At 41.6% G+C, this 64,212-nt stretch overlaps 3 protein-coding genes across 4 annotated transcripts; 2 read left to right on the plus strand and 1 right to left on the minus strand.

The window, feature by feature from the left end:
* The first annotated feature begins 11,900 nt into the window (after positions 1–11,900).
* Positions 11,901–16,843, plus strand: LYG2 (lysozyme g2). Its single transcript, XM_067703934.1, is given in 7 exon segments — positions 11,901–11,922; positions 12,995–13,135; positions 14,144–14,200; positions 14,203–14,343; positions 15,228–15,362; positions 16,727–16,784; positions 16,786–16,843. Coding segments are annotated over 7 exon segments (612 nt in total).
* Positions 16,844–32,349: 15,506 nt separating this feature from the next.
* On the minus strand, positions 32,350–48,824 carry MRPL30 (mitochondrial ribosomal protein L30). The gene is made up of 6 exons (XM_067704205.1): positions 48,538–48,824; positions 44,106–44,183; positions 42,590–42,670; positions 32,933–33,079; positions 32,651–32,724; positions 32,350–32,572 (listed from the first exon to the last, which is right to left on the minus strand). Exons 1-6 carry the CDS (start codon positions 48,610–48,612, stop codon positions 32,440–32,442), a joined length of 588 nt encoding a protein of 195 aa, XP_067560306.1. The 5' UTR covers positions 48,613–48,824; the 3' UTR covers positions 32,350–32,439.
* A 194-nt stretch (positions 48,825–49,018) lies between these two features.
* MITD1 (microtubule interacting and trafficking domain containing 1) lies at positions 49,019–59,627 on the plus strand. Of its 2 annotated transcripts, XM_067704204.1 has the most exons (8): positions 49,099–49,237; positions 51,757–51,808; positions 55,290–55,391; positions 57,014–57,150; positions 57,234–57,320; positions 58,372–58,487; positions 59,238–59,298; positions 59,400–59,627. In XM_067704204.1, exons 3-8 carry the CDS (start codon positions 55,343–55,345, stop codon positions 59,493–59,495), a joined length of 546 nt encoding a protein of 181 aa, XP_067560305.1. In that variant the 5' UTR covers positions 49,099–49,237; positions 51,757–51,808; positions 55,290–55,342; the 3' UTR covers positions 59,496–59,627. The 2 variants fall into 2 exon arrangements, with proteins under 2 accessions (XP_067560304.1, XP_067560305.1); XM_067704203.1 differs by lacking the exon at positions 51,757–51,808 and having other exon boundaries at positions 49,019–49,237.
* Positions 59,628–64,212: the final 4,585 nt, after the last annotated feature.

Genomic DNA, 64,212 nt, shown 5'->3' on the forward strand with positions numbered 1-64,212 from the left:
TTAAATGCAATTTCTGGGTCCTCAGTCCTGGCCTATTAAATCGGAATTTCCAGGGATGCGAGCCAAGCAATTGCATTAGAGAAATGTATCGATTGATGGATTAGGTAATATTCATGAACTTCACAATTCAAGATACGAGAGGGTATATTATGAAAATTTTCTTCCCATTCCTGTCCTCTAGCCACTCAACTCCTCTATCCAGAAGCAACTAATTTTACCAGTTCTTGTCTATTTTCTCAGAGATATGTTATACATATGGATAAATATTCATACAATATTCTCATGCTTTAACAATTCCCCCAGGCAGAGGCACACTATACACACCTTAATGTAAATTATTTCTATTTAAATATAATTTACGTAAAATGCTTACATACACTTTAAAGAATAATAAAATGCACGCCCATCCACTTATCTCTCAGGTAAAGAACTAGAACCTCACTGCTGCTAGGGGAATCCCCAAGGAGCTTCTCCTCCATTACCGCCAGGAGGATCGTGGACTGAATTTTTGTATTAACCACTCTTCTGCTTTGCTTTTTACTTTTACAAACCATGTGTGTATCCCTAGATGATACATCATTGAGTTGGGCCTGCCTTTGAACTTTATATCAATGAAGTCATTTTGTATCCATCATTCAGTAAGTTGTTCCTTTTACTCAATATTGCTTTTGAGAAACAAACAGCTTGATGCCTATAGCTGTAATGTATTTATTTTCACTGCTGTCTGGGATTCCATTTTGTATGTATGTGACAGAGTTTACTTATTAATTCCACTGATGATGGACATTTGGATTGTCCAGACTTTGCTACTATGAGCAATGCTGTTACGGCCATTGTTGTACAGGCCTCCTGTTCCACGTGTCAAGTTTCTGGAGCTATGCTGTCCAGTACAGTAGCCACTAGCCATATGTGGTTGCTAGGCACCTAAAATACAGCAAGTCCAAGTGCTGCAAGTCTAAGACTACTCACTGAAGACTTGGTATGAAAAAAATTCTAAATACTTCATTAATAATGTTTTTATATCTATTACATGTTGAAATGATTAAAAAAATTTGGATATATTGGGCTGAATTAAAATGTTATTAAAATTAATTTCAGCTGATTCTTTTTACTTTTTAAATGAGCTACTAGACAATTTAAAATTACATATATGGCTTGCATTTATTTCTACAGGAGAGTGCTGATCAATAGGGTATTTATCTTGTTGTAAAATTGCTGGATTTAATACTGGGTGATGCCAAAGTGTTTTGTAAAGTAATTCTAACCATTGCACTTTCACTGGTGATGTATGAATTCTCCTCTTGCCACATACTCCAGCATTGTCAGGATTTAAATGTTTTGCCGATCTGGTGTGTGTGAAATGTTATTACATTGTGGTTTGCGTACGCATTCCCCTGATCACTAAAGGTGTGGAACATTTTGTCATGTTCATTTATGGTTTTTCTTCTCAGCTCTTTTTCATTTTTTACTTCAGTGCATCTCTTTTTCTTTTTGATTGATAGAAATTATTTTGGGTGCTAATCCTTAATCATTTCTGTGTCATGCAATTATCTTTTTTTGTTTCTAACATTTTTTTCACTCTTTTTGATGTAAACTTTTGATTTTTTTTTTTTTTCTGGCTGCGCCACGCGGCTTACAAAATCTCAGTTCCCGAACAGGGACTGAACCCAGGCCACGGTAGCAAAAGCGCCGACGACTAACCCTAGACCACCAGGGAACTCCCTAAACTTTTGATTTTGAAGCAATCTCAAATTTACAGAAAAGTGGCAATCTCAAATGTACAGATACTGCAAATAACTCATTTTTCCCTAAACCATTTGAAAGTTGCCAACATGATGTTTCATTATTTTTGAATATTGTAGTGTGAGGTTTTTACAAACAAGGACATTCTCCTACACAGCCACAATACAACCATCAACATGGTTATCAAGGAAACGCTGTCTGGCAGCATTTTGTCCAGTTTTTCCTTGTAATCTGAGGGTGAGATAGGCTGTAGTGGGCTTATGCCATCTGAGTAAGAACGAAAAGCCCTGAGAGCTTTTTAAAATTACATTTCGTTGTTGCTGCAGTTTACAAATGCAATTAACATACATTTTTTCATTAACATCGATGCATAAAATAGATAAATCATAAACCTTAGTCTGTGAAACACGTCATTAGTCCATTTGTGGCCTTCCTCTATTATTTGTTTATTTTTAAAATACAATGAACACTTGTGAACCCACACCAAACTCAAATATCACCAATAACTGACAGCTACCTGTGTGTTCTCCTATTCCATCCTCTGCTTTCCTCCCAACAATTACCCTGTACGCCTCAGGGTGTACTCCTTACCTTAGAGATGTATGCTTTTTGCCTCTTTTAAAAATCATCAACTTGTCCTCTCCGGACCTTCTTTTACCTTCTTCATATCTTCATGTATCTTCTCTATTTCTACTGCTTTCAGTAGCCCTTCCATATCTTTTGTGATTCATAAGGCTGTAGAAGAAAAGTTTATTTTTCTGTTCTTAGTGCTTTTGGATGATTTCCAAGAGGAAAAGGGAACTGATGACTTCATGGAGTCATGTTCAAACTAGAAGCTGCATTTTTGAAAATCTCCTTAAGTGATTCTGATGTCAATTGAAAATGAGAGCCAATTTTGTGAAGATGATCCAGAGAAAGGTCATGTATATTGAGTCAGAAGCAGGGTGGAAGGGGAGCGGGTGGATAGCTCCACTGTGAGGTCAGTACAAGAGCAGAGCTCAAGGGAGCCTAGAGCTGACCTGACCTGGCATAGAGCACAGCTTGAAATACCCAAAAACGTCTTCTCCACAGATTCAAAACTATCCTGTGTTAGGCTACTCCTTTGCCTTAGGGCATCAAAGCCTATGCTAATAGTCATCATTTAGAACTGTGCTGTCCAACATGGTAGCCACTGGCCCCATGTGGCTATCGAGCAGTGTGGCTAGCTTGACGTGAGCTGTGTTGTGATTCTAAAATACATAGACTTAGTATTAAAAGAAGGTGGTAAAATATCTCAACTTTTATACTGGTTATATATTGAAATAATATTTTAGATGTATTGGGCTAAATAAAATATACTACAAAAATTAATCTCACCTTTTTCTTTTTACTTTTTCAATGTGGCTAATAGAAAATTTTAAATCAAAGTTGTAGCTCATGTTACATTTCTGTTAGACAGCACTGGTCTAGAAAGCCTCTGAACACAGAACTCCAAACAGGTACAATTTCCAATGGGACTGGGAGTGAGTATATCAGAGACGGTGGACAGGTAGTGAGCAGTGCCAAAATTAAAGTGGGCCTAGGTGACCCTGAAGGGGTGGTTTGTTCAGCCAGGTGGTAAGTGAGGGCATTAAAGCCTGGCTGTTGGAGATGACAAAACATGTACATCACTGAATCCTGGAATTTCATGATTAAACAACGCTTTCAGGTTCATCTGGTCCCGTAAATGATGGGAAGGAAATCCCTGGACTCAGCATCTGAATGTTTGGGTTCTAGTCTCACCTCCACCATTTACTAGCTGGGAGGTCTTGGACAAATCATTTAATCTCTTTTCTTGTATGTATGATGGGGGAGATAAAATCTGCTTGACCTTTCTTGGAGGGTTATTTCAGGTTTTTTAACTTATTCAAAAGCCCACTTAAAATTCGGAAGCACTGTACAAATATAAGATATTAAAAAGACATTGCCTACATCACAATCCTGGCTCAGTCCAGCTCAGCAAGAGTTGTTGATAATTTTCAAAGTGGACAGTTACTTTCTAGATAATTTGGCATTGAACATATCAGCGCCTTTGTGCTTATATCTCTACAGAGAAGCAATTCCTTTCTTCAGTTTTCATATGACTAACAAAAGACTTGGACCCAGACTGCAATGTAATAACGATTCCTATTTTTAAAAATGAGAAAAAAGGGGCTTCCCTGGTGGCGCAGTGGTTGGGAGTCCGCCTGCCGATGCGTGGGGCGCGGGTTCGTGTCCCGGTCCAGGAGGATCCCACGTGCCGTGGGGCGGCTGGGCCCGTGAGCCATGGCCGCTGAGCCTGCGCGTCCGGCAGCGCGAGAGGCCACAGCGGTGGGGAGGACCGCATACCGCAAAAAACCCCCCCAAAAAACGAGAAAAAAACAACCAACCTCAATTGGGAAAATGAGACTTTTCTCACCCAATTTAGAAGTCTGATAATAGGAAATTTTGGTGGAGATGCATCATCCCCTGCTCTAGAGGGTAAATGTGGTGTAGCTGCTTTGAAGAGCAGCTTTGTAAGATCTGGTGCAGCTGAAGATGCAATTCGGCTTATTTTCCATGACTGTACATACATACGCTTAAAACAAAATTGGTAATATTCCTCAGTGCCCTTTAATAACCTGCTTACATAAAGAGCATAACAATATGTCATGAGCATTTCTTGTTGTTAAACAAGAAAACTTATTATTAAAAAGCCTCCAGCTGAGGCCTAACATGTGCTTCCTCTCTCTGCACCTCAAGGGGCCTCTGGCCTGATTAAAAGTAACTGGAACCCTTTGCACACGCCATCCCAGGGTCGCACATACCTGAAGGCCCCCACTGCCAGTGAAGAGGCTGTGTGCCTGATTTATTCCTCTCACCAACCGCTCCCCACCCCCAAATAATCCTGCCTTTGATTTCACTGTTACTGAGGAGCACTTCCAGTTCCCCTAGAAATGAAAACTGCAGAAGGCAGGGAACAGGGAGTGATCAGGAACAGGGAAGGGCCAGGGCAAAGCAGGTTGAGGCTTGCACGTTGCTGGCTGGAGTCCGGGGTCAGGAGAGAAGACCAGGTGGAACAGAGGAAAGCCCCCCTGCTTTCTCCCTGTCGATGCCGAGGTTGCTGAGCCAAAGCCCAGCATTTCAGTGCCTCTGAACGTTTATGGGCTCCAACCTCAGCTACTCTGTATCTGGACCCCAGTAATCTTTCTGGCTCTCTTGTCAGTTCTAATCCTCCAGAGTGACTTTTCCACATTTTCTCCATTTCCTTAAGCCTCTAATTCCACATAATTTTTACTCTCAGCACACGATTTGGCCTCCTGCTTCAGAGGGATTAGGAATCATTAGAGAACTCTCAATTTTCTCTCATCGACTCTATAAATTGAATTGCATTGCTATCCAACTTTTTCCTCTCTTCCTCCTGCTACAATGGAAGAGGTGTTCCCATTCCTGCCTCAGGCCAGTCTCTATGATTTTGAACTCAAGCCTTTTACCTTACCTGATCACATAACGCTTCCATTCCCGAAAACCTCAATACCTTCTACAGGATTTAATATTCCAAGTCACTCCCAGCATAAACCCTAACAAAATGGCCTGACCCAAGTCTTTCTCCAGATGCCACCCCAGCTTTTCTCTCCATCACAGGCAGAGAGAGCAACTATGACACAGTTCTTAAAAATTCAGACTTCTCTTTTCTCCTTTTCAAACCACAAGGAAACTTCAAACAAATCTATTTCTAGATGTAATTGAATGTGGGTACCTGACTCGACCTAGGGATGGGAGTTCTCTGATTTGTTTGTTAATCTGAGTATTACTCCGTAATATGGCTATACCACAATTGTTAATCCATTCCCCTACTGACGAATTTTTGGAGTGTTCTCAGTATTGGTCTATAATGAATCACACTACTATGAACATTCTTGTACAAGTCTTTGGGAGACATTTGTTTTCACTTCTCTTGGATAAATGCCCCAAAATGGAATGGCTGGGTCATAGGGTAGATGTATGTTTAATTTCATAAGAAAGTGCTAAATAACTCTCCAAAGCCGTTATACCATTTTACAGTCCAACCAGAAGTGTACAAGAGTTCTATCTGCTTTATATTCTCACCAACTTTTGACATAGGCAGTCTTTGATTTTAGTCTTTTAAGATAGTATGAAATGCTATCTCATTGTGGTTTTAATTTGTATTTCCTTGATGTCTAATGATGTTGAGCACCTTTTCATGAGCTTTTTTTTTTTTTTTTTTTTTTTGTGGTACACGGGCCTCTCACCGCTGTGGCCTCTCCCGTTGTGGAGCACAGGCTCCGGACACGCAGGCCCAGCGGCCATGGCTCACGGACCTAGCCACTCCGCGGCATGTGGGATCCTCCCGGACCAGGGCACGAACCCGCGTCCCCAGCATCAGCAGGCAGACTCTCAACCACTGCGCCACCAGGGAAGCCCTCATGAGCTTTTTGACCATTTGTATATCTTCTTTTCTGAAATGCTGGTCACATATTTGACCCTGGAAGACCCTGAAAGTGGTGTCTTCAGCAGGATATGGCATTTTACCTACTGTATAGTAGATTAAACCCCAAACAAGAAAAGCATACGGCAGTTCAAGCCAGGCATTAAAATATCTTGAGGTTACGGGCTTCCCTGGTGGCGCAGTGGTTGAGAGTCCACCTGCCGATGCAGGGGACATGGGTTCGTGCCCCGGTCCAGGAAGATCCCACATGCAGCGGAGCGGCTGGGCCCGTGAGCCATGGCCGCTGAGCCTGCGCGTCCAGAGCCTGTGCTCTGCAACGGGAGGGGCCACAGCGGTGAGAGGCCTGCATACTGCAAGAGATATATATATATCTTGAGGTTAAATTAAACTTTTTAGTGAAATGTTGTGGAAGGGCTCCCTTCCACTAGCCATTGTTACCAAAGTGCCTTGCCTTGCAATCTCGGGCAGCCCCTTCATTCTATAGGCCGCGCAGTAGATGCCTGTGGCTATTTCTGGTATTGTTCTTCTCCTGTCCCACCAGGCAGGCTACAGAGTTGCAGCAATAGCCCTTGATTGTCCTGCCATATTTCCTTCCTGGAGGAAATGAGGTTTTACTTGTTACTTCCTATCCTGTAAGTCAACTCTTCATTATTTTTCCTGAAGCCCCGCAGATAAATAAATGAACAAATCAACAACCAGCTAACCCATCAGGATCTGAGGGCATCCCCATTATAATAACTGGCATCTGTAGGAAGCACAGCAGTTTATAACATGCTTTCACATATATAATTTATTTTTATCCTCAAAACAAAGTCATAGGGCATCACTATCATGGCCTCATTTTACAGATGAGCCCAACTAAGGCTCAGAGAAGTTAAAGGAGTTACCCATGATAATCATCCTTGGCTGTTCTTGAGAAATGGAGAGCTGTGGCCAGCCTTCACACATGGCAACATGGTGGAAGCAACCCTGTGTCTATAACCACAGACTAGTTCTGGGAGGGAGGTGAGAAGCCACCGCAATGAGAAGCCCGTGCACCACAACAAAGAGTAGCCCCTGCTCACAGCAACTAGAGAAAGCCTGCGTGCAGCAACAAAGACCCAACACACCCATAAATAAATAAATAAATAAATAGTACCTGAAAAGGATATGACTTTAAGTCTCTGTCATCAATGACTACAACTCTGTTATCAGATCAGTCTAAGGGGCGGGAGGACACTGGGGTTAGGAAATAGAGAGGCAGCAGAAAGAAAACTGGAAAATTTACTGGACTTGCCAGAGGCCTTTGACTCTTGTCTCAGACCTGGACATCACTGTGCCACAATAATGAGTCCCCCAACTGTGGCCCCACCGGGCCCCAGACTATGAGTGACAGCGACCAGAACCTGGATCAGAGAGTCTTCTGACAATTACGATTTAAAAAAAAAAGAAGCTTGAGTTTTCAATTTACTATATTTGCCAGCCATTTACATTATGTGGCGAAATTTTGAGGCCACTCTTGACACATGCAAAGTTTAAAAATTTCATTGGCAGCACTCGTAACTGCCATGAGTCACCCAGCCTGACAGGGAAATCTGGAATTATGGCTGAGACTAACAAGCAAGCAAATGACACCTCTTTCTTTATTGTCCTTGTCAATACGAAAATGGTTGATGAATCGGGTCTTAAATTTAAGACCTGGGTTTACATATGATAAAGGTCTTCTACTCTTCACCAACTGCAAGATAGAGAGGAAAATCAGAGAAAATTCACTTTGAAAGCCACCTTAAACACAGGATGACTTGCATGGCACTTGTGGGTTTGGGGTTTTTTAAAATTTTATTTATTTTGGGGTCTCCATTCCTGCGTGAGGGCTTTCTCTAGTTGCGGCGAGTGGGGGCTACTCTTTGTTACGGCGCGCAGCCTTCTTATTGCGGAGCACGGGCTCTAGGCGTGCGGGCTTCAGTAGTTGCGGCACATGGGCTCAGCAGCTGTGGCTCGTGGACTCTAGAGTGCAGGCTCAGTAGCTGTGGTGCACGGGCCTAGTTGCTCTGCGGCATGTGGGATCTTCCTAGACCAGGGATCGAACCAGGCCCTTGCATTGGCAGGCAGATTCATAACCACTGTGTCACCAGGGAAGCCCCACACTTGTGGTTTGGATGAGAACAGAAACGCAGTGCAAGTTTCCACACCTCTCCACTCAACCTCCCATATTTATTCCCTCTTCTGGATCAGGCTGCACTTGACTCACCAACTCCAGTAGATGGTTGGAGCCGGAGGAGACCTCAGCGATCATCTGCTCTCATCCAACTTTTTGACTCTATAAGTGGGAAAATGATGTCTACACTGGTGGTTACCCTCAGCTGGTTAGTGGCAGATCTGAGATTGTGAGCCAGGTCTCTAGACTTCCAGGCCAGGGATCTTCCTGCCATACCCCGCTTTTGGAAGACTGATCGAAGCAAGCTGTTTGTCTGGAACCGGCGTACATCTTGGCTTAAGGTCTGTTGCTGAGCCCATTTAGATGTGAGGAGTGACTAGAGTCCTCACCTCTAGTGCCAGGAACCCCAAATGTATCATGACTCACCAGAGGCTACCAGACAATTGCTATATTGTAAATTCTGAGAGGCAGATAACTGATTGGAAGGGGCAGGAGGTCAGGGGTCTGGTCACAGAGTTCCATTTGTACAGCAAGGACATTGCTTGCATATAGATTGTATTTTTATTTTGGGAAGCCTGGAGACTGATGGAGGTTATAGCAGGTGACAAGGTCCCCTCAATCCCCTCCTGACAATATCAGTACAACTCACGTGCATAGTCATTTTTGGCATCCCTAGGAAGAGATGGAGAATCACTAAGTAAATTACTTTCAAATGTCAAAAATTACTAAGATCCTCACATGATAGTACTTGTATTTAACCATCCATTGTGTCAGTAGATTGTAGTCATTAAGAATTAGGTTTTAGGGAATGTAAATTGGTGCAGCCACTATGGAAAACAGTAGAGGTTCCTCAAAAACTAAAAATAAAATTGCCATATGAGCCAGCAATCCCACTCCTGGGCATATAGCCAGAGAAAACTAAAAGATACATGCACCCCGGGGCTTCCCTGGTGGCGCAGTGGTTGAGAGTCCACCTGCTGATGCAGGGGACACGGGTTCGTGCCCTGGTCCGGGAGGATCCCACATGCCGCGGAGTGGCTGGGCCCGTGAGCCATGGCCGCTGAGCCTGCGCGTCCGGAGCCCGTGCTCCGCAACGGGAGAGGCCACAACAGTGAGAGGCCCGCTTACTGCAAAAAAAAAAAAAAAAAAGATACATGCACCCCAACGTTCACCTGCAGCACTATTTGCAACAGCCAAGACATGGAAACAACCTCAATGTCCACTGACAGATGAATGGATAAAAAAAGCTGTGGTACATATATACAATGGAATACTACGCAGCCATAAAAAAGAATGAAATAAAGCCATTTGCAGCAACATGGATGGACCTAGAGATGATCATACTAAGTGAAGTAAGTCAGAAAGTGAAAGATTCACTTATATGTGGAGTCTAAAATGTGACACAGGGAATTCCCTGGTGGTCCAGGGGTTAGGACTCTGTGCTTTCACTGCCGAAGGTGGGGGTCCAATCCCTGCTTGGGGAACTAAGATGCTGCAAGCTGCCAAAATAAGTAAGTAAATAAATAAAAAAAATATGACACAAATGAACTTACCTATGAAACAGAAACAGACTCACAGACATAGAGAACAGACTGTTGGTTGCCAAGGGGGGAAGGTGCTGGGGGAGGGACGGTTGGGGTGAGCAGATGTAAGCTTTTATATATATGATGGATAAACAACAAGGTCCTACTGTAGAGCACAGGGAACTATATTCAATATCCTGTGATAAACCATAATGGAAAAGAATATATATATATGTATAACTGAATCACTTTGCTGTACAGCAGAAATTAACACATTGTAAATCAACTATACTTCAATAAAATAAAATTTTTAAAAAAGAGCTAGGCTTTAGAGTGCAACCAATCTGGGTTCAGACCTAGGCTGTACTCCTTACTACTATTCTACCAGGCCTACTGTGCAAGCTCAATGCATGTTAGCTACCGTTGTTATCAATAGAGAAGATATAAAGTGACAAAAAGCCACTGTGGATTCAGTTGATTCATATTCATCTGTATTTAAAAATTACAACAGCATCTACCTGAATGACTGGTAAATATCTATGACTGGAGTTATTTATTCAGGCCACAGACAATGTTTTGTGTGCAAATTAATTGATTTGAACCTGTTACAGTAATCACTCTGCTGGGTCATGGGTCCATGGTGCTAGTACCTCTGATGTTGTAGAAGAGCATGGATTTTGGATTCTTACAGTCCAGGGTCAAATCCCAGCTTTGCCATGTCCTACCTGTGCCATCTTTGACAAGTTGCTTAACTTCTCTGAGTCTCAGTGTCCTCATCTCTAAAATAAATGATAATACCTCCCTCACAAGGTTGTTGGGAAGATCAAGTGATACAATGTCCACAGCAACCTAATGGACGATGGGTGTCAAATAAATGTTCATTTGTAGTCTCACAACTTGGGCAAAGCTTCATAATCCACATCACTTTGAAAACCATTACTTAAATTGCAGAGGACAGGGACTTCCCTGGTGGCGCAGGGGTAAAGAATCCGCCTGCCAATTCAGGGGACACGGATTTGAGCCCTGGTCCAGGAAGATCCCACATGCTGCGGAGCAACTAAGCCCGTGTGACACAACTACTGAGCCTGCGCTCTAGGGCTCGTAAGCCACAACTACTGAGCCCGCGTGCCACAACTACTGAAGCCCGCGCGCCTAAAGCCCATGCTCCGCAACAAGAGAAGCCACCGCAATGATAAACCCGTGCACCGCAAAGAAGAGTAGCCCCCGCTCGCCGCAACGAGAGAAAGCCCGCACGCAGCAGCGAAGACCCAACACAGCCATAAATAAATTAATAAATATATTAAATAAATAAATAAATTGCAGAGAGCCTGGACATTAAGACCTTCATACCTGGAAGGACTTGTAGCCCCACTATCTGAAAACAGGGAGAAGAATAAAGTAAGCTCCACATTCAACAGTCCTATGTTTTATTATTTCTTTTATTCTCTAGGAGCATCTAAGGACAGCTTCAGCCTCTACCTAGTATCTTTCACCTAACTTAATTCTTGGTCTACTTCTCCTTCTCCCTTTCTTGAACTTTCTCCTTACCCTTAGCCTGGAAGCCCCACATAAGCCCCTGCACTGGGAGGGCCATGAGCACTGTGTCAGCGTGCTGTTGCCACTGTCACTGGTGGAAGCCCAGGTGTTCCTGAGGGCTACCCTGGAGCAGCTGGACCCATGCCAAACCCCTTCTTACAGAGGGCACTGACCGTGGCGTTGATGGTGGTGGTGGAACAGGTCCTGATAGTCGAAGCAGGATCATCAGTGGCTCAGGACATACCCACCCTTCTTCCCTGGAATGCAAGGCTGGAGGCCACTTAAAAGGGCAGGCTGTTCTGCACACAGGAAGGCAGTCCGGGCAGAAGTGAGTGCAGTGGGGGAGAGCAGAGATCAGCTTCTGGAGGGCATGTTCTCCTAGAAGGTGTGGTTTACCCATTGCCAGGGAGCTGGGAAAGTCACTTGACTCCGGGCCTCTGTCTTCCCTGTCTCCTGCTCAGTCTCCCTCACATCTCTGTTCACTTGGTGGATGAGTGGAAGGACGTGTACAGTCATGGAAATGTCTCACACTGCTGGTAGGACCCGTGTCAGATTCCCTCCTCCCCTCTGGGAAATGCGCTTTGCCTATTTCGAAAATATCTCTTCCACTTCCTGTTTCTGGAGCTGCACAATGTGCTCCGTCTTTTCCTTTAGAAAGAAGTTTGAAGACAGTCCATCCTTGAAGAAATTTTCCTCCTTGGCCAAATCCTTTTTTACCATTTCCTCAGGAAGTCTGGGAAACTGGCACCCATGTTCCCAGTCCCTGGCTTCGCACTGACCTCCCAAGAGCAGGCAGACACTCCTGGATCTGCTTGTCAGAGGCAGAAGTGGAGCAAGGAGCCAAGGTCACCCATTGAGATCACGTGACATGTTGCTATGGGAATCATGTGAGAGTGGAATGAAGAACAAAGAACAGAAGGCGCAGCATTGCAGGCAAACAACCAATCCAGGAACGGCAGCTGCTAGTATTTCCTGTTTATTTATCTTTTTTAGACTAAGTATCTGTTTCTTGTTCTCAAATTTAGAAGCTGTTTGCCTAGCACAATTTTAGATACCCAGAAACAGTCCACCAAATATATGCCTCCAGTACACCTTGGGGGTTCATTAGATTAATTAATAGTGGTTAATATATGCTTTGAAATCCTTTTATTAAAAGGGCCACCTAAATCCCAAGTACCATTATAATCAGGCCTAATGAGGTCAGTGGTTTAAAGAGGGTTTTAAAGCATATATAAAGCTCCTCCCAGATCAGGGGTACAGCATGAAGGTGAGAAGAGGCAGGTGAGTCTGCATGCTGGCATTTAAAAGCTCCTCCACAGCGGGAGAGCCACACTGAAGGCAGCAGATTGAAGCCAGGTACTCGGAGATCTGCTAATGGATTCTCAAACTTAAACCTATGTTTTAGGAATAAGGCCACCACTTTGTAAAATCCTGACAGGTTGCTGCTGAGTTCGGAATACCTTCTGGCGAGCCATTCTGGGGGTCTTGGGGAGGGGCTTGGGGAGGATTAAGCCTATGGCTTTGCCGTTGGTTGAGTGATGTTCATGAGAGCAACTCTGAGCAGTATTTTCTCACAGGCTTCACGTGAATGATCACTGTGCCCCGCAGGCACTTCTGGGGGCTCACGCTCCTTCACCCTTTCAATGAACCCTCGCCTGCGTTCCCGCCTGTACCATGGCTGCTATGGTACCATCATGACCATGGAGACCTCTGCTGCTACCTGTGATATCACCAGGGTGATTGCCGGCAGTGAGTGTGAAGCCAGGCAAGCATTTGGCTAGCCCCCTTTCATCATTTTCAGATTCTTTCTTAGGAAGGAGCTCAATTCTGAGAAGTTCATTATTATAGTAGTAATATCAACATTAAAACTGAGGGAAAAACAGAATCCTGACTCCCCTATCAAGCTGCTGCTTTTCACTTTCCCTTCATCCTTTCCAAACCTGGTCGAGAGGTGTTTATTTCTACATATTGAAATGATTGCTTAATTAAAATATCAAATTCTGGCTTTGTTTGTTCGTTTGTTGTTGTGTCGACTTCAGGTTACAGCGTGAGCATTTTAAGCAACGCTCTCTGTACGTCCTCTCTTGTGTAATTCTGTTCCGAAGTCTTCTTCATGTTGTCTCAGTATTAGCATATCAGAGCTGGAAGCAACTACAAGGTCAATCTAATCCTACCTTCCCAATTGACAGATCAGACAACTGAGGCTCAGCAAGGAAGAGAGACTTCCCGAGGGCCCAGGGCTAGGTAGTGTCAGACCAAACTCAAACATAGGTTGGCTGATTTCTAGTCCAAGACTTTTCCCAATGCACCAGGTGTGGCAGAAAAGAGAACAAGAAAGAAAGCAGAAGTGGTATCCATCTGGGGCTGAGGACCTTTCTGGGTTTATGCAATCAGAGACCAAAAAATGTCCTAAGGGGCTTCCCTGGTGGTGCAGTGGTTGAGAGTCCGCCTGCCGATGCAGGGGACACGGGTTCGTGCCCCGGTCCAGGAGGATCCCACATGCCGCGGAGCGGCTAGGCCTGTGAGCTGCTGAGCCGCTGAGCCGCTGAGCCGCTGAGCTTGCGCGTCCGGAGCCTCTGCTCCGCAACGGGAGAGGCCACAACAGGGAGAGGCCCGCGTACCGCAAAAAAAAAAAAAAGTCCTAAAACGGATGTCCCAAGCCTGTGGGCCACAGTCAGACCTGTGGCTAACTTATTAAACTTTGAAAAAGGGGTCTCTTCTGGAGTGGAGGAAACAGTTTATTTTCTATTGGTGTAGGCATCTGTGGTTTTGAAATGTTTGCTGAGATGGATTTGAAGGTCTTCAAGTCTTACAAATTCTGATCAAAGAAGTCAGGCTGAGGCACTGCATGGACCCTGCTCTCACTGCAGCCATCATTTCCAGAGAAAGCCATGGCGGAACCATCCGGCAAGACGGCTGAGACCACAAAGGACTTAAATTTGGCTTGACGCAGGTACTCAGCTAGAAACTTTCAATCGGCCCCACTTCATCCTTCCTCACAGAAGCTAACCCAAACTGGAAATGTATCTGCATTTATCCTAGGCTTCAAAACACGGGTACCTGCGTAATTTCCACTGGGATTTCTGTAACATGTCAAGGTGTACCAGTTATTGGATATCTTTTTTTAAGTATCTTATGAGTTTTGTAATTATAATTTGTAATTAATATTATGCAATGTACTTAAATTGAGAAAATCTTATAAAGGGTACTATTATAGGTATCCCTTTGAGGTTCATGAAATAGTAAATTTCATCTGTGTAGATCAAAACATTATAATGAAACCCTACTTGAACCAACTTGTCCTTTAGGCAAATTGGAGGAAGGGGACCCAAATTATCGGATATTTGCTTCCAGGTTTTCCCCTATTCTATTCTATTCTATTCTATTCCATGCCACACGGCTTGAGGGATCTTAGTTCCCCCACTAGGGATTGAACCCAGGCCCCGGCAGTGAAAGCACTGAGTCCCAACCACTGGACCGCCAGGGAACTCCCCCAGGCTTTATTTTAAATTGTCTGAGAAACCGAGACTTCTAGCCTTCCAATTATTTTTGACTGCAAATATCTAGACTTTGGGTGCTCATTATTTGTTTTGAAACAACTTTTTAATTTTTTTTGAGTGCTTAACTAAAACTATGCTACATCCACTTCTCCCAAATCTTACTGTATTTCTCTGATTCTCTTTTCTGTGAAAGGACTTGTAGAATTGATTCTGTGGGAATAAAGAAAAGGGATAAGGCCAGTGTCTATGACCTTGAACATAAGGAGGAGAAATCAGGACAGCAGAAGAATGTGTTACTCCATCCAGATGTTGACATTCTTATCTGAATTTTCTAGCTTGATAAAAAAAAATCCATCGACCTGTTGGTACCTGGGACAGCAAAGAACACCTTTTGCAGGCTGTTGGGATTCTCACAGACAGAATTAAGGCAAACCAGAAAAAATTCCCCACGTGGAGTGTGGCTCAATACCTCAAAGGTAGGCCAGTGCTTTGTTTAGAAGAGCAGTGAGTGAGAGCCCAGAAGGCCGGGTGTACCTTGGGCCTCCCTGGGCCTGTGCCCATAGGGTCAGCAGTGGGCCTGGGAGGACCCCTAGTGTTCTCTGAAGCACTGAGTTCCTTGGAGTGTTCTTCATGCCCAATTTCCATTCCCCTTCTGCCAGATGTTGGGGGTTCTTGTTACATCTCATTGGTTATTGAGCCATTGAGTGATACCTTGAGCGTTAGTGTGATTGTTTAAAAGAATGTTTGCCTTCCTCTGATGGGTTTTTTCCCCTGGTGCAAGAAGCTTTTACCCACTTTCTGAATTTTCTGAACAAATTTTCACTCTCTGAGCATCCTCATGACACCAGGGCTTTAGGTACCATGATGTGTCCAGGTGGAAATCCCTGCTAGGCTGATCACAGACCCCCTCAGGTTCAGCATCTCCCAGACTGAACTAACTCACTAGCCTCTCACTATAAACTTGCTCTTTCTTCTGTATTTTCTGCCTCTGTGAAAGGCACTATAACATACCCAGTCATCCCAGCCAGAAAAAAAACATATTTTTTTCTTAGGTTCTCTGGTTCCTTCTCCCTTCACATCCAGCCATACCAATTCTTATTAAGTCTGCCTCCTATAGGCCCATGGTGTGTATATACCTCTCTCCTTTTATGGCCTTAATTTCAAATAAACAGTTTTACATTTTATGGCCTTAATTTCAATAAACAGTTTCTATTTTCTATTTCAAGGTCCTTGAAGGCAGGGATCAGGACCAGGGGTCTTTATCTCTAGACATCCGAGCAGAGCACAATTATGGTAAACACATGAGTAACTACTGAAGATTAACCTTCTAGGGGATAATACACATATGCTCAAACATGCATATCGCACACACACACCTACAAAGGAATGAGTATGTCTCGAGCATCATTGTGCAGTGTGCGCTCAGTGTGGCACACATCCTGGTCATAGTAGGTGCTTAAAACATTTTATTGAATGAATGAATGAGTGAATAAATGAGTGAGTCCTTGAATGACTGAGAGAATGTTACAAGCAGTTTTAGACTGAAGATTTACTGGGGATCTAGTTTTGCCAGGCCTACACTAAATAAGAAGCAAATCTGACTTTTGCAGCAAGAAAAACAAAAGTCTTCAGAAAAAGAGAGAGAGAAGGAAAGCAATCTGGAAGTTTTTCAGTGATTCTTGAGGAAATGGATCCTTTCAGGAGGAGAGGAAGGGGGGAAAGAGGATCTGGGACTGTCTGCTTTGGAAGATTTCCCTGGAGGGCTGACATCCCGGGAATGCTCATATCTTATTTCTGCTGAAAGTTAATGTTTCAATCTGAACCTCTGGTTTCATCTCAGGTGGTCTCTCAGCCTTCCAGTCAGGAACTGAAGCCACTGCCACCCCCGCGGACATAGACTGACGTCATCAGTGATACTATAGCTCGAGCTAAATTCTATAAGAGACACGGCTTCTAGGCAAAGCTCTGTGGGTGGGCCAGGTTGGCAGGTGCTCAGATAGCCCCTCTTCGAGGGTTTGATATGGTTGTGTTGTACCGAACACTGGCAAAGGAATGGTCGCACTTATGACAGAAAATTCATTTCTCACTTTTCTTCATGCAAATAAGCATAAAAAAAGGAAAATCTACCCAGCTCACATTACGGTTCCCATGAAATATGCATAAACATATGCATAATTATTGTGCAGTAAATGTAAATGTCATAGTAAATGACATATTCTTAAGAATAAGTCCACATATTGCAGCAAGGCCTCATTTTAGTCCATGATTTCTTTTCTTTACTTTTTTTTTTTTTCTTGGTTATACCACATGGCATGCGGGATCTTAGTTCCCCAACCAGGGATCAAACCCATACCCCCCTGCAGTGGAAGTGTGGAGTCTTAACCACTGGACTTCCAGGGAAGTCCTAGCCCATGATTTCAATGCCCACCTACTCCCTGTCTTACCAGAATTGCTAACAAGAAGAGAGCCTGACCTGAGCCTTTGTCCTTTTCCTAGTATCTGCTCAAGCTACTAGGGCTTTGCTTGTGAGGAATGCCTGACTCCCAAGCCGGTCAACCTGGGAGGCCATGGAGAAACCAGGCTGGAATTCTAGCTCCCTGGGTACCTGAGAGCCAACTGTGGTGAAGCTGATCTTCCTCAAGGGACGTACACCGTGTCCCTCAGGCCCACACCTACCTCTTGGGTCTTCTTCCTCTTGTTTGCTGAAGATCCAGGGACTGGCTTCTTTTCTTCCCTTTTCAGTAGTTGCTGCCACACAATCTTTCAAGAGGTCCATTCTCCACCAAACATGGCTGAAGATAAGCATATAGGAGCCAATTTTGTTATTGTTCTTTAGGTGTAAGTAAAATGAACCAGTTCTGGAAAGTTTAAGCAGTAAAAGGAAATTACCGAAAGGCTATCAAAAGGCTCCCAGAGCCAGTGAAAGGCTCAAGGACAAGAAGAGTAACCAGGCAGCTCTGGGGTCTGGGTAGCAGGAAGCAGTTGACCATACTTTATAGCATCCCTACTGCACGAATGAATCAGCACTCTCACTGCGTAAATGAACTCCAATGACCTTTTCTCCCATCCTTTCATCATTCTGCTTCACTTCTATAGTTCCGGGAGAGACTGATGGACTCACCTTGGATCATATACACGCCTACAGGCTGGCTGCTCTGCTTTTTGGTCTTGCCCAGACCACCCACAATGGAGAAGAGACATTCTTCCAGAAGGAAACCTGATGCAGTTTGTGGCTTTACTTCCATACTCAGAAGAAAACACAAATAATATGTTGGAATGTAAAGCTCTCAAAGTCCCTGCCGATATGGCCCCTGCTGGGCCTTTAGCTCCCTTCGGAGATGTTCAATAAATGTTTCTACACATCACTTCTTTTTCTGAGGAGGAATCAAAACCTACCTCTGAGCCCCCTTGGAGAAAGCCAAGTAAACCCTTCTCTGCTCAATGACCTCTCAAGCCTACCTGCAGATTTCACCCAGGCAGAACTGGGACCCCTGTGTTTCACTGGGCAGAGCCTATGGTCAGCTGGTGAGGCAGCCCTGCAGCATGTAGACCAGCATCTTTTATGACTGGTTGAGGACCATGCTGTACCAGTTAAATACTTTGATTATTATCTCTGCATGTGGGCAATCCAGGACATTCTTTAGATGTTCACTTTGCTCAAGAATGATTTCTTCTGTGGGAGAAATCACAGCATGTACTCCATCTAATTGCCAACTCCTTCAACGTCACTACTAAAGCAAAAAAGTACACCCAGGTGAGATAATTTCCAAATAATTTGAAAAACAAGAAATAGTATGATGACTCATACTCTGAATCTATTCCCCCAGTATTCTTTTTATGACTGAGATACCAGATGTTCTAGAGGAGAGTCAATATTTAAGGTGTCTTAGTTTGGTTCCCGTAGAAGCAGACCCTGAAACAACTTCAGGTGCAGGTGGTTTATTTGAGAGGTTCAGGGAATGCTGATATGAAGTGGCTGGGGGATACAGGGAAGGGAAGAAAGCCAATAAAATGTGTGTCGTCAAGCCGGCTACCACAGTGGGCACTGGAGCTCAATCCTCCAAGCAAACACTGAGGGATTGTGCAAAACACACTGCAGAATTATTATACACAAGGGCCAAGAAGCTGGGGTATTTATACATCAACTTCTAAGAGCCATTGACTGGGGTATCTGCCTGTTGGGAGGAGAGCAGCTTAATTCTTTGCTCCTCTGGTCTTCCATGCAAATAGGTGGCACACTTTTCAGAACTTCCAAGGGAATGAGACCGTTGACACCGAGATGCAGATCCTGGCAGATGGAAGTCAGCTGAGCATCCTGAAATGTCTAGGGATGTAGGAAGGCCCCTGCTTGGGTGTGGGGTGCAGAGTATCTCTTTTCTCCACTCTTCAAAACATTTCTCTTCCCTCCCTCTAGCCTAATACCCCTTAATAACTTGACGCTTTTAAAAACAAATACCTGGAACAGAGGCTGACCTCAGTCAAAGGAACACAAAGGAAGGCCTGGCCAATGAGGGAGAGAAAACACAAAAAACAAAACACAAAATAAAGTCTTAAAGGAATTATCATGCCACATGGACATTCCTGCTGATTGGGTTCACTCAGTAGGTTTCTCAAAAAAGCTATGCTGTTTACTTTTAGTAAGATGAAAAGTTAAAACATGGATGAAGCTTTGAAAATGTGAAGGGCAGAAAGGGATGGGAGAGGGCGTGGTTTCTGATTGTGGCTTTGAGCTTGAAGCACCTGCCTGACCCCCAGGCTCTGGCGTCCTGAGATGAGCTGCACACAGGGAGCGAGCGGAGTCTGGGTATGGACGGTTTGCTGCTCATTTCTGTTCCACCTGCTTGTCTTTCTTTGCTGGTTGTCTGGGGGTGTATGCCTACTTGATTGACAAGCTCTAATTTAAGAGCAGCAAAGAGTAGCAACCCCACTCCAGGGCTTGGCTTTGCCAAATCCATTCTGAATGTAGGTAAAATAGCTTTTCTCATTTTTAAAGAATGAAGTAAGTCGCTGTAGGCTGTTCGCTGTAATTTGAAACCGGCCAAACTATATGGAGGGTTCTAGGAGCCACGACTGTGAGCATGTCGTCTCACCTGTTGGATCACACCAAGTCGACGCCATGAAAAGCTACGGGTTTGGCTTCTCTTCGTGGCTCTACATGGCTCCATTCCTAACCACATCCTCTTCTATCCTGCCTAAATTTCTCTCCAACCATGTCCTTCACTCCGTCTCTCACACCCTGGTCCTTCCTTCTGCAGGATCTAGGCTCCCCCACCTGTTCCCCAGGTCGTCTGCCCCTTCTGAATTCTTGGGTCTCCACCAACCTCTCCATTGCTAAGGCTCTGCCATGGGCTTGGCGTCCCCTCCCGCTGCCTCCATTTCCCAGCCTTCTGTCACTACTTCCTGTCTCTTTCGCGCACTGCATTCTAAAATGAAGACAAAGATGTTTTACAAAGTGAACTCTTAGTTAAGTTATCGTTATTATGTGTTATTTCCAACTTAAGGAATTGGAGCCAGAGAATCTGGATTAGCATTTTCACAAGTAAAGAACAAAAATTCCTTATCACTTACATCTTTGAGGATTGTTTGAAGTTCTCTCTAAAGAGAAGAGTCCCCTGCTCGGGTGTCCTTTGAGCTTTGTGTCCACAGATCTAAAATAAAAATGATCAGATAGAACAATGTGTTTCAATATGTGTCCTTATACTTTATGAAAGTTATAAAAGCATAATAATTAGGTTAAATTTGATGATGTACACACATTTTTACTTTGATTTTCTTGCAAGAATATAATGAACTGATCTTGGGGTTGTCCTGGATTCTAGAATGTTTTGTCAGAGAGTATCTTAGGGGAAGAAGATACAACTTACAAGCAATACAGTTCTGAAGGTATTATTGTGGGGTTTATGGGTGAAGAAAACACAGCTGCTCAACACCATGGTGCTTACAAAGACTTTCCCCTAGGTGCAGTGCATGGGTTGTTTTAGGTTTTTTTTTTTTTTTTTTTTTTTTTTTTGTGGTACGCGGGCCTCTCACTGTTGTGGCCTCTCCCGTTGTGGAGCACAGGCTCCAGACGCGCAGGCTCAGCGGCCATGGCTCACGGGCCCAGCCACTTCGCGGCATGTGGGATCTTCCCGGACTGGGGCACGAACCCGTGTCCCCTGCATCGGCAGGCGGACTCTCAACCGCCGTGCCACCAGGGAAGCCCGGTTGTTTTAGTTTTTATCTATCTGTCTATGCTTTTATTTACAGAGTAGTGCTAAGAGGTAGGGTCTGTTCTCATTTCGTCTCATTCTCAGCATACTTTGAAGACAGGTGAGGATCATGAGGCTGTGGAGTCTGTGGATGGTTCTGGGTCTTGGGGTCTTCTTGGGGGATCTGGGGAGAGTGTCCACTCTGGAGATCTCAGAACGTCTTGACTGTCATCACCAGCAAAGACCTTTGAAAGGTCCTGAGGTCCAGTACCCACAGTGAGAGCAGAGTTGGAGGGGGAAGTTGTGCGAGCCACAGGTATCTTCAGAGTATGGAAGATGCATTCTGAGAGGAGAGAAGCCTTCTGCTCAAAGAAAAGCCAAAGAGCTGAAGGTTCACCCGGGAGTGCGTGCTCTGTGGGAGGTGGCTCAGCACGGGGGTGGGGGTGTGGTCAGAAGGACATGAATTAGACCAGAGTATGGAGTACATCCATTAGGGAATAAGATTAATTTACCAACATTGATCAATATTCAATGAGTGAATGCGCCTGCATACCTTTACTGATATGACCCCTTTGCACGCAAAGCTGCTGTTGAAACAACAGGAGAGACCGATAGAGGACCTCCTTAATGGCAAAGTACATTCAATTATTAAAACTCACGATGATGAAGAAAACTGAGCCATAGCTGCTGTAGGTACGATATGGACCATTTCGCTTAGACGTTCTTTGTTCTGTGTGCAGCTTCTTCCCTTTTCTGGGCCTGGCCTCAAAGTCTTGGCCTGTTCCCTTCCGGTGCAATGTGGGGGCCTGGAGCTGGGTCCAGAAACCTCCATGTGACCACTTTGCCGGAATTCCCAGTAGGCAAGTTCGGCCCTGAGGAGAGCAACTCTGCCCCGGCCAACACACACTCTCATTTCTCTGCCTAATTTTCAGCTGGTGTTTGAGAAGGAGGGAACTGGATGGGTGTTTTGGTGATCTACACAAGTTCGAGATTAAGGGAGCATCAGTGATAACCTCCCAAAGAGGGAAAAATGATCTCAGGTGTGAATAGTTAACTATCGTGTTTGCACAGGGGCATAAACATTTTAGGCACCGGACACCCCAAGTCAGCACACAGATATGAGTCCACTTCGCAAAACTTTCAAATCAAGTCTTTCCCGTGAGATCAAATTCTTACGGACATGGCAGGGTTATGGATCTAATTCAATTGCATAATCGCTCAGCAAATGAGCCCTACTCTGGGGGCAAGCCCAGTGCTAGCAGGTGTCGTCTGCCTCCCAGGTGCTAATAGTCTGGAGAGTAAGGAGGCCTACTTCCCAAACTAGGACGTCAAGGAATCTTAAAATTCATTGCTTTCCTCAACACTTTGGCAAAAGTAGGGGCCAGTCCAAGGTTCACCCCAGCAGCCTGGATTCACTGATAGCCTGGGCCTTAATATGCTAGGGGCAGAGGTCAAATGGTATAAAAAGGTTAAGTGGCTGTGTTCATTTCTGAAGGAAACATACTGTCACCATTACTAGCAATAAAAACAGTGATAGCTACTATCTCTGGGTACTGAATCAGTTGCTTTACATTTATTTCATTTAATTCCCATGATAAAAGTGCTATTATCATCCTCATTTAATGGATGAGAAAATGGATAAGACACAGCAAAATTAAATTACTTGCCAAGTTCCCACAGCCAGTACTAGGGTTTGAACCCAGGGATGCCAGGCTCTGTAGCATGTGCCCTTAATCCCCGTGATGTCCTATGTGTGTAGTAACAGTGTTCTGTCTGCATCATGGATTCCCCAATTCCCACCTCTGCCCTCACAATTTCTAGTTGACCCCATAAGGTACGTACGTGGCTGATTAAATGTCTGCAGTAACGCAAGGGACCAAATGTTGGTTGGAAATTATTTCTTTCTCTGAATCTTTTCTTCCCTCGTACGCCTCCTTCATTTTGTATGTAAAACAAAGGCCTACTCAGTTTCAGACATGTATAATGTTGTGGCTAATTCTGAAATGTAAAATACAACAGCTTAGAAACCTTGTCCTCCCCCAACCCCTTCGATCAGTCACCCTGGAAATTTCCAGCATAATTTAAAACATTCTTCTTTTGGAATTGCCTAGGAAGCAATTTTAAATTATCACCCATGAAGGCAGATTACCTGTGAAGGTAGATGTGTTACCTGGAAACCCCCAAAAGTTCTTTGGAGTCACATGTTGCAAAAAGCTAACACACAAAGAACCAGGTGATTAACCCAGGCAAGGTTGTTTTCATTCAAATGTAGAGGCTTAATGAGCCTGATTTAACTCAGATGGACACCACACTGGCCCAAAGGAAGAATTTCCAACCTGGTGGACTAAGTAGGATCCTTCCCAGGGTGTTGACTCTGAAGAAAACATACTGAACTTTTATCATGGGAACTGAACGAGGAAATAAATATAAAGCAACTGATTCAGTGCCCAGAAACAGTAGCTGTCATTGTTTTTATTGCTAGTCATGGTGACAGTATGTCTCCTTCAGTGCCCTCATGCAGATGGGCTCTTTAAAGCAGATGACATAGAGCACATACATCAAAACTTTCTTAATTGCACATCGCTACTAGTGAAGAATTTTTTAAGGATACCCGAATATATTTGTTCATTTTACAAATTTCCTGTATCCTGATATTTTACATACGTTATAAAATATTACAAAAATATAAATTTGAAGGATTCGATGAGAAAACAAATGGAAACAGAATTTCCAGGACTTATTTCCCTCACCCCAGTGGACCACGCTCTCTCCCTTGGGTATGCAAGCTCCACTTTGGAGACAGCACCCTCTCTCTTCTCCTGTCCTCTGGGGTCACTGCCTCCGAAAAGACTGAAGCAAAGGATCTTCGAAGGATGTTAGCCAACAAAGCCAGCATCCAAGAGGCTGGGAAATGGTTTTGTGTGGACTCAACGACCATTGCGGCCATCACCTCCTGGGAGAGCCATGCTGGGTGGGTCCTCGGAGATGCCTGGGGAGATACAGGAAACGGATTTGGATTCGGGCTGATGCAGGTAGGACAGCAAAGCCGTGCAGGCTGGTTCAGTTGGCTGTTGGATTTTGGCTGTAAAACATCACAGGAGGTTAAGAGACTGTTTTATTTTATAGCACGAAAATGATCCCAACTCGTACTCTGTGGCAAGTTTTAAGTGGGCAAAATGCGCCTTTCCAGGTCCCCTCTTTCAGGGGCTCTGCCCTGCACCTCTTCTACCCAATCCCAGCTCCCTCCCTGGGGCACCACCTCCCTCTGTGCTCCAGACAGGCTGTTGCTCCCTGAGAACCATCACTTTCCCACTTGCTTCCCCCACCAGACTGAACTGATGACCTAAGGAGAGCAGAGAGTGGCTTGGAGGTAACTTTTCTGAACAGCTGCCCCTTCCCTGAGTATTCCTGAAGACTCAAGGCCTTAATTCGATGACTGTGTTTCTTTTTTTCTTTTATTCATTTTAGTTCAGTTTTTTTCCCAGTTTTATTAAGATACAATTGACATACAACACTGTCTGTTTAAGGTGTACAGCATGATTCGATTTACACATACTGTGGAATGATTAAAAAGTTTAGTTAACATCCATCATCTCATACGGATGCACACACACAAAAAAGAATTTAACGTGATGAGAATTTTTAGGATCTACTTTCTTACCAACTTTCAAAATACATCAACAGCAGTGTTAACTCTAGTCATCACATTGTACATTACTTCCCTAGTACTTGTCTTACAACTGGAAGTTTAGGCCTTTTGACCACTTTCATCCAATTCCCACTCCCCCACCTCTTGCCTATGGTAACAACAAATCTGGTCTCTTTTTCTATGACGTTTCTTTTTAGATTCCACATATGAGTGAGATCATATAGTATTAGTCTTGGTCTGACTTATTTCACTTAGCAAAATGCTGTCAAGGTCCATTCATGGTGTTGGAAATGACAGAATTTCCTTCTTTTTATGGCTGAATAATAGATATATATATTGAATATATATATAATGTGTGTATGTATATATATATATGTATATGTATATCTATGCTACATTTGGTTTATCCATTCATCCATTGATAGACACTTAGGTTGTTTCCATGTTTTGGCTATTGTTAAATAATGCTGTTACGAACGTGGGGTTACAGAATAGACCCCCAGAGACAAAGTGGTGTCTAGTTGGGGAACAAGAGCGTGCTCTGGTGGGAGCTGGGGAGATGGTCCGCTAGGACTGTGGTCCAGGGGCCAGAAGGGCTCTGGTGTTAGAAAGAAGCCCAAGGTTGATGGTGAACAAGGAGGAAGTGGGGAGGAGGTGGGTCTAAGGACAGAGAAGACCCCGGTACCCAAGACGAAGAAGCCGGTGGGGATGAGTAGGAGTGAAAGAGGACAAGTGACAAGTATGAGGACACAGTGGCCAGGGGACTCCGGAGCAAAGTGGTAAGGCCAGCTGTGGGGGTGGGAATGCCAGTGAGAATGGAGGGGCCTTGGCAGAGAGGGCCCTGGCGGCAGAACAAGAGCCAGTGATGAGGTGCAAAAGTGTGGTGGGGGGCAGGGCCCGCCGGTGAGGAGGGAGACCTGCCCGGAGCCTGGACGGCTTCAGTGAAGGGAAACGGGCCTGTGGAAGGCAATCCAGCAGAGGCTGGGAGACCTTGTAATGCCCTCTGAGAAGGTGGAGGCTGGGGTTATGGGGGCTCAGAAAGAGGACCATGAACGCTGAAGTGGGCACAGAGGATGCAGTATCTTCTCCAAGCTCCCCAAATAGCAGAATGCCAGCTTTGGAAGACAACCTGTATGTACATATATGGAAACACCTCACAGCCAGGATAACGACACACAGTTGCTGACAGTTGCCCTTATCAAGGAGCTTCCCTGGAACTCCCTGGGGCTGCAGGGGACAGGGTACAAGCCTCAGTTAGGGCGGAACAGGGGCAAGGTGTCCTGGCAGGGGTAGCGGCACCTGACGGTTTCTCCTGTCCTGTTTCCTGCACCCCATTTCTCACCAAGGCTTTATCCCACATTCTCTTCCCTAGAGATTGCCCTGACATGTCAGGCCAAGCTGTCCTGAGGCCCTGGAATTGTACCAGCCTTCCTGGGAAAAAGGAACACAGAAAGCAGGGAAGTGATGGACCTCCTGCACAGAAGAGAAAGCAGGACTGGCGCCGCTTGTTTTTTTTTTACAGCTTTATTGGAGTATAATTGCTTTACAATGGTGTGTCAGTTTCTGCTTTATAACAAATCCACTTGAGTTTTTTTCTGGCAAGCTCTCCAGGCTGGGAAAACAGCAGACTGGGTTACCTGTGGTGAAGGAAGGAGCAGAGATACTCTAAGGAGGTCGAGGCTGAGTAGAATGATCCTTAGCAGCTTAGACCCGAGAGCCACAAGAATTAGTATCGGGAGTGCAGGCTGGCCACAGACCACCAGACACACCTGGAGCTGGATAAGTTCCCTTTATTGCATCTCAGGAAAAGTCCTTTGGGAAGGACTTTAAAGGATCTGGGCTTTTATTAGATGATTTTGATGAGTGTTCAAAGAAGCATGGTTTGCTCTGGATTGGATGCTGTCAGGAAAAGAGAGATGGCTCTATGATTGGTGTCTTCATGAATCTCATCTAGAAGGTGAGAGGCATGAAGCGAGGCTAACGCTGTGTGGTGAGAAGCAGCAGGCCCCACATTACCCAGAAGAGGGGATATGCCTCATTTTTCCGGCTTGAACAATGCTTGTGTTTTCGTCTGCGCTCGGATGTGATTATGGAGGGAGCTTGTCTTCGCCTTGATCCATCAGTTACAGAGCAGCTTTATCTGATGTTGGTGACCTGTGAAATTGCTTACGTTCAATAGGCAACACCTGTCAGTGCTGGGCCGGCTCCTAGACACACGGAGGCTTTCCAGTCCAGCTCCTGGCTGTCACAGCTGCTCTTCTCTGATGCCCCTCTTCAGCCAAAGGCAGACAAAGTCAGACCACAAGGCATCAATCCACGACGTCCAGATTTTCACTGGTCAAGATTTTGTCAGTTAAGACCAGGAGGATGTCCAGAGGGCATAGTCTTTGTTGGACTAGGGCCAGTTGTAGGATGAGTTGTTGAGTCACCTGATGTGCCGACGGCTGCACCGCAGCATTTAAGTTTTTGGACAGGATACACTGAGCAACTGTAACACAGGCAATGACCAGAAGCAAAAGGATCATGAGTCTTGTGACAAGACTTAAAGTCAGGGTCCCAGATTATAAAACCCAGGCAATGAAAACATGTCCCAGAATCCAGCTGGGTCTTTTAGAGATCGGATGGATTTTTTGTTTATCCTAATATCCACAGTTGTGCTTGCCCTGTAGTTCATAAATGCAGCAAGAAGTACAAACCACCCTCCACCAGCTTAGAGGAAATCAAGGTGTTCAAAGGGGCCTTGAGCATCCTGTCCAGTCTTGTCAGAATCTTGTCGGGATTGTGTTGTTGGCAGATAGGATGTGCAGTGGAAAAATCCTCAGTGGTATCTTGAAAATTACCCTACTAATGCTGGTTCAATACTATTGCCAATTTTTCTCTGCTTTACGGGTAATATCACTACTTTTTGATATTTTTAATATCACAATATTTGCTAAATTTCACTTTTTATCACGGTCACCTCCTTACATATAGAAAAGCATGTCAAAGCTCTTTAATTCACTGTCAATGTTATAGGGGCTCCTGTGATAGGCATTTGTTTCTAAAGCATTTCAATGTCATGGACTATCTCCAAATCATCTACCTACCCTATCAGTATATTTACTTTTGTGATTTGGCAGATCTGGGAGAGGGCATTGAATGGACACAATTTTTGAGAAAAGCTTATAATTCAAGGGTAAATTTGAGTCTGATGACACTTTTAATTTTACTTTCTAAGTATGAATAATCTACATACACAATTAAATCAGAGTTATCCAAGGGGGTCTTCAGAAGGTCAGTGCAGGGTATACATAGTTCCCTGAGGCAGGCAATTATGGGCTGTTCCTTTGTGGGAGAGGGAAGGAGGTGGCTGGGTTTAGAGAGGGGCAGTGATGCGTGACAGAAAAGCACCAGTACTTCCTAGGTTAGATGACTAGCTGAAAGATGCTGAGAGCTTACTGTCAATGGAAGAATCTATACAGCACAGCATGGGAAACCATTAAGATGAGTGGAGACCCTAGAACTAAACCAGCTGAAGTTTTCACACTTTTGTTGTCACTGCTGTGGTTCTTAGACAAGATGGATATATATGTTTTGGCTACTGGAGCTAAAGAAAGACTGAAATAAGCAAAGGGCCTCTGGTGATTTCCATTTAACTGAAGCAGTTCCCTAGTGCCTGTTCAGATTTATAATAAAAGGAAAGGGGGTGGGGCAAGGGGAGGATCTGTGAATCCAAAACAATGGAGGAAACATTTGGAAGATAGTTTTATTGTACCAGTCTTTGTGTCCAAGGACTATGTTTCTTTTAACTTGAAAAACATATTCATTGAAAGATATTTAATAGACCTTACTTATATATAACTAACCTAGGAAGATCAACTCCTTTTTTAATTTGTCAGGATTGTTTTAACAGTAAGTTTGGTAGGGACTTCCCTGGTGGCACAGTGGTTAAGAATCTGCCTGCCAACGCAGGGGACAGTTCGAGTCCTGGTCCCGGAAGATCCCACATGCCGCGGAGCAACTAAGCCCGTGCGCCACAACTACTGAGCCTGCACTCTAGAGCCCGTGACCCACAACTACTGAGCACATGTGCCACAACTACTGAAGCCCGTGCGACTAGAGCCTGTGCTCCACAACAAGAGAAGCCACCGCAATGAGAAGCCCACACACCACAACGAAGAGTAGCCCCTGCTCGCCGCACCTGGAGAAAGGCCGCGTGCAGCAACGAAGACCCAACGCAGCCAAAGTATAAATTAATTAATTAATTAAAAGAAAATAAGCTTGGTAGACAAAAATTCTCACAATAGAATTGAAGTTTGGAGAAACTTTGGACAATCATTCCTATTGCCCTTACTTTTATGTGGTTGACAGAGAATCTTTCTTTATGCCATCTAATGGCCACTTTAGAAAATCCACAGATAGTGCAGGCATAAAATTCATCCTAACAATTTTATTATTTTGAATCTACGTATGATTTTGGGAAAGGCAAAATCAAGACTAGTTTTTATAGAAGACAAGATATGTGATAAGTACCCCAAAATAGGAAATAATTTGATGAAAAATACCTTAGTTTACCCAAATTCTATTTTTACTTTTATTTTACATTATTCATGCACAGATTGTAGTAATTACTAATATACATTTATATGCAAGTATTTAGGCATGTGTAAATATATTTAAGACATTTAAAGCTTATATTGAATACCTATAGATTTAAAACATAATTTATCAGTAATATTAAATACAAAATGTACATATCACTAAATTTACCATGTTAATAAGCAGAAAATCATATCTATTATGTTAAATACATATTTGTATTTCTCTGTAATTACTGTGCCTGGTATAATTAACTGTTTATATTCTCTTGAAGTGATCAACTGTTTTTCTTTTCTCCAGAAAATAAAGAAAATTAGAGAACAGAAAATGAATTGTTTGGCTATTTTTTTCTCCATGAGCACTCATTTCATATCATTTTAATAATTTTGAGGGAAAAAGAAACATAAATAATATTATTCAAAGGCATTTTCATCATTTGTTAATAGATTGCCATTCTGAGAAATAAGGGTAAAAATTTTATTTAGTGACTCATGTTTTGTATCAGTTTCTTATTTAGAAACTGTCCAGACTTCCAGTTTTAATTAACTGTTTACCAAGGTCTTAAAGCTGAGAAAAGTTTAAATGTATAAAATAGATTTTGACACATATACATAAAAAGAGAGCGACAGATGGTTTAGACAGTAACTTGGACCCTTGATATTTTTATCAAGCTGTGTGATCAAAAAGCCAGTACTTAATACTCCTCAAAGTATAGAAAGGAAGGAGGGGATATTAAATATCCTCTATATTAAATAAAATGGTCTTTTATTTTTTAATGAAAAACAAGACAAATAATGTCTGCATGGAGGGTTCTTCACTTTTTGTTCTTTTTTGTTCTAAAGTACCTCCCAAACATACAATCTTGCTCGTGTCAAAAGCTCCCTAAAATGGCCAGTGCAATTCCAACTTGTCCTTGGTGAAACTGTGACAGTTAGAATGATAAGCATACTAGTTAGTATTGTTAATAAGAAAAGATGAAGAAAACACGTGTTTGGCCTGAAAGAGGCACCATTTAGATTGAGAAGACCTTGAGAACTGGAATGGCCCTTAAAAAGAGTGCTTGGGTAACTTTTGTCTCCCCTGAGCCTGATCAAAGGCCAATGGTCACCAAGGAGTGGCCAGAAAAACCTGAAATAAAGCAATTCTCTGAGACACAAAGACAGGACAGAAGAAGTCCTTGTAAGGTTTGAAATGATGGGAGGCAAAGGAGTACCATTCTGGGGAATCCCCTGGGTGCAACTTAAGGATGGACTGACTGGGTTTGGCAGGTCGACTTTACAGAGGCCTCCCTGATCCTGGCCCCTGGTGGTCACACCTTTGTGGAATTCTCCTCTTCCTTGAGTGTGAGCTGGACCTGTAACTTGCTTCCAACCAATGGAATGCAACAGAGGAGACAGAATCTAGGCCACTGCATTTATATGATTACCTAAGAGGGTAGCACCCATCTTGCTAAAGTCTCTCACTCCAGTGTTGGTTTTGAAGAAGCAACTTGCCATGAATTTTATAACCACGAGGAAATGACTTCTGCCAACAACCTGGGAGAGCTTGGAAGCAGATACCTGCCCTGTCAAGGATCTGAGGAGAACCCAGCTTTGGCTGATGCCTTTTTTGAAGCCTTGTGAGACCCTAAGCAGATGAGCGGGCTAAGCTGTGCCCAGAGTCCTGACCGAGAGAAACAGCAGGGTGATGAGCATGTGTGGTTTTAAGCGGCTGAGACTGTGATAATATGTTACGTGACAACAGAAAACAAATGCTCTAGCCTATGCTCATCTCCCTACAGGCTTTTCCTCTTCTGGGCAATTTCACTTCTAAATATCCAACTTATCATTCAGATATTTTCCTCTAGTCATGAGCAGCAGGTTAAAATTACTTACCAAAACTTTATGAGACTCTTTGGGTAAAAATTAACCAATGGTCTTTTCCCCATTTTAAACATTAATATTAGCCTAGTAAAAGAGGCAGCAAAACATTAGCAGGGGCTGCTTTTATCAATATTTATACAGCTGGCCTCAATCCAACTCCAGCGAGGACAGCTTCTGTTGAGGCATACAGGTCTCTCTCCAGTTAGACCCAGCCCTTCGAAGTTAGTGTCCTTCTGCTTTATATCCTCTCCAGGCCGTACCTATACTGGATATTCAATAATTGTGGAATTGAAAGTGTGATTACCCTGAAGCTTATTAATTAATGATATCTGGCTTCACTTCACACAGCACTTCTACGTGATGCCAAAACTCTATGACAGGACAGATGCTGGGACCATAGGCAGCGAGTATGCCAATGTCACTGCTGCCTGAGCCAAATTTTACGAGACAAGGAAAATAAAGGGCAGCTAGAACTCTTGAGTCCTCAGCACCAACTTCAGTTAGCTGCCACCGAATTTCCCAGTACTGAACCTCTCTTAAAATTCTTACCTCTCCCCACCCCTCCAGGTATCTGAAATAGAATAAAAGGAAATAAAACAACTTTCCCTAAATGATTTTTTCCTTCTCTTTTTTCTTTTAAATAGCAACCTCAACTATTGGCAGAGGTTTCTAGGAATTCAAGGAACATCAATAAAGTTTAGGCCAAATGAGGTTTATAATTAGAAAACAGATACTATTTTGGGTATTGAATTTAAGGATAAAATGAAGCCAAGTCCACATACCTATTTATAGACACCACAGCACAGAGCAGCCGGTCCAGCTGCACCCAGTGTCTAATGCTTCTGGCTGAATCTCTGCTCTCCAGGGGAACAGACTAAGCTCCTTTAGGGCAGGGACCACATTCTGGTCAGCTCTGGATTTCTCCAACACATAACACACTCTTCACTCAAAGGGCCACTCATAGAATGTGATGAATTCAATTAAACGAGAAAACAATTTTTTTAAAACGTTAACGACGATTGCTAAGGTGACATCTGAACCCACATGTTCAAACATTGCCATCCTCACCCATTTTCCAGTGAAACTACTGGAGGGAAAGGGGACAGAATTAAACCAATTAATAGCACTAAAACCTCCAAGCCTACACCAAGGAAGAATCACACCATGTTTAGCCAGTGAAAATGACTAGAATTTAAAACATATTTTAATGAGAACACTTTCTCACCATCTTGAGATAGAAATGACTTGCACTTTTTACTCTGAAGCCGCGAGGCCATCAGGACTTATTCACTTCCTGGTCCGTGGGGTTCTGAAGCCACCCCACCACCAGCTCTCCAGTGCTCTTGAGGCACGTGCTGGACATGTCCTCCTCTCTTGGGAGACCCTGCGGCAGCTTCAGGGGCTTGATTCTGTGACATAAGGGAATGCTTTTAGAGTTATACTAGGTAACACGTTTTAAGAAACTGCTGGAATAACAAACAACAAACCTTATCAAATGTTTAACCACTTTCAGTTTTGCATTCACCGAAGGGATATTCTTGTGAACTTGAGGAGTATGTGCCTACAAACAAAGGAAACAATGTTATGGATCAATTTCAAAAGCACAGATGGTCCCATGTTACAGGAAAAGGTTCAGGTGTAGGCTCATTCTGTCTAAATCAAACTTCCAAATATATTACGTGAAATCATACATTTAAACAAAAGTTTTAAAAGTGGAAAATTTAAAGCAAATTTAAACAACACTAAAGATGACTAAAATAGTTACGTACTTTCTGTAACCCAAGCATCTTTATTATATCTTTCTCCCAATATGGACGTCTTTTTGTACTTTTTATTCTGGTAACAATATGCAGTTTATGAGGCTGCTGGGGATCCCCACCATATTTTTCATGATCTTCAGGTGAAGGTTGAAAAACCTGGAAAGGAAGAATTATAAACGGTAAATTTTCAATTTCCACAGCTTCTAGGTGCTTCCTTTATTTTTTTTTCCTTAAAAAAACTTCAAACAACTACATAATGATTTCATCCCTAATAGTTTATAATCCTCACCTTCAAATTGAACATTTCTACCAGTCTGATTACTCAGGTAGATGGAGTCTAAGAATTTCATACTCTAAGAAAAATACCACACAGGTAAGGGTTTGTTTTGTTTTGCTTTTATTAAGAGAAAAGCAGGAGCAACCAGATGACACTACAGAGTTCAAATGTCAAGAGAATATGTTGCATTATATGAGCTGGGCCTTGGGCTGCACCCCCTTCCCCATTCAAGTAGGGGGACAAACAAAAACTTACAATGACAATAACACATGAGTATTATAAAAAGTACGTATTCACTGCAACCCCGAATAAGGATGTTATGTATAAGACTATTTGTAATACTGAAATTTTTTTTTTTTTTTTTTTTTTTTGCGGTACGTGGGCCTCTCACTGTTGTGGCCTCTCCCGTTGCGGAGCACAGGCTCCGGACACGCAGGCTCAGCGGCCATGGCTCACGAGCCCAGCCGCTCCGCGGCACGTGGGATCTTCCCGGACCGCGGCACAAACCCGTATCCCCTGCATCGGCAGGCGGACTCTCAACCACTGCGCCACCAGGGAAGCCCAATACTGAAAAATTTAAAGGCCACATCTATATTCCTCAAGAGAATAGCTAAATAAATTATGAGGCATACATTCTAAATAAAACTAAAAATAATATAACTAAATAAGATATGATGCAAATAAATCATGATGAATCCTACTGGCTATAATGCTACCATTAAAACAAATAAAGTTTACTATCTTTGTAAGTACTAACATTGAAGGTCATAATATATTGAGCAAGAAAACCAAATTTCCACACCACTGTGTAACAGGATCTTGTATTTGTTTCATCTACACCATGATGAGTGTGTATATATGATATATTCTGTAACTACTAATTCTAAGAATATGATCCTAAATTCTATTTTTTGTTTTTAACATCTTTATTAGAGTATAATTGCTTTACAATGGTGTGTTAGTTTCTGCTTTATAAGAAAGTGAATCACCTATACATATACATATATCCCCATATCTCTTCCCTCTTGCGTCTCCCTCCCACCCTCCCTATCCCACCCATCTAGGTGGTCACAAAGCACCAAGCTGATCTCCCTGTGCTATGCAGCTGCTTCCCACTAGCTATGTATTTTACATTTGGTAGTGTATATATGTCCATGCCACTCACTTCATCTCAGCTTACCCCTCCCCGTCCCCGCATCTTCAAGTCCATTCTCTATGTCTGCGTAGTTATTCCTGTCCTGCCCCTAGGTTCTTCAAAACCTTTTTTCTTTTTAGATTCCATATATATATGTTAGCATATGGTATGTGTTTATCTCTTTCTGACTTACTTCACTCTGCATGACAGTCTCTAGGTCCATCCACCTCACTACAAATAACTCAATTTCGTTTCTTTTTATGGCTGAGTAATATTCCATTGTATATATGTGCCACATCTTCTTTATCCATTCACCTATTGATGGACACTTAGGTTGCGTCAATGTTCTGGCTATTTTAAATAGAGCTGCAATGAACATTTTGGTACATGACTCTTTTTGAATTATGGTTTTCTCAGGTTATATGCCCAGTAGTGGGATTGCTGGATCATATGGTAATTCTATTTTTAGTTTTTTAAGGAACCGCCATACTGTTCTCCACAGTGACTGTATCAATTTACATTCCCACCAACAGCGCAAGATGGTTCCCTTTCCTCCACACCCTTTCCAGCATTTATTGTTTGTAGATTATTTGATGATGGCCATTCTGACTGGTGTGAGGTGATACCTCATTGTAGTTTTGATTTTCATTTCTCTAATGATTAGTGATGCTGAGCATTCTTTCTTGTGTGTGTTGGCAATCTGTATATCTTCTTTGGTCTACTTAGGTCTTCTGCCCATTTTTGGATTGGATTGCTTGTTTTTTTGATATCACACTGCATGAGCTACTTGTATATTTTGGAGATTAATCCTTTGTCAGCTGCTTCATTTGCAAGTATTTTCTCCCATTCTGAGGGTTGCCTTTTCATCTTGTTTATATTTTCCTTTGCTGTGCAAAAGCTTTTAAGTTTCATTAGGTCCCATTTGTTTAGTTTTGTTTTTATGTCCATTTCTCTAGGAGCTGGGTCAAAAAGGATCTTGCTGTGATTTATGTCATAGAGTGTTCTATGTTTTCCTGTAAGAGTTTTATAGTGTCTGGCCTTACATTTAGGTGTTTAATCCATTTTGAGTTTATTTTTGTGTATGGTATTAGGGAGTATTCTAGTTTCATTCTTTTACATGTAGCTGTCCAGTTTTCCCAGCACCACTTATTTAAGAGGCTTTCTTTTCTCCATTGTATAGTCTCACCTCCTTTATCAAAAATAAGGTGACCATATGTGTGTGGGTTTATCTCTGGGCTTTCTATCCTGTGCCGTTGATCTATATTTCTGTTTTTGTGCCAGTACCATATTGTCTTGATTACTGTAGCTTTGTAGTATAGTCTGAGGCCCAGGAGCCTGATTCCTCCAGCTCCGTTTTTCTTTCTCAAGACTGCTTTGGCTACTCGGGGTCTTTTGTGTTTCCATACAACTTGTGAAATTTTTTGTTCTACTTCTGTGAAATGCCATTGGTAGTTTGATAGGGATTTCATTGAACCTGTAGATTCCTTTGAGTAGTATAGTCATTTTCACAATATTGATTCTTTCATTCCAAGAACATGGTATATCTCTCCATCTGTTTGTATCATCTTTAAATTCTTTCAACAGTGTCTTATAGTTTTCTGCGTACAGGTCTTTTGTCTCCTTAGGTAGGTTTATTCCATGGTATTTTACTCTTTTTGTTGCAATGGTAAATGGGAGTGTTTCCTTAATTTCTCTTTCTGATTTTTCATCATTAGTATATAGGAATGCAAGAGATTTCTGTGCATTAATTTTGTATCGTGCTACTTTACCAAATTCATTGATTAGCTCTAGTAGTTTTCTGGTAGCATGTTTAGGATTCTCTATGTATAGTATCATGTCATCTGCAAACAGTGACAGCTTTACTTCTTTTACATTTGGATTCCTTTTATTTCTTTTTCTTCTCTGATTGCTGTGGCTAAAACTTCGAAAACTATGTTGAATAACAGTGGTGAGAGTGGACAACCTTGTCTTGTTCCTGATCTTAGGGGAAATGGTTTCAGTTTTTCACCACTGAGAACGATGTTGGCTGTGGGCTTGTCATATATGGCCTTTATTATGTTGAGGTAAGTTCCCTCTATGCCTACTTACTGGAGGATTTTTATCATAAACGGGTGTTGAGTTTTGTCAAAAGCTTTTTCTGCATCTATTGAGATGAGCATATGATCTTTATCCTTCAATTAGTTAATATGGTGTATCACACTGGTTGATTTGCATATATTGAAGAATCCTTGCATTCCCGGGATAAACCCCACTTGATCATGGTGTATGATCCTTTTAATGTACTGTTGGATTCTGTTTGCTAGTATTTTGTTGAGGATTTTTGCATCTATGTTCATCAGTGATATTGGTCTTTAATTTTCTTTTTTTGTAGTGTCTTTGTCTGGTTTTGGTATCAGGGTGATGGTGGCCTCATGGAATGAATTTGGGAATGTTCCTTCCTCCACAATTTTTGGAAGAGTTTGAGAAGGATAGGTGTTAGCTCTTCTCTAAATGTTTGATAGAATTCACCTGTGAAGCCATCTGGTCCTGGACTTTCCTTTGTTGGAACATTTTTAATCACAGTTTCAATTTCATTACTTGTGGTTGGTCAGTTCATATTTTCTATTTCTTCCTGGTTCAGTCTTGGAAGGTTATACCTTGCTAAGAATTTGTCCATTTCTTCCAGGTTGTCCATTTTATTGGCATATAGTTGCTTGTAGCAATCTCTCATGATCCTTTGTATTTCTGCAGTGTCAGTTGTTACTTCTTTTTCATTTCTAATTCTGTTGATTTGAGTCTTTTCCCTTTTTTTCTTGATGAGTCTGGCTAATGGTTAATCAATTTTGTTTATCTTCTCAAAGAACCAGCTTTTAGTTTTACTGACATTTGCTACTGTTTCCTTCATTTCTTTTTCATTTATTTCTGATCTGATCTTTATGATTTCTTTTCTTCTGCTAACTTTGGGGTTTTTTTGTTCTTCTTTCTCTAACTGCTTTAAGTGTAAGGTTAGGTTGTTTATTTGAGATGTTTCTTGTTTCTTGAGGTAGGATTGTATTGTTATAAACTTCCCTCTTAGAACCTCTTTTGCTGCATCCCATAGGTTTTGGGTCGTGTTTTCATTATCATTTGTTTCTAGGTATTTTTTGATTTCCTCTTTAATTTCTTCAGTGATCTCTTGGTTATTAAGTAGTGTAATGTTTAGCCTCCAAGTGTTCGTATTTTTTAGATTTCTTCTTGTAATTGACATCTAGTCTCATAGCTTTGTGGTCAGAAAAGATACTGATACAATTTCAATTTTCTTAAATTTACCAAGGCTTGATATGTGACCCAATATATGATCTATCCTGGAGAATGTGCCATGAGCACTTGAGAAGAAAGTGTATTCTGTTGTTTTTGGATGGAATGTCCTATAAATATCAACTAAGTCCATCTTGTTTAATGTATCATTTAAAGCTTGTGTTTTCTTATTTATTTTCATTTTGGATGATCTGTCCATTGGTGAGAGTGGGGTGTTAAAGTCCCCTACTATGATTGTGTTACTGTCGATTTCCCCTTTTATGGCTGTTAGTATTTGCCTTATGCATTGAGGTGCTCCTATGTTGGGTGCATAAATATTTACACTTGTTATATCTTCTTCTTGGATTGATCCGTTGATCATTATGTAGTGTTCTTCTTTGTCTCTTATAATAGTCTTTATTTTAAAGTCTATTTTGTCTTATATGAGAATTGCTACTCCAGCTTTCTTTTGATTTCCATTTGCATGGAATATCTTTTTCCATCCCCTCACTTTCAATCTGTATGTGTCCCTAGGTCTCAAGTGGGTCTCTTGTAGACAGCATATATACAGGTCTTGTTTCTGTAACCATTCAGCCAGTCTGTGTCTTTTGGTTGGAGCATTTAATCCATTTACATTTAAGATAGTTATTGATATGTATGTTCCTATTCCCATTTTCTTAATTGTTTTGGGTTTGTTATTGTAAGTCTTTTTCTTTTCTTGTGTTTCCTGCCTAGAGAAGTTCCTTTAGCATTTGTTGTAAAGCTGGTTTGGTGGTGCTGAATTCTCTTAGCTTTTGCTTGTCTGTAAAGGCTTTAATTTCTCTGTCGAATCTTAATGAGATCCTTGCTGGATAGAATAATTTTGGTTGTAGGTTTTTCCCTTTCATCACTTTAAATATGTCCTGCCAGTCCCTTCTGGCTTGCAGAGTTTCTGCTGAAAGATCAGCTGTTAACCTTATGGGGATTCCCTTGTATGTTATTTGTTGTTTTTCCTTTGCTGCTTTTTTTTCTCTTTGTATTTAATTTTTGACATTTTGATTAATTTGTGTCTTGGTGTGTTTCTCCGTGGATTTATCCTGTATGGGACTCTCTGTCCTTCCTGGAGTTGATTGACTATTTCCTTTCCCATATTAGGGAAGTTTTCAACTATAATCTCTTCAAATATTTTCTCAGTCCCTTTCTTTTTCTCTTGTTCTTCTGGGACCCCTATAATTTGAATGTTGGTGAGTTTAATGTTGTCCCAGAGGTTTCTGAGACTGTCCTCAATTCTTTTCATCCTTTTTTTCTTTATTCTGCTCTGCAGTAGCTATTTCCACTATTTTATCTTCGAGGTCACTTATCTGTTCTTCTGCCTCAGTTATTGTGCTATTGATTCCTTCTAGAGAATTTTTAATTTCATTTATTGTGCTGTTCATCTTGTTTGTTTGCTCTTTAGTTCTTCCAGGTCCTTGTTAAACGTTTCTTGTATTTTCTCTATTCTACTTCCAAGATTTTGGATCATCTTTACTATCATTATTCTGAATTCTTTTTCAGGTAGGCTGCCTATTTCCTCTTCATTTGTTTGGTCTGGTGGGTTTTCACCTTGCTCCTTCATCTGCTGTGTGTTTCTCTGTCTTCTAATTTTGCTTAACTTACTGTGTTTGGGGTCTCCTTTTTGCAGGCTACAGGTTAGTAGTTCCCATTGTTTTTGGTGTCTGCCCCCAGTGGCTAAGGTTGGTTCAGTGGGTTGTGTAGGCTTCCTGGTGGAGGGGACTGTTGCCTGTGTTCTGGTGGATGAGGCTGGATCTTGTCTTTCTGGAGGGCAGGACCATGTCCGGTGGTGTGTTTTGGGGTGTCTGTGACCTTATTATGATTTTAGGCAGCCTCTCTGCTAATGGGTGCAGTTGTGTTCCTGTCTTGCTAGTTATTTGGCATAGGGTGTCCAGCACTGTAGCTTGCTGGTTGTTGAGTGGAGCTGGGTGTTAGGTTTGAGACGGAGATCTCTGGGAGAGCTCTCGCCACTTGATATTACATGGAGCCGGGAGGTCTCTAGTGGACCAATGTCCTGAACTCGGCTCTCCCAACTCAGAGGTACAGGCATGACACCTGGCCGGAGCACGAAGGCCCTGTCAGCCACACGGCCAGTTACGTGGGGAGTTTCTTGCCTTTTGGGAAGTCTGAGGTCTTCTGCCAGCGTTCAGTAGGTGTTCTGTAGGAGTTGTTCCACATGTAGATGTATTTCTGATGTATTTGTGGGGAGGAAGGTCATCTCCACATGTTACTCCTCCACCATCTTGAAGGTCTCTCCCCTTAATTCTAAATATGATTCTAACAATTATATATACATGTGTGGATATTATATATATTTATTTATCCTTATTTGTATAAAGGTGTCAAAAACATTAGGTCAAGAGTCATACCTCTGGGGAATCAGACTGAGGAAGGCCAAAAAAAAAGATGGTACTTTAATCAAAAAGGATATTATTCAATCATTAACTTATCCACAGAGGGTTCACATTACATTGCTAAATGATGAAAGCAGCTGGAGAAGCATTATAGGCAAGATGATGCACATCTTCAAAAATATTTAACAGAAAAGTATGTGGAGGGTGTTAGCAGTATTTGCCTCCAGGTGGGTAGGATGAAGGGTATTTTTCTAGAAATTTTGATGGGGTAGGTGCACCAAAGAAAAGGAGAGAAGAATTAAAGAAATGGTGTGAGGAGCATGAAATATTCAGGAAAAGTAAGTGGTTCTGTGTGACTAAGGTAGAAAAAAATAGGAAAAGCAATGCAGGGAGAGAAGTTAAACTAAGCTTAACTATGCTTAGTCTTTAGAAATTCCCAGAATGGATATAAGGTTATTGGAGGTTTGAAGCAAAATGACATTTCAAAAATAGATTCAGAAAGAAAACTCTTTCAAATGAACTGGAGGTGGAGACTGATACAAGGAAACTCAGGAAGCACTTAGAGCCATGGTTTAAGAGTCTGAATTACAGCAGCTGTAACAGAAAGAGGCTGATTTGGGGACTTCAGGTAATAAAATAGATGGATTTGTGGTGGGTGAGGGAGAAGATAGGGTTGAGACTGACTTAGAGCTTTCTAGTCTGGGAAATCAGGTAGAGGATGGTAGCATTAACTGACATCACTAATACAGGACAAGCACTCTCTTTTAGTTTGGTTGTCTGGAGGACAACCTCATTTGTAAGACAATGAGTCTAATTTTGGATAACTTGAAATACCTACAGGTTATCTAAGCAGCAAGGTCTAGAAACTACAGGAGAATATAGGAGTAAGTTCAGAAGATAGGCAAAGAGCTGGAGATGCAAATCTCAGAGTCATATCTATAAAGTTTAAAAGTTTTCATGCTCACTACAACCAGTGATCAAAATCACTCCCCCCACATTTTAAACAAATGCTAACATCTGTATCTATCATTTCTTCCAGAAGTTTACAGTCTAGGAAACATGAAAACATATACGACAATGCAGTTGTGGACCATGACTTGAAAAAAAAGAGATTTCTGATAAAAGAACATCAAGCACATTAAAGGTATCTAAGTAGTCAATGGTAATACTATTTTAGCTTTTAAAAAAATCCGTGGAGAATGGTGGTTACCAGGGACTAGGGGGAGAAGGTAGAGGAGTTACTGTTTAATGAGTACAGAGGTCCAGTTTTGCAAGATGAAGCATTCTGGAGATGGTGGCTGTGATGGTCACACGACAATATGAATGTACTTAATACCAGTGAAATGTACACTTAAAAATGTTTAAATTTTATGTTGCATGTATTTTACCACAGTACAAAAAAATTGGAGAAATCAAAATAAAACAGAAATCTACTGAGGGCTTAGTCAGTGTTTTCTAAAAGAATCATAGGTAGACACAAATCTAGCAGAGAAGAAGATCCAAATTAGCAATGGCTGATAGAGAAAGTGAAAACCAAGAGCCACACAGACAGTCTGAGCAGGAGGAAGAAACACTGTTTTCTCAGGACAATGTTGATATGAAAACACAAAGTATCAAGGGAAAAAGCCATAAGCAGGAATAAACAGATTCTGAGACCAAAACCCAGTACTTAAAAGGTCAGTGGCACATATTTATTTTAAATAATCATTTACATAAATCCTACTATGTTTAATTAAAAAAAATTTTTTTTATTTTTAAACTTTTTATTGGAGTACAGTTGATTAACAATGTTGTGTTAATATCACGTGCACAGCAAAGTGAATCAATTATACATATACATATAGCCACCTCTGTTTTTAGATTCTTTTCCCATATAGGCCATTATAGAGTATTAAGTAGAGTTCCCTGTGTTATGCAGTAGGTTCTTATTAGTTATCTATTATATATAGTGTGTATATGTCAACCCCAATCTTCCAATTTATCCCTCCCACATAAATCCTATGTTTTAAACTCTACACTTCTACCTATACCCGCAAATAATTCAACATGAAAGTTTTCAATATTACAAAAATTGGTACCTTCAAAACATAATGTAACAGGGAAGAGAGAATTCTGACTCCATGTTGGTTCTGTTTCTTTTACTTTAATCTTTGCTTTTCGTTGCTTTTGTTATAGCTGTAAGCATAGATAATGGCCTGCCACAAGGAACCCTGCCCCTCTGCCTGTTAAACTAAAAGGCCTTTGTTCAGCTCACAGACAGACATTCTGACCCTGACCACCTGTGAACGGCTACAGAAAAGAAGAAATTAACACATCCCTTCCCCATGCAGGTCGAGGGAGGAGATTTTGCAAGACAAATGGCCTTTTTACTTTACTTCCTCACCTCCTCCCCCTGTCTGTTCTATAAAAGAAACTGGCATCCTGACCCCAATAAGATGGTTTTTGGGTACACTAGTCCGCCATCTTCTCGGTCTGCCGGCTTTCCAAATAAGAGTCGCTATTCCTTGCCTCAACACCTCATCTCCCGATTTACTGGCCTGCCCTGCGGTGAGCAGAATGAGCTTGGACCCGGTAACAGTAACATGTTTTTCAAAAACAGTAACGTAAAAACTTACTTTATCTGGAATTCTTGACTTCGTAAATTTGTGACGAATCCAATCTGTACGAACAAGGGGCTCCACACCTTTTGTCACCATCTAAAATATGCCATAAAACATTTGATTTTTAGAACTCTATCTAGTGCAGAAATCATAACCTACCAATTTTTAGGTGACAAAATCTGTTCTCACCTAACCTGTAATTATTAAACATTTATCTCAGCCCCCTAGCTGAATGAATACATCTCATCTTACCACTAACATGAAGAAAAACACATTAAATATAAACTTCTAGACCAGCAGCTGGCAATATTTTTCTGTAAAGAACCAGACAGTAAATATTTCCAGCTCTGGGGCTACACAGTTTCCGCAGCCAAGTCTCAGCTCTGCCACAGCAGGGCGGAAGCAGTTGTTGACAATATGTAAACAAATCGGTGTGGCTATGTTTCAATAAAACTTTTACAAAAATAGGTGGTGGGCTGAATTTGGCTTGTAGGTTGTAGTTTGTCAGTGTGCTCTAGACAACATACGATAATTCAGCTTCAGCAATACAGTGTAAAAGAAAGCCAAAATGAGTTTCCAGTTTTCTTTCTAGTCCCAAGAATGCCATCAACTCCTGTTTCCTGTCTCTTGTTCCCTTTCTACAATCTTCCAGTCGTGTTTCTCTCAGGCTGCAGAAGAAAAAGGATTCACTGCTAATCCTTCATACCAGGAAACTCCTCTGGGTGGAAAATAATCATTCCCTTCATGCCCTCCCTGTACTGCAGAGATGGTATAAACAATGGGAGAATAAGCAGGAGGGAATTGGGGGTTAGGGGGAGACTGGTGAAGGACATGGGCTTTGACATACCAGGAACATTGGGCCTCTAATCCTGCTCTGTACTTACCAGCTGTGACATATGAGACACTTATCCTCTCAGAGGGTCGGTTTCCTCAGCTATAAAAAGAAAATAATACTTACCAACCAGGATTAATCTGAGGTTAAGGTAAGTGTGTAAAGCACCTGGCATTATTATTATCTAAAGGCAGCAGCAGGTCCTATCTAGACTCTGGACCTCATGAATAGATTAGGCTGCACCACTGAAATTTCTAAAAGAAAGACTGGAAGGAAATACATGAAAGTACAAACATTAATGGTCTCTGGGAAACTGTTTCTCTTCTTTCTGCTTTTCTACATTTTTCTAATTTTCTATTACTGAAAATGGACTCTTCATAACTGAAGGAAAAAAAAATCTAAAACTTTCAAAAGATTAAGGTGGGCCATGGGGAATCAACACTAGCCATTTTTTACCAGCATTTTCTCCAGAAAAAGGTCTTTTGTGATTTCAGATCTTTAGGGATAAAACAGCAGATAAACCACAAATAAAATTAACGTTCAACATTAAAAAAGTATATATATATATATATATATATATATATATATAAAGAAACTTAAAATTTTAATTTGCCTGTATGTTTTGTTAATTAGAAAAGAGAGAAAAAGTTCTTAAGGAATAGGAAAAAAAAAAGATAATTCTCGAAGAGAAATACTTACTTGTAGTCTGCCTGGGGGCCTCTGAACTATTGAGCGCAAAATCCCTGCCATGAGTGTGGTGACTGTTCTCCTTAGGGGCTGTGAGAAGTAGAAAACAGATCCGTGGGTCAGGTGTGTCTTAGAAATGGATAGCTCAAACTGAAAAACTGGATGAAGTTTAACAGCAAAATCTTGATTGTTTTAATACACGAAGGACAAGAATTAAGTTACAATAGATGTTTTATTGAGAGTTCAAGAAAACCATAGGAAGTAATTATACATTAACCATATCCCATTGTCACCAAAGAGTTAAATTACACCCTAGGCTGATTCAACAAAAATAGGCAATGGAGGTTACTATCATTTAAAAAATCTTCAAGAGCGAGGGCAGATTCTATGCTTTGCTATAGAATCAAAAAAAAAAAAAAATTAAAGAGCTGGAAGGGACTGAAGAAATCCAAACTCCCAATTAGGACTGACAACGCTCTTACTTTATTTATGAGGAAAATGAATCCCAGAGAGTTCAATCATTTACCAAAGGGCATCCAGCTTTCAAGAGAGTATATGGTCTGGAACCCAAACCTCCTAATACCTAGTCCAGCATATTTTCACTAAATCATAACACCCTTCTGTTAAATAAAGCAGAATGTTCTTTTTTGCTTATTTACATTTTTAGACTATTCTTAACGAACATGCATTGCATTTATAAACTAAAGGTCATGTTTATTTAGACACAAAACAATTATAGCCTACCGACTTAAACTGAATGCAGAAAGATTAAGTTCATGAACTACATGTATATTTTGGACAGGTTACTTAATTTGTATGTTTCAATTTTTCCCCCCAGAGAACAGAAAAAAAAATAATACCTATCTTGCAAATGAATTACTCTGAAAACACCTAAAACAGTACTTGGCACATAAGAAGCCCTCAATAAATGGTAGTTTTTACTATTATAATATCATTAAATTATTACAAAGCTATAATAAGAATACCCTAACATGCCAAAATAGGGCAAGTACTGTATTTCAGTGCCCACCAGATTCTGGCTCACTCGAGCTCTGCAGGTCTTTCCCGTGGTGTGGACAAAGCAATGAAGCTACTGGAATCAATGCGAGATGTCCCATTAGAAGGGCCTGACTTCAGAAAAAGTCTCAGCAACCGAACCAGTCTCTCAAAACTAATTACGTATCAGTTTTAGAAGAGTTAACTACTATATCCTTACGCCCTGAAAACAAGAATTTTGTCTTGTTCATCTTCTACTCTCAGCATCTGGCACACCATCTGATGGACAGTAGGCACCCAGTGTTTGTTGATGAATGTCTGAATCAGTTAACGGGTTAGATCCATGGTCCGCTCAACTCAGAATTCAGAAGTACATCAGAATTTCATAACTGCCATTCTGACTTCAGACCTCAAACATTACAATACAGCAGAGCAATTTCTAGTTCACATCATCCAGTTTGCTTGGTTGGTTGTTTAGATGCCTTGTATCAAGGCTTCTTTAGAAGAGACGCTTAATCCTCCATCCCTCCCATCAAATAGACAATGCTAAATTATTTTCTCTACCATACTAATTCCTCCCAAGTTAAGCGTTAGGTACTAACCCAACTTATTTAGCTTCACTCTTTGTTAAATCTTTCTCTTATCACTTAGATTTCAACAAGAGCCTCCTAACTGGCCTTCCTGCTTCTATTCTAACTTCCCCAAGGTCTTTTCTCCACAGCAGCAATCATCTCATTAAGTCCGAAATCAGATAATGTCAACTCCTCCGCTCAAAACCTTCCAATGAGCCAGGCTTCTCATTATCAGAGTAGGAGGTTACACACAGGCCAGAGAGGAAGGCTACAATGATCCATGTGATCCAATGACAGAGGATTAGTGTTGGAACTCATGTTTAGTTTAATATAGATATGATGGATAGAGAAATAATTATAGATACATATACACACATGGGTTAGCTCTGTTAGCCAAGAGGACCTAAAGGCAATGGCATCCCGGTAGCGATGAGCATGCCCAGTGCCCAGATCTTAGTTTCTAATGGCATTCTCTAAAAAAAAAGAACCAGGACTCCTTGGAGAAATGGCTGATTATATGGCTGTAGCAGGGAATATATAATGATGAGTCTGGAGCACCTAGTGCTAGAAAGGAACTACTCAAAAAATCAAAATGATGGGGGTATGTCAAAGGGACCAGAAGCCAAATGAAAGAGCTCCCAGTGGCTACAGCTGAAATAATATGAGCAACAAAATAAGTAACAAAGTATTGGCTTATAATCCAAAACATAAACTAACCATGAGTCCATACTGATATAAATAGATGAATAAATTAATTAATGAGGGAGAAGAAACAAATCTCCCTTACAGAAGAATTTCAAATAATTTATGTAGACACTCCCCTCTCAAAGAGGTAGAGTAAAGCTATCAACCCTGAGGCATGGGCTATGCTTAAACACTTGCTACCAGAATATAGTATAGAAAGGGGGGAAAATACCGTTACATTAGAGGAACCTAACAAACACTGTGTCATCGAGGTGATTTAACATCAATTGTGATAAAAGTCAAGCTGATAGCATGTATCCTTGATATGATGGAATGAGAATGGCACTTCACCTCTATGTCTTCCTTCCAAAAACCCCTAACACTTCTCTAACAGAAAAATATCAGACAAACTCCAATTGAAGGACATTGTACAAAATACTTGACCAGTGCCTCCTCAAATGCCTGACTGCCTCGAAACTGTCAAGGTCATCAAAACCAAGGAAAGTTCATAGTCAAACTGTCATAGTCAGGAGGAGCATTTGACAACTGAACACAATGTGGTATCTTGGATGGTATTCTGGAACAGTAAAAGGACATCAGGTAAAAACTAACAAAATCTGAATGAAGTATGACCTTTAGTTGATAACGTATCAATATTGGCTCATCAATTATAACGAATGTACCATACTAATGTAAGATGTTAGTAAAAGGGGAAACTTGGTGTGGGGGGTATGTAGGAACCCCATACTATTTTCATAACGTTTCCATAAATCTAGTTATTCCAAAATTAAAAGTTTATTTATTACAAGACTAAAAAGCTCCAATGCCTCTCCATTTCAATCAGAGTGACAGCCAGTGCTAAACCCCCGCCTTGAGGACACCACCTCCATACTCTTGGTCAATCGCTACACACACTGGCCCCGTTGCAGGTCCTGGAACCTGCCATGCAGGTATACTCCCCTGACTGGCTGTTCCCTCTCCTGGAATGCCCCTGATATCCACATAGTTAACTCTCTTACATCCTTCAATTTCTGGCTTAATTCTCATCTTCTCAATGAGTTCTACCCTGACTCCATTATTTAGCATTTTGACCCACACTACAATTGTCAGCACTCCCAATCTCTCTTACTCTCCTTGATTTTCTTTCCATAGCATTTAACATCTTCTAACATAATTTAATTTTTTGTTAGGTTTGTGGTTTATTGTCTGTTCCCACCCAACAGCATGTTGGTTCCACAAGCACAAAGATTTTAAAATTTTCTTGTTTTAGGCTTGCTCTGTTTATTCACAGATGTATCCCAAGCACCTACCTAAAGCAGCACTGCCATGTAGCAGCCACTCAATTAATTCTTGCTGAATGAATGAAGTGTCATTTACATACTTCAGAATGTGTGACAGTCAAAAGTTGTAAGTTTCAATAAAGGTTATTCTTAATAATTAGGCACATAACTCTTGGACCTTGAAGCAATTATACTGTCTTTCACAGTACAATTAAGTTCCTCTTGCAAAGACACAAAAGCAGGAAAATAAATGCACCATATGAGAAGGATGATCCCATTTCCATTAATTAAAAAAAAAAAGATGTCTGTGAATGTGTGTGTAAACAGAAAAAAACTCTGGAAGGCTATCAGAGAAACGTTAGCATACCCAGGGAGAGGAGGGCTGGCTACCAGGGCTATTTCCGCCCCTCCCCGACGTCCCACACCCCCGTAATGTCTGATAGGTTTGTTGTTGCTCTTTTACAATGACCATGCGCGTAACTGTTCTTTAAAAAAACTAACTCCTTTTCTAAAGAGACAAAATGGTAAATGGGGGGGGGCACTACTGAAAATGCAGAACATAGGATTTCCCTTTCAATAAATCGACATCTCTGAAGGCAAGAAATGTCTCTTGAACTCCTAATGCCTTCTAGGCAGGTGTCCGAAGTGCCTCTTGGAATAAACAAAACTAAACAAAAAACCGCGGAAAAAGCAGCTCTGGGTAGGTGGCGATCAAAACGCGGTTGCAAAATCACGGCTTTTAGTAAAACGGTAAATATCTTAACTGCCAACTTCAGAGGATTTACGTTCTAAAATGCGGCAATTTTTAAATTAGGCAATTTTGTATCTCCATCAACAATTCAAGTTAGGCTGACCCCAGAGGAAAGCCGAAGTTATGCACAAAGCAGAAGCACAGAAAATGTTAAAACATACTTGACTTCCCTTTCCCGCCAGACTTCCCAGCCGAGGCGGCTCTGTCCTCGAGCTCCAGGAGGCGGGGCTCCACATGCCGCGTCCCGGGATTCCACAAACTGGGAAACGGGATCCAGCCGGCCAGTGGCTTTTCGGGAGCCCAAGGGACAGTACCCGGACGTAATTCCATTCAGGTTACTGTGACCCGTAAACACAGAATCGAATGGAGAAAATCAATCCGCATCTGCATAGGGTTCCCAGATATGTACTCCTGGAAAAAATGCACTACTTTCGGCCACTCATTCCCCACTCACCAGCAATTCCTAAATGTCTTTCAGCCTGAAGCTCACCACTCAGGGGAACCGGAACAGAGAAAGGACCCAGAGTGCCACACTCAAATCCGGCCTTCTCAGTGCACACACCCTGGCATTTTAGTTCCGGCCGAGTCCCTCCCACTCAAGCATCATAAAAAGAGAGCGCAGGCGCATTGGAGTCACGTGACCGCTCCAGGCAGCGCTGCAGACCCTACAGCCTAGGGGCAGGTTGGGGCGGAAGGGAGTTGCTGGCATTATGGCGGGGTCTCTCCAGGGCCAGGACTCTGGAAGCACAGCTGCAGTCACTGTGATAAAGCGGGCGTTGGAACTAGAGTCCGAGTCCCGGTACCCGCAGGCTCTGGTGTGTTACCAGGAGGGAATTGATATGCTCCTGCAGGTTCTGAAAGGTGAGCAGTGAGCCGGGGAGGGAGGACTAGAGGAAAAGGAGCTGCAATCTGCTGTGTCTGGGCGGGAGTGAAAGATTAAAACGCTTACTGTGCACAGCGAGAAAGCCTTAAAATACAGAACGTAGGGTAGTCTACAGGACAGGTGGACTGATTTCTTTGATATCTTTAGTAGATTAATGTTGTCAATAAAAGAGGGATTACTATCCTAGAATTTTAAGAGACATAACCAAATGTAATAGATAAGCCTTGAAAGGACTTGGGTTTGAATGAACTGTAAAAGACGTTTTGGGATCAAGTTGGAAAGGTTGAATATGGATTGGGTAGCATTAAAATTAACTTTGTTAGGCAGTATGGTATTTTTCGAAATCTGTTCTTAATTTTAGAGATGAAGCCTGAAGAAGTGTTTGGAGAAGAATTGTCATGATGTCTGAATTTGATTTTACTTTAAAAGAAAGTTGAAGCAAATATGGCAAAATGCTAACAATTTTTAAATCTAGGTGGTGGGTAATAAGGGTGTTCGTTACACCCTTTTCCTTACTTTTCTCATTAAACATTTTAATTAAAATTTTTTTTTTTTTTTTTTTTTTTTGGCCGTGACCCGCAGCATGTGGGATCTTAGTTCCCGGACCAGGGATCTAACCCGCGCTCCTGTATTGGAAGCGCGGGGTCTTAACTACTGGACCGCCAGGGAAGTCCCTTCATTAAAAGTTTAAAAATATATATATATTTTTAAATTAGAAATGGGTATACTGACATTCGGTGTGAGAAATGTATAGGATTGTGAGAGGAGACAGTTAAGACTTTCTGTTACATGGTTATTCAATGTTGAGAGGTACACAGATAACCCTTAACACCCAGTACAATCCCTGGTAGGTAGTAAACACCTAGTAATTATGTATTAAGTTGACTTAAGACCAGCCCCTGCTCCCCAGCCCCTGGGGCTCTTAGTCTGGCCTCAGATCTCCTCTCTGTGCTTTTTAGCCTGAGTGTTTCTGATTTGTTTCAGAAGCTTTGAGATAGTAGAGGCTGCTTTTCAATGTTCAGCACTTTTCTTAGAATGGTAAAACTCTACCTTGGGCAGGGACCATATGATGATGATGATGACGGTGATGATGGTGATGATAATGAGAGTAACATCATTTGTAAGTGCTGAGTGCCAGGCAGTGTGCAGAGCACGTTAAAAGCATGATCTCAATTCATTCTTACAATTGCCTTATGAAGTAGGTGATGTTATCCTCATTTTACAGCATAAAAAATAAAGTTTGCTTTCCAGTTCTGCCACAATTGGTAGAGTCACAGCTGAAACCCAAGGCTTTAAAGACTCTACTATACTGACTCTCAGAAAGAGAGATGGTGTACATTGTTCGACTCTGAAGCAGCAGCATCACAGCAGTTCTGCTCCTCTGTGCTCCACTGATCCTGTGGGGCTTAGAGAGACAGTGACGTGATCTTGCAGGTTAAGATGTAAATGCAAATAACTCTAATACAGGGAAGAAGTGCCAGGAGCCATAATGACAAGTGCAGCGAGGATTTAAACAGTTAACAGTCATTGGGGGATGGAAAGGTGTGGGTGGCTTTTGATAGGGGTTTTGGAGGGATGAGTAGAATTTCAGAAATTCAGCTGAAAGTTTTCCAATTCTGTCTGTACTGTTTTACCAAACAAGTGGCATAGGTCTGTAGAGAAAGAGTGAGAAGTAAAGATTAAAGGTAGACTGGGGCTTGGAGCACACTGCAGATGGCCTTGGCTGCCAGGAGATTTTAACTCATTCCATTGACAAGGAGAAACGATTTAAAGTTTTTACAAAGGAGTGACGTAATTAAAGTTGCATTTCAGGGCTCGGCTCTCTGAGGAATATGCTTTTCTCCCAAATATTTGCATGACCTACTCCCGCTCCTCTTCCAGGTCTTTACACAAATATCACCTTATTTGTGAGGACATTCTCTGACCCCCAGTGTAAAATTACAACCCCCATCCCAGGACTCCCTTATCCTTCTTCCTTGCTTTATTTTATTTAATAGCACTTACCACAATCTAACATACATGTTTTACCAATTTATTTATTTATTTTAAAGCCATTCATCTGTCAGTGAACACTTAGATTGCTTCTACCTTTTGACTATTGCGAATTTCCCATTGCTTATTTATTTATTTGGCTGCGTTGGGTCTTTGCTACTGCGCATGGGCTTTCTCTAGTTGCGACGAGCAGGGGCTACTCTTTGTTACAGTGCGCGGGCTTCTCATTGCGGTGGCTTCTCTTGTTGTGGAGCACGGCCTCTAGGCACGTGGGCTTCAGTAGTTGTGGCACGCAGGCTCAGTAGTTGTGCCTCACGGGCTCTAGAGCGCAGGCTCGGTAGTTGTGGCGCATGGGCTTAGTTGCTCTGTGGCATGTGGGATCTTCTCGGGCCAGGGATTGAACCCATGTCCCCCTGCATGGCAGGCCCCCCTGCATCCCATGTGCCACCAGGGAAGTCCTACCAATTTATTTTTATTGTTGTCTTTCCTCTCATTTGAATGATAGGGGAGGACTTAACTGCTACGTCTCCAGTGCTTAGAACAATGCCTGGCATGTGGTAAGTTCTCAGTAAATATTTCTTGAATAAATGAGTGAATATGGCAAGAGCGTAGGAGAGACATTAACCTGAAGATACTGAAGTCAGGCAGACCAACCAAGGAGCTCCTGCAGAAGTCAAGATGAGAGGTGATAAGGGCCTGAATGAACCAGGGGGGCAACACCAGTATTAGGAAAGGGAGGGGACAGTCTGGACATTGAATTACCGGCACTGGCACGTGATTAGATGTTGGAATGGGAATTGAAGATGGCTGTATGATTTCAAGCCTGGAAAACCAAGGCATGTTTGAAGAATGGGTCTATAGTATCAAACTCTGATCAAGGATGATGATTAAGAAAGGAGTACTATATTTGTAGAGGACAGGGAAAATAGAGTATATTTATAGGCAGGAGCAAAGTAACAGTAGAGCTTAAGAAAAGAGATGTTAGATAAAATGTTCTAAAGGAAGCTGAGAGGGAGGTATATGGAAAAAATTATGTAGATGATAATCATATTGACATTTATTGAGTATTTCCTACATGCAGGTCTCTTTCATAATTAATCATCTCCACAACTCTCTAAGGTACTGTTACTCTTTCTGTGCTACAGATGAGGTTGCAGAGAGGTTGAATAACTGGCCAAGGTCACATAGGCAAAAGTGACAAAGCAAGTTTTGAACTAGAACAGCCTGACTCCAGATGCTTTGCTGTTAACCACTTTTCATACTGCCTCTTTGTAAAGAGTCCGTAAAATGCTGAATCCTGACGAAAAGTTCAAAGTTTTTGAGTTTAGAGGAACATATATCAACGTAGTGGAAGAGTATGAGTTCTCATATCACCTTAGGACAAAAAACAGGATTCTCCACAAGAGATTTATGGATGATATATGGGTATATTAGGATTTTCTTATGCTACTGTAGTATAGGCATGAGAAAGTGGGGATCTAAATGATATTAATTTTGGCAGTAGAAGAACTTGAAAGGGAAGGATTTCAGTAATTATATGGATATCAACAAAGGGTTGGAAACAACTTAAATGCCCCTGGGTAGGAGAGTGGTTGCATAAACCATGGTACAGCCAAACAATGGAGTACTATACTGCTGTAAAGAGGGTTGAGCAGAATCTTTGTGAAGTGATATGGAGTGATTCCCAGGATATATTGTTTAGTGAAAAGGACGAAGAGTAGCTATAGTATGGTAACCTGCATGTAAAAACAAAGATATAAGAAGATTTTCATGTGTCTCCTCATTTGTTGAAAAGAAACACAGGAAGGATAAAACCAGAAACTAATGAAATTAATTACTTAATATGCGGTGGGTGGGAAAGAGGTGGGAAGAAAGGAGAAATGGGAGTAGGGTAGCAGGATGAGGAGGGAGTGAATAACTTCTCTAAGTTATTCAGTTGTTATACATAAGGGAGAGTGAAAGAAATAGGTAACCTAAGCATCTTTGGAAAATAGTATTTTGGCTGTATTCTGTAAAGTTAAAGACAAAGTGAACAGTATACAAACATGGTATTATTTTAATTGGTAAATTATTTTCTCACAATGGTATGGGTTAGGAATTCTCAAACTATTTTATGTCTATACTAGGCTTGAACAAGCCAGTAAATATATTGTGGATAATAAAAGAAGTTACAGGTAAGGAAAGGAGGAAGGCTAGAATGAACCCTATGGGATCAAAGTAATCAGCATGAATTCATGGTTTTTAATATAGATACAGATGGACAGACATAGAAATGGAGTTGTATGTGTGTGTTAGTAAACCTCCACGTACTTTCTACCTGCATTGACGGAAAGGGTCTAGAGGTAGTGTTAAGACTCCCTGAGTAGCAGTGAGCACAGTTAGTACCCAAAATATGATTTCTTGATACCATTCTCCAATAAAAGGAATCAGGTCTCCTTGGAGAAATGGTTGATTCCAGGGCTGGGGCAAGGAAAATAAAACATTTTGCACCAAAAAGTAAGGAAGTGCTCAAAAAATGATGGGTTATGTCAAAAGGACAAAGGAGCCAACATGATGGAACTCTTAAAGCCAACACTGATAAAATTTGAGCAAGAAAAGATTGATAGTATTGGATTACAACCCATAGAATAAAAGATATATCCATGAGTCCATATTGATATAAATCAATAGTTGAATAAGTAAGTAGATGGGAGAGCAGAGACAGCTCTTCCTTACAGTGGAATTCCAATTAATAAATTAAAGAGGAATGATGGGAATAGAAAATCACCATTTGGCAAACACTGCAGTAATAATCATTGCAGGCAAAGACCATCAACGGATGCTAAAATTAGCGGATGAAGAGTGGAGAGAGACAGGATATCTTCCCACGAGATAGCGATTCCATACAAAAGAGAAAATAGTGATTTTTGCAGTGGAGAAATCTGTGAACTCCACCTTAACCAAGTGACCAAAGTCAGCGTCACCAGGAATAAGACACATCAACATCGTGTACCCACTGAGAAGGGCGCAACACTTCTGTGATTTTCTTGCTAAAAAAATGCATAACCTCAGTCTGTCTAATCATGAGAAAACACGACAGCCCCAAATGAGAGACATTCTACAAAATAACTGACCATGTACTCTTCCTAAATGTCAAGGTCATAAAAGGCAGAGACACACTAAAGGAACTGTTACAGATTGTAGGAGGCTAAAGAGACATAACAACCACATGGTATGTGGGATCCTGGACCAGAAAACGAACTTTCCCACTAACTTTCTTTAGGTTTGTAGATGAGCTAATAGTGTCGTGTCAATGTTAAGTTACTTACTCTGATAATTGTACCATGGTTGTGTGATATGTTAATACTAGGGGCATCTGGGTTAAGGGATTCTGTGCCATTTTTGTAGCTTTTCCATAAATATATAGTTAATTCAAAATAAAATGTTTTAAAACTCAGGGTTTAAAAATAAAATTATAATGGAAAATAAAAGCAGTATTAAAAGGGAGGAAGGAAGGAAGGAGCCAGGAATTGATTTGGTGACTGATTGGGGGTGGGGCTTGGAGTAAGACTTTATTGATAATGTATATTCAAAAATACCTTCCATTTTTGGGGTGGCTGGGAAAATGATTCAGCATAAACCATAAAGGGGAAGTCTGGAACAGACGCTGGTTTTGTGGAAGAAAGATAGATAGATATGGTTTGCTCTCTTTTGATTATGCTTAGATTTCAAACTTATGGGTAATTAGGACAAAATAGTGCTCAGACTCAGCGACATCTAATAAGCCACCTTTGTTTCCTCACCAGGGTTGAAGTCTCAGCAGTGAGACATGGTGTCTGAGTCCCCACTCCTAAATAAAGCTGCTTCAAGTGCTTAGTGAAAAAAATGAAGGCCCTGCATGATCAAGCTAAATTTGGGCCTATTATTTGTGCATTTTAGGACCAAGACAGACCATGCCAAAGAACAGGAAAGCCGTGGAAAACTTGGGAAATACTGCTTGTACCAAATAGGAAGCCTGTTTTGAAACTTGAAAGTGTATTTTTTATTTTTAATTTGTAGGCACCAAAGATGTAACAAAGAAATGTAATCTCAGAAAAAGAATTTCTGACTACATGGATAGAGCAGAAAACATAAAGAAATACTTGGATCAAGAAAAAGAAGGTAAAGAGGCTGTTTTGGAGAGTATGTGTATGTGCTCTTGTGATAAAGCCCATTTCACCCAGTGTTTCTGGCTATGCCCTTTGGAGCTTGCAGGTCTACTCTGCATTTCCATTCGTCTGTACACAAGCTGTTCTTAACCTTTTTCTTCCCTGGTGGGGGGAAGGTGGGGCTCAGATACCCTCCTGAGAATCTGAGGACAGCTCGACGTACTGCAGAACTTTGCATGCCATTTTAAGGAGTTCATAGATCCCCGTGAAGCTTACGTGTAGACTCCAGTTTAAATAATACTACAGAGGAATACTGAATATAAATCCTGTATTTTATTTGTATTTCCCTTTATAAAATGACCGAAATATTAAAGTAGCTCAAGAAACTCCTGGGACTTCTTTGAGATTTTCGTTGTGAGTCAAAACGTTTCAGGAGTTAGGTATTCCTAAGGATTAGAGGTGCAGGAGGTATGGTTCCCTATTTATAACTGGTTCTCTACTCATGAGGATCCAGTTTACAAACATATAGAAACAAATGGCCATTGCCACCTGAAGTGCACGGCTGCTGCTTTCTACAGTCAGTGGAACTACTGCCCTCAAAAAACCCAGTGCCCCCGGCCCTCAGCTGCTCTTTACTCCAGCCCTCTCCCCACCTCTTCCTGGTATTCTGTACTAGCGCACACCCTGACTACCCCCCCATTGAGGACCTCTGTTGAGTGGGAATAAAATTGTTTCCTTCACCCCAAATTGAAATCCACAATGCAATTTCCCTGTAAAACTTGGATGAAATATAGTACCATCAGCATTGTGGTTTGAATACTGTGGGTTAAATTAACCTGTGTGGCTAGCTTGGCTTGAAAACCGATGCACGGTTGGTAACGTTCTATCTTTGGAAATATTAGGAACAGAATCCAAACTACTGGTTTTCAAACAAGGTTTTAAAAGTGCAACCACCATATAAATTAGGAACTACCATTAAGGGTCATATTTTTTAAAAAAACGTAAAGGTCTTCGATAACTTATTCAATAATTAGCCATTTTGGATAAACACAAACAATGGAACTACCCTGCTGACGCTGTGGCATTCTAGGCTTTGGCTTGGGTTATTAAGAAGTACTATAAATTTCTGCTTAACACAGTCTCTACAAGTTCTAAGAAAGACTCCTAGACTCCATATTATTTTGCATTTATATATTTAATACTTCAGCTATTCAGCTGCAAGACATAAAAAGACTTAAATCTGAAGAGAAGGACCAGATGGCCACTGACTCATAGCTTGTGGTTCTACTCATGGTGGCAGGAATATTAGATATCTTTATACATATGGTTCCCTCTTGAATAAACTGCCTGGTCTATAGGATTTAGTTCAAGAACCTGTTCCAAGAAATCTCTGGACTTTGCCACTTGCGCGGCCTCCATGAAGGCAAAAAATCCCACATGGAATTTACCTTTGCGGGTGTAGCATCTTGCAATGTGCCTGGCATAGAGTAGGCATTCAAAAATGTTTGCTGACTGCACAAGTTAAAAAAAAATTAACTTGTATCTGATGCTGATTTATTACTGGATGCAAATATAGTATGTATAAAAAGAAAGGAAGTAGTCCCTGGTTTTATTATGGAAGCTTGTGTTTTGTAGCTGGAAAATATCACAAGCAAATTAAAATAGAAGAGAACGCAACAGGTTTCAGTTATGAGTCACTTTTTCAAGAATACCTGAATGAAACAGTTACGGAAGTTTGGATAGAAGATCCATACATTAGACACACTCATCAGGTAGGTGAAATGTACTCCCGTACGATGAAACGTTATTGTTTTAAATATACGAGTTAGTAATAACGCCTCCTAATGTCTTTCAGCTGTATAACTTCCTTCGATTTTGTGAGATGCTGGTTAAGAGACCATGTAAGATAAAAACTATTCATCTCCTCACCTCTCTGGATGAAGTAGGTATCTGAAGGCATTTACTGTCTCTTAATATCATGAACTTTACTCAGTGTAAAGGGTGTAGTTCGAGGCAAACCTGGACGTCATGCTTCAGCTAGAGCTGTTTCACTGGGAATGAACTTATTCTCTAACAACCGGCATAAAACACCTTGGGAAAAATGCTGTTGATTTCAGTATGTCATATCTTGTATTTGGCCACTTTGCTAAACTCTCTTGTTCAAGTAGTTTCTCAGTTTCTTGGATATTCTATGAGGCAATCACACTGTCTGCATTATTGACAATTTCTGTCATCTTGATTTTGATTTAAATAGGAATGCTTCTAAAGAATTCATATTTCTAGGATTAATTTGAGAAGAAGGAAGCCCCATCTGAATAACGAAACAGCACCATTAAAATACATTTTATTTATTCTTTAATTGAATATAGGTTTATTCACTTTCACTTCCTTTTACAGAAAAACTAAAGATATCTGGGTTTATTAGTAAACGAGTCCTGTGCCATGCTGAGAAATTTACTATGAAAAAACATGCATCTCTAGAAATTATAAAAAATATTTACAGGGCGCTTCCCTGGTGGCGCAGTGGTTGAGAGTCCGCCTGCCTATGCAGGGGACACGGGTTCGTGCCCCGGTCCGGGAAGATCCCACATGCCGCGGAGCGGCTGGGCCCGTGAGCCATGGCCGCTGAGCCTGTGCGTCCGGAGCCTGTGCTCCGCAATGGGAGAGACCAAAACAGTGAGAGGCCCGCGTACCGCAAAAAAAAAAATATTTACAGATTTGCCAAGCCACAGAATGCTAAGGTAATAAAATACATTTTAGCAGATAGGACAGAGTTGTGTTATGTTCACGTTAGAGAAAAAAACAATTATTTTGATAAAAACAGTTGCTCTTAAACTACTTCATCTTCTTCGGTTGCTTGTTTGCAATAATGGACAATGAAACTAGTATAGAATCTTTTCATTTTAATTCACCTATGATACACATTGCATAGTTTAGGAATAATTTAAAATATTAGTAACTGAGGCAAAAAGTTGTATTTTTCCTATTAACAGGGCAGTGGGAAAGAACAGCAAAGTAGTGGCCTGGAAGAAATAAGAGAGTCACTCAGGAATCATGGAGTGCAGTTGGAATTAGAATACTCTTCTGTGATACATGACCGGGAAATTAGGTTAGTTTATGGTAATATTTTAATTTTTATGCAGTTGAAAAATACTTATGTTTATTTCTCATAATAAGTTATATATAATTACAAATAATATTCAATTTAAATATTAAAGATTTAAATAAAGCTCAGTTTTCATATCTTTTCACTTTTGAAGAAAAAAAAATCTGGCTTATTTTGTCCTGTATGTGAGTTTCCTATTTCCTAATGGAATAAAATTTACATGTTCTGTGTCATGTGAGAAGAGGAAGTACTTTTCTGTCATTCAGCTATACACAGTGTTATGGCATTGGGATAATTTCCTTTTCTAGTGATACTAATATTTATTTAATGTGGTTTTACTTCTCATGGTCTTTTAAATATTCTAGTAGACATGACAGGACGTTGTGTCATGCCTGCCAGGGCTCCCCCTGCTTATGTCCCCCACCTCAAGGCAGGGAAACCCCTGAAACATCACCACAGTCTGCCTGAGTACACTTGGAAGCCACTTCTTAGCAGAACTGGGAAGCTTTATCAGTAAGGTGAAATTCAGGAGGAAGGTTTAATTGAATTGTTAAACTCTTTATCAGCTAATGGATGTTTTGTTTCACTGTAGACACAGCCCATAGGTAAACCCAGGTTTGGTTCAACTCTTGCCACTGGAGGAAGTGATTTTATTTGTTAGGGGGAAATTTAGCTGACACTTAATACATTATAGCTTTGGTCATTGTCTGACTTAAATGTCTGGAATGTAATATTATATACTAATTTCAATAGGTTCAACAATGGATGGATGATTAAGATCGGAAGGGGACTTGATTATTTTAAGAAACCACAGGTAGGATATAGTCTTATGAGTGACTGTGTAGCACTCTTTTTATTTTAATAAAATGGCTTTGGTCCTTTTTGTTAAAAAAATTTCTTTTCTTCTCTTCTTAGAGTCGTTTTTCTCTTGGATATTGTGATTTTGATTTAAGACCATGTCATGAAACAACAGTGGACATTTTTCATAATAAGCACACACAAAAAATATGATGGGTAGTAGCTTAATTTACACTATATGTTTCTATTTTAAATGAATATTGGATTTTTCTTTTTTTTTTTTACTTTGGACAGATCATTCCTATAACGTAAGAGTTTAACAATAAACTTTTACATTTCTACTAATTTATGGATTCATTGTTCAGTTGTGTGACCAATCCTAAGTATTTTTATAAATACATTGCTCAGTAGAGTTATAGTGTTTCAAGTCATATGGTTAATTTAAACATTTTACCAGATTTTCTCTATTTGACTGTTGGAGAGTGAATCAACACGTAATGAGCACCTATTAAGAAGATGAATTGGATGCTTTAATCTTGCCCCTGGGAATGTAGGGTCCAGCAAGAAAAATCATGAATTAGAGTACTCTTAAGAGACAGATGGGCTTGTGGGTCTAACAACCAGAAAAAAATAACCACCGATAATTTTGTTACAATTAAGTGTCTTTAGCAGACATTTACCTATTTACATTTACATATATATATATATATATATATATAAAAATGTTTGGGCATAAGAATGGACAAATAAGTCACTGGGACAGAATAAGGAATCCAGAAACACACCTGAGAGAAAGTGGATGTGTGTATGGGCACTTAATAGATAATAAAGGTCTTTCAAATTAGTGGGAAACAAGTAGACTGCCAATAAAAGTTTGCAAAAGGTAACATTAGATCTCTACCTTATGCCACATAGAGAAATTATTCTAAATGGGTTAAAGAGCTAATGAAATGAAATATTCACTTTTTTTTTAAACTCCACTGAATGTACTAAGCATAACACAAAACCCAGGAATTATCAAGGAAAGTAAAGAGCACATGATCATATAAATATTTAAAACTTGAATAAAGGGAACCATAAAAAAGTTAAAAACATATGAGATCAAATTTACAACATATAGGAAAAGGGTTAATAGTCCTAACATACAAGGAAGATTGCCACATGTTCAGCAAGTTTGACCTGACCAAGGATTTGGTCCTTTAAGCAATCTCTCTCTACTGGGTTGTTCCTGCGGTACATACATTCCCATCCAGATACACCCTGTTTCTTTGTTCTTCATGAACAAATTTCTTGGAGTTCTCTATACAGTTTTTTCCCCTTTCCTCACCACCTATTCACATTTCAATTCACTTCTATCCGGCTACCCAGTCACTCCACTGAAATTGTTCTTATCAAGGTCAGCAGTGACCTCCATACCACCATATCCAATGGACACTTTTTAACCCTCGTGTTACTTGTTTCAGGAGTATTAGACCTAGCTGGCCACTCCCTTTTTTTTTTGTAATCTTTTTTTATCATTGTGTTCTGAATTCACAGCATTTTAAAATTTATTTTTATTTCATTTTGTTTTTTTTTGGCTGCATTGGGTCTTCGTTGCTGCACACGGGCTTTCTTTAGTTACGGCGAGCGGGGGCTACTCTTTGTTGTGGCGAGCGGGCTTCTCATTGTGGTGGCTTCTCTTGTTGTGGAGCATGGGCTCTAGGCGCACGGGCTTCAGTAGTTGTGGCTCGCGGGCTCTAGAGCACAGGCTCAGTAGTTGTGGCGCACGGGCTTAGGTGCTCCACAGCATGTGGGATCTTCCCGGACCAGGGCTCGAACCCATGTCCCCTGCATTGGCAGGCAGATTCGTAACCACTGCGCCACCAGGAAAGTCCCTGGCCACTCCCTTCTTGAATCTCAACTTCCGTGTAACACACTTTGCTTCTCCTCCACCCTACCTTTTAAATATTGGAGTTCTCCTAAACTAAGTACTAGGTAGTAACCATTTTTTTAGTAGGAACTTGTATGGGGAGGTCTTCCCCTATAAGAATTACACTTGTGGGGCTTCCCTGGTGGCGCAGTGGTTGAGAGTCCACCTGCCGGTGCAGGGGACACAGATTCGTGCCCTGGTCCGGGAAGATCCCACATGCCGCGGAGCGGCTGGGCCTGTGAGCCATGGCCGCTGAACCTGCGCGTCCGGAGCCTGTGCTCCGCAACGGGAGAGGCCACGGCATTGGGAGGCCCGTGTACCACAAAAAAAAAAAAAAAAAAAAAAGAATTAACACTTGTGGAAAAAAAAATAAATCAAATAAATCAAATAATAAATTAATAAATCAAATAAATCAAAAAGAATTACACTTGTGGCCTGATAATTAGATGTTAATGTGGCTGCAGCTTTAGGAACTTGACCTAGTTGTGTGTACCTTCCATGTTGGCTGGGGGAGGAAGCACTATCAGGTGTGAGGAGATGGACGGGGCAGGATCTGCCAGACCAGGACTCCCACCTTCTCCCCTTTTTCAAAGGTGTGTGTTCTGTTCCAGGTGTAGTACCTGGATGGGTCTGGTTTGCAGCAGGACATCAGCATCCCAGTGGAGAATGAGTCATTCCTCCTCATACAGGGATGCAAAGTAACTCACCCGTCTTGGTGGGACGTCCCTTTACAAATCCCATTGCAAACTCCCCTCCCAGGTGGGACGGGGCTTGGTGTTCTCGGCAGCATAGCACGTAGATCCACCGTGAGAGGGAAACGGCTGTCTCCTGCAGTTTCCATACCTTACTGTGGGTATTGTGTGTCTAGGCAAGGGTCTCCCATCTGGCCTGTGGGGCAGCAGGCCCTCCTGGTTGATCACTCAAATGTCTTAAAGCCTGGGATAGTACTTTAGTCCATCTGGCCAAGGTGGTTTTTACCTGTTAGTAATTCAGTCTGCTGCTTTAATGTTTCATTCTTCCTTTCTACCGACTCTGCTGGTTGTAGCTTGTAGGAGAGACAGAACCTCCTTCAGTGTCATGTTCCTTCACCCAATCTTATGTTGACTGAAAGAAAAAGGCACAACATAAGAGTTGTTAGTTTCAGTTTTATTCGGAAAACGTAGTGAGGACTATAGCCTGGGAAACAGCCTCTTGGTAGCCCAGAGGGGACTGCTCCCCAAGACACAGGGGAAGAAGCCAGTATATATGTGATTTTGGCTGCGGAAACGGTGCAGTGAAGTATACATCTCAGTAAAAGGTTAGTGCTGGTCATGAGGAACAGATATATTAGTTAATGATGTTAGTGCTTTTTCTATGTATGCAAAGATGCAAAAATCTGGGTTCTCTAAAAATCTTCCTGAGATATATCTATCTAAGGGGCCTGTTTTTCCAAAGCATATATGTTCTCATCCTGGTTTTCGTCCTGAATTCCTTTCAGGGTGCACCGTCAGTCAGCGACTGCAGTGGCTAATGACTTGATCCTTGTAGAGCTGGATGGTGGGCAACATTCTTTGTTCTACACTTGCATATCATGACCTTTAAAATGTGACTGCCCAGTCACTGTCTATTGGACAAGGGTATCCATAAATGGTACTCAGCTTCTCTAATGCCCTTAAGCAGCCTGCTTTGCATGGCAACAGGGGAAAGCTTGAGTGAAGCCAGACCTGGTGGCCTCCTGGCACAGGAACAGTGGGCAGAACATACATTCCAAGGACAGGGGAGGAGGTTAGGAGCCTCTGATTGCCTGGGTCCAGTTTGAAGGACAACTGGCGGTCACATCGTCTTGATGGCCTCCTCCAAAAGGTGGGCTCCACCTCCCACCAAGATTTGTAAGTTGGAGGATTCCCCAAACGTAGGGGACTTGGATGTTAAACACTTTAAACTTTAGATGAATTACACAAGTCCACAATTATCCATTTTCATGATATACGATACTATCTATATGCTGTCAACTCCTATTAAGCTAAGACTTCTCCTTGGAATTCTAATCTCACATACTCAGCTGCCTGTTTGGCATTTCACCTGGCATCTCAGAAACACACAAGCATTTCAAACATAACAGGCCCCAACTGAACTTGACACACACTCCCCCACTGCTCCCGTGTACCCCCATCCATCCAGTTGCTTAAGTAAGAAATCTAGGCGTCATTCTTGATTCCTCCCTCCCCTTCATCCTCATATGCAGACATGCAGAAAGTTCTGCAGAATCGACCTGCAAAACATGCCTTTAATCCATGTGTTCCAGGAATGCTCGTCAGATTTCCCTTTTAGAACCTGAAGCCCTTAACAGCCTTCACCTGATGTCGTCCTCTCTCTCGAGAAACAAAGGCTATCAGAACATCACGGCTGCTTTATTGCACCAAGCACATCATGTCAGGATTTTTATACCTTTCTTAGAAAATAATTTTCAGTTGTTGTGACACATGTAGTGCTTAAAAACGGGCCCATGAACAACCCCTTCAAAACTGTGTTTACTTGGTATTTAATATTGCAAAAGAACAATGGGGCCTGCCCGTGAAACCTGCCTCAAATGAAGAACATTTAGCCTGGCACCTGTGTTTGTCCCAGGAGCAACTTGAAAAATCCCCTTCCCTTACCCTGCTCCCATTTTGAGATAACCAGCTGCAGCAAAACCCTGTGTGTCCACCTCCGCTCCCCACAATCCCTCAGAAACAAGGATGGGATCTGGATCCACTGAGATACATGAAAGGAGAAGATCTCCTAAGAGGACTGAAATTAATGTGATAGCCAAACACTGGGTTATGTTGTTTCAGGCGAAGATATCTGAAGGTCTCCGAGTCCTGAAACCCCTGTTATGGGTTGAATTGTGCAAACCGCAGCCCCCCCCTACCCCCCCCCAAGAAATTCACATGTTGAAATCCCAGCCCCTGGTACCTCAGAATGTAACCATATTTGGAAATAAGGTCTTCAAAGAAATAAGTTAAAATGATGTCTTTAGGGTGGCCCTAATGCAATATGACT

Source organism: Pseudorca crassidens, chromosome 14 (assembly GCF_039906515.1).
Source record: "Pseudorca crassidens isolate mPseCra1 chromosome 14, mPseCra1.hap1, whole genome shotgun sequence".
NCBI classification, from domain to species: Eukaryota; Metazoa; Chordata; class Mammalia; order Artiodactyla; family Delphinidae; genus Pseudorca; species Pseudorca crassidens.

Excerpts from the sequence above, each read along its gene's own strand:
- MRPL30 (XM_067704205.1), bottom strand. The coding sequence starts at position 48,612 with ATGTGGAGCCCCGCCTCCTGGAGCTCGAGGACAGAGCCGCCTCGGCTG. Across the intron at positions 42,671-44,105 it reads GGCCCCCAGGCAGACTACAA|ATGGTGACAAAAGGTGTGGA; the intron begins GTAAGTATTTCT and ends GGCATATTTTAG. Across the intron at positions 32,573-32,650 it reads GTGGTTAAACATTTGATAAG|AATCAAGCCCCTGAAGCTGC; the intron begins GTTTGTTGTTTG and ends CTTATGTCACAG.
- MITD1 (XM_067704203.1), top strand. The coding sequence starts at position 49,087 with ATGGCGGGGTCTCTCCAGGGCCAGGACTCTGGAAGCACAGCTGCAGTC. Across the intron at positions 49,238-55,289 it reads GCTCCTGCAGGTTCTGAAAG|GCACCAAAGATGTAACAAAG; the intron begins GTGAGCAGTGAG and ends TTTAATTTGTAG. Across the intron at positions 55,392-57,013 it reads CTTGGATCAAGAAAAAGAAG|CTGGAAAATATCACAAGCAA; the intron begins GTAAAGAGGCTG and ends TGTGTTTTGTAG.